The sequence below is a fragment of the Cuculus canorus genome, chromosome 10, assembly GCF_017976375.1.
Source record: "Cuculus canorus isolate bCucCan1 chromosome 10, bCucCan1.pri, whole genome shotgun sequence".
Classification (NCBI taxonomy): Eukaryota; Metazoa; Chordata; class Aves; order Cuculiformes; family Cuculidae; genus Cuculus; species Cuculus canorus.
The window spans coordinates 17,278,487-17,349,138 of record NC_071410.1 but is presented as its reverse complement, the minus strand read 5'-3'; the positions used below and the strand labels follow the sequence as shown (position 1 = coordinate 17,349,138).

General features: G+C 45.6%; 2 protein-coding genes and 1 long non-coding RNA gene across 6 annotated transcripts; 1 reads left to right on the top strand and 2 right to left on the bottom strand.

The window, feature by feature from the left end:
- Positions 1-13,473: 13,473 nt before the first annotated feature.
- Positions 13,474-45,154, bottom strand: LOC104058166 (ubiquitin carboxyl-terminal hydrolase 12-like). 3 transcript variants are annotated; one of them, XM_054075613.1, is made up of 9 exons: positions 44,997-45,154; positions 31,121-31,201; positions 26,773-26,986; positions 25,562-25,788; positions 24,281-24,357; positions 23,296-23,379; positions 22,460-22,657; positions 20,452-20,530; positions 13,474-15,809 (listed from the first exon to the last, which is right to left on the bottom strand). In XM_054075613.1, exons 1-9 carry the CDS (start codon positions 45,042-45,044, stop codon positions 15,708-15,710), a joined length of 1,110 nt encoding a protein of 369 aa, XP_053931588.1. In that variant the 5' UTR covers positions 45,045-45,154; the 3' UTR covers positions 13,474-15,707. The 3 variants fall into 3 exon arrangements, with proteins under 3 accessions (XP_053931588.1, XP_053931587.1, XP_053931590.1); XM_054075612.1 differs by lacking the exon at positions 44,997-45,154 and adding an exon at positions 31,566-31,730; XM_054075615.1 differs by lacking the exon at positions 44,997-45,154 and having other exon boundaries at positions 26,773-26,846; positions 31,121-31,197.
- A 3,791-nt stretch (positions 45,155-48,945) lies between these two features.
- On the bottom strand, positions 48,946-52,482 carry LOC128853112 (uncharacterized). The gene is made up of 3 exons (XR_008451369.1): positions 51,638-52,482; positions 50,540-50,631; positions 48,946-49,019 (listed from the first exon to the last, which is right to left on the bottom strand). It is a non-coding gene; the product is annotated as an uncharacterized LOC128853112 (long non-coding RNA).
- A 181-nt stretch (positions 52,483-52,663) lies between these two features.
- LOC104058155 (ras-like protein family member 11A-like) lies at positions 52,664-70,085 on the top strand. Of its 2 annotated transcripts, XM_054075188.1 has the most exons (5): positions 52,664-53,134; positions 54,644-54,700; positions 57,240-57,322; positions 60,650-61,158; positions 69,957-70,085. In XM_054075188.1, the coding sequence occupies exons 1-4, from the start codon at positions 52,990-52,992 to the stop codon at positions 61,115-61,117; spliced, it is 753 nt and encodes a 250-aa protein (XP_053931163.1). In that variant the 5' UTR covers positions 52,664-52,989; the 3' UTR covers positions 61,118-61,158; positions 69,957-70,085. The 2 variants fall into 2 exon arrangements, with proteins under 2 accessions (XP_053931163.1, XP_009557920.1); XM_009559625.2 differs by lacking the exon at positions 69,957-70,085 and having other exon boundaries at positions 60,650-67,098.
- The last annotated feature ends 567 nt before the right edge of the window (positions 70,086-70,652 follow it).

Sequence of the window (70,652 nt, the reverse complement as noted above, 5' to 3'; positions counted from 1 at the left end):
TGGAGTCTCCACCCCTGGAGGGTTTGAAAAAATGTGCGACCACAGCACTTTGTGACGTGGTTTAGTAGCGTGGTGGGGTTGGGCTGATGGCTGGGCTGGATGAGACCAAGCTAAAGTCTTTTCCAGCCTCAATGATTCTATGAGGGAGGGATATGGCTAAACGTGGTCCTTGATGTTGGGCTTGGGTACCATCGGGAAACAGGGAGCTGCAGGGCCTGCAGTGGCTTTGGGGTGATGAAAGGACACACCTGTGAGCTTATATGAGCTTCTGCCTCTGGCTTGTTCAAAACTCACCCCTCCTTAAGCTTTTCCTCTATATGCTAGGAAAACACTGTGGCTTCTGGGAGTGTCAGGGCCAATCCCTTTGTGCCATCGCTGGTGCTCTGATTTGCAAAGATCAGACACTGACAGTACGCAGGGACCTGTGGCTGTTCGTCACCTCTGGAAATGAGGCCACCAGGCCACATAGCCCAACCATTGAGATAGCCAGGAACCATCTCCTCCTGGCTCGGTATTTGCCAGCCTTTCCTTCCAGTGGGTTTTATTGCCATGGGGCATCCCTGTCCTGCAGTCAGGCACCACCCTTCACCCTTTGCTTCACTCTCCTCTCTCCCGTGCCAGTCTGATGGATTTATTCCCTGATTCAGTCCCAGAGGAGGCTCCCAGCCACTTCTACAGGAGACACGGGGAAATCCTGCCAGATCCATCCCTGCAGACCTCCACCACTGTTGGTAGCCTCCCACCATCCGCACGACGCTCAGCAGAGGCAGTGCTCTCCCTTGGGACAACCCCTGCTTTCCCAGCTCTTCATTAGGGAACTGCTAATTACCTCTGTAGTGTTCATTGAAGCCGTTTCACCGCAACACGCTCTTTTTGTGTAAACAGGCTATATTTAACTCCGTCGCTTCTTCTGGGTATGCATCTTGACTGCTCCTCCAGATCAGGAGAATTTAGGAGGGGTGGAGAGCAGAGAGGGGAAGAACCTCCAGCCGCGCTCTCCAGAAAGGTTCATACTTGTTCTGTCCTGCGTGAGCAAGGTTTGAAATGCTCCTTAATGGTCTCCCAGCAGCACTGAGTTTCAGAAAGGAGTATCTTTTCACCTTCACAAATCCTACTATGAAAAGGTGGGAAAAATAAAATGAGAATGTCAGCAAGGGGGGTCCCAAACGTCCCTGGTACCAGCAAGCCTGTCACCTCTCTGGCAGACATCACTTTAGGCATTGCGGAAGGGCATATTTTTGGGTGCATCAACAGTGCTGGGGAAGGTTTTCTCCCACTGTCTCTGTGCTCTCCAAGAAGTCATGGTCCCAACAAGCCCAGACCACAAGGTCCCCAAGCATTTTGGAGTTATTCATGCTGGGTACTCCATGTCCTTGGAGGGAGAATTAATGGGCCATCACTCCCTCTGCTCCATTGTCTGCTTGGCACAAGCCTTGTGGGTCCCATGGCTTCCTTCCATGCAAAAAAACCTCTAACACAGCTGGTTGCACAGCAGCTCCAGGGATGGGGACATCGAGGTGGAGCAGCTGTCACCAGAGGAGATGCAATGGGAAAAAACCCACATGTCATAAATTGATCACCCCATGGGCACCGCGACGTGGCTCTGCCTTCAGGTGTTCCAGCCTGGGCTGTCTGGCCCTTTTCTCCCATGGGTGCGACATCAGGACCAGTGCACCCACCCTTTGCTGTTGTTCTCCGTGTGGTAGCCCTGGCCTCGGTTTTGGGCAGAGACCCCCAGATCCTGCGTGGCTGCTGTGGGGGCTTGCTGGGCCTCCACCTTCGCTGGTCCTGCCGTGCCGCTTCCCGAGCAGCAGCTCTCAGCTGCTGTTTGTTTGCAAACAGGCTGATGGGGTTGGCAGCGTGTGCTGAGCTGCAGCATGACTCACGCGTGGCTCGGGGACCCGAGGATGCTGCTGCTGCTGCTCTACGGCTGCGAGCACCTGCGAGCAGGGATGGGTGCTGCTCCGCTTCTTCTGGGTCAACCCAGCCCTGCCCATGATGCCCAGCCTGGGCATGACCACCCCGCATGCCGGGGGGATACCCATCCCACACAGACCAACCGATAGCAGCATGAGATACTAATCCGGGATACCCGGTTTGCTGGGGAGACACTCCTTTCCTCCCACATTGCTGCCCCTCACCCAGCAGAGCCAAGCGGGAGGTATTAAGGAGGCAGGAAGACGCTCAGCTGGCGTCATGGCTGTGCAAGCAGCCTGGAGCTCACTATTTATTTATTTCCAGGCAGTTTATGCAGGTGAAAAACTGCTGCAGAGATGACAGCAGAGAGCAAGGGCTGGGGGTGAGCTGCAGAGCCATGGGCAGCAGTGCTGGCGCCCTGCAGCACCCAGGACCAACAGCCCTGGAAGGATTTGCCCCTGTGAAACCCACACTGAGATTTGCCGAGAAGCTACCAGCTCTCTCAAATGCAGAAATCAGTGCCAAGGTCATTTGTGTGTTCTAAGCTCTATTTGTGCCTTAGTGCTGCACATAAACCCACTGCAACTGATGCGGGTGGATTCCCTTAATTCAGGCTGATGCGGTGCTGCTCCTGTGTCCGTGTTCCTCTGCAGACACCTGCTGTCCCTTGGGGTGGGAGGGCTGCAGATCCTGAAACTGCCCTGGAGAGCCCAAACCTTTGTCCTTTGGGAAGGCATTGGCAGTTCCCCATCTGCTTAATGGGGTGTCTGTTCCCAGATCTGCTTCATCGGGTGCCTGAGTCCCCCAAACCCTGCCTTACTGAGTCTCTGCCCTCCCCAAAAACCACCTTGTTGAGTCTCAGACCCCCAAATCCTGCCTCAGCAAGACCTGACCGTCAAATCCTGTCTCCCTGAATGCGTACAGCCCAAGGACCCGGATCCCGGAGGGAACAGCTGTGCCCACATCCCCCTGTCTCTTAGGGAGGAGGAGATGCTATGCGGCCCTGCAACTAGATGATCATTATAGCCCAGTGTGTAATTAGATCATAGAATCATAGAACGGTTTAGCTTGGAAGGGACCTTAAAGCCCATCCAGTTCCACCCCCCTGCCATGGGCGGGGACACCTCCCACTGGATCAGGCTGCCCAAGGCCCATCCAACCTGGCCTGGAACACCTCCAGGGATGGGGCAGCCACCACTGCTCTGGGTAACCTGTGCCAGGGCCTCACCACTCTCAGCGTGAAGAAATTCCTCCTTGTGGCCAGTCTAAATCTGCCCCTCTGCAGTTTGTAACCATTGCCACTCTTCCTATCACTCCAAGCCTTTGTGAAAAGTCCCTCTCCACCTTTCTTGTAGCTCCTTCAGGTACTGGAAGGTCATGATAAGGTCTCCTTGGAGCCTTCTCTTCTCCAGGCTAAAGAAGCCCAGCTCTCTCAGCCTGTCTTTGTATGGGAGGTGCTCCAGCCCTCAGGTCATCTTTGTAGCCTCCTCTGGACCCGTTCCAACAGCTCCATCTCCTTCTTGTGTTGAGGATTGTGGAACTGGACACAGTACTCCAGATGAGGTCTCACAAGATAGGAATAGAGGGGCAGAATCCCCTCCCTCACCTTGCTGGCCACGCTGCTTTTGATGCAGCCCAGGACATGGTTGGTTTCTGGGCTGCGAGCACACGTTGCCGGCTCATGTCGAGCTTCTCATCAATCAGCACCCCAAGTCCTTCTCTGCAGGGCTGCTCTCCATCACATCTGACCCCCAGTCCCTGAGCCTGGGATTGTCTGTAGCCAAGTGGCTACAGCAGCGAGGAAAATAATTCCCCTGCTTTCCCCACCAGGGGCTTCTTGAGAAACACAGGAGGCAAAACAGCTTCTTTAAACAGCCGAGCCCAGAGGTGGAAGCAGCCGGCAGCCGTGCTCCCACTGCTGGAGCTGCGGCTCTGAAGCTCAGCCCCGCGCACAGCCTGCGCCGGCTTCACGCCAGGGTACTGAGAGCAGGAGACTATTTTTAGCTACTTGGCTTTTTAAGAAAACAAAAGCCCATCCAGGAAAAACACCACTGGTACAGTGGGAAAAATAAACCCAGCTCCATCCCGCACCTAGGGAGCAGCATCCTGTGCCCTCCAGGGAATATCGCTGCACCCTCCTGTGCTCACAGGGATTGGGGCCCTGGCCCCCAGCCCTGGCCCACTGCACATTTAGAGCAATACAGGAGATTTCACCCCAGAGAACAGCCTGCTTGGATTGCCAGCTTCTGTTTAACTGGGAACGGGGAGGTGAATGCTCTGAGCAGGGCCAGAGCTGGTACCAGGTGCACAGTCTGGGTGTGAGATGGATGCTGTGGCATTCACTGGTGCCTCAGCTAAAACCTTGAGGCTGGAAGCGAACAGCAACAAGGGTTTGTTTGCAGGGCACCCATGGAAGGTGAGCCTGGGGCATGGCAGAGCCCTGGCACAGCACCTGGCTCAGCCCTTTGGAGCTGTTGCAGATTTGGAGCCAGCCCTTGGGGGCTAGACACCCACCAGCAGCTCAGAGCCCTCCTGTCTGGGTTTGGTAACCTCAGCAGAGGCACTCCAAGGCTTCCCAGCACTTCCTTCCCTGTTGCTGCACTTACATGACAGGGAGCATCTTTGTCCCTCTGAATTGCAGTATTTTCATCCAGCGGCTGGAGCACCTCCTGTACGAGGACAGGCTGAGAGTTGAGCTCATTCAGCCTGGAGAAGAGAAGGCTGCGGGGAGACCTTAGAGCAGCTTCCAGTGCTGAAAGGGGCTCCAGGAAAGCTGGGGAGGGGCTCTGAATCAGGGATTGCAAGGGCAGGATGAGGGGGAATGCTTTTCAGCTGAAACGGTGGAGACTGAGATGAGTTCTCAGGATGAAATGTTTTCCTGTGAAGGTGGTGAGGCACAAGTTGCCCAGAGAAGTTGTGGCTGCGCCATCCCTGGAGGTGTTCAAGGCCAGGTTGGAAGGTACTTTGAGCAACCTGATCCAGTGGGAGGTGTCCCTGCCCATACAGAGGGTGGAACTGGATGGGCTTTGAGATCCCTTCCAACCCAAACCATTCCATGATTCTATGATGATCCTACGGACGTATCCCTCAGGTGCAGTTAAACAAAGAGCTGAATGGAGATTTCACCTTTATTTGCCTGGTTTCTCACGGGTGCTATAAAGCTGAACATAAACCTAGGGTTAATTTTTTGGGCCCTTTCAGCTTCTCGAGCCTCAGACCTGGCAGAAAGGCCAAGCTTTGGTTTTGCCAAAGATTCCCATTCATCCCCCAGCAGAAGGAGGTTATGGGAAAACTAGTTTCTCTGTGCTGTTTCACCAGTTTGAGCCAAATATTTCCACAGCAATGCCACTGGCCTTCTCATGCCCAGGTGGCCAAGAAGGCCAGTGGTATCTTGGCCTGTATCAGACATGGCGTGGCCAGCAGGGCCAGGGAGGTGATTCTGCCCCTGTACTCGGCACTGGTGAGGCTGCACCTCAAATACTGTGTTCAGTTCTGGGCCTCTCACCACAAGAAGGATGTTGAGGCTCTGGAGCGTGTCCAGAGAAGAGCAATGAAGATGGGGAAGGGGCTGGAAAAGAAGGAGAGTGGCTGAGGGAACCGGGGTTGTTTAGCCTGGAGAAGAGGAGGCTGAGGGGAGACCTCATTGCTCTCTACAACTACTGAAAGGAGGTCGTAGAGAGGAGGGAGCTGGGCTCTTCTCCCAAGTGACAGGGGACAGGACAAGGGGGAATGGCCTCAAGCTGCACCAGGGGAGGTTCAGACTGGATATCAGGAAAAAATTTTCACAGAAAGGCTCATGGGGCACTGGCAGAGGCTGCCCTGGGAGGGGGTGGAGACACCATCCCTGGAGGGATTTAAAAGACGGGTGGACAGATACTCAGGGACATGGTTTAGTGGCAGATAGGAATGGTTGGACTCGATCATCCTAGAGACCTTTTCCAACCTAGTGATTCTGTGACTTGAGGACGGTAGGATTCCCATGAGACCTGGCAACCACATTATCTTCTTCTAAAAATACCTTCCAACAAAACATAAAACCTCTCTGAAATAACACATCTGAAAAAGCGAGATCCAATTTTGGGCTCTCTGGAGGCTACGGCGCAGCTCTTGGCTGCAGCACGTGCTGCAGGTTGCAGCTAAAGGGCAGTAATTAGAGCGATGCTATGTTCGGTCCCTGAGAGACACATCCTTCCTCGAAGCAATGCTGGCACTGAGATGAGCTGCGAGAAATCCGCTGTGTTGAAAGGCCTCTGTCAGGAGGGAGTGCAATTGAGAGCACCTCTGCAGCACCGTCTGTAGGTGCAATTGATGGTGGAAATGGGAAGAAAAAAATGGGAGGTTGGCAGAAAGGCACTTGACTTCTCGTTTTGGTTATGTCCCTGCCAAGGAGCCGTGGTTATGAGCATCTCAGTGACGTCCACAACCCCATCAGTGGCTGTGAGCATCCTTGTGCTGGGAGGAGCTGTGGGCTGCCCAGCGTGACTGGCAGGTGGCTCCCACATCCCTCCTCAACTGCTGTTGAAGTTTATTCTGCCCTCTGGGACTGCAAAGCTGCTCCTGAAGTTGGGTTTTTTTAATTCCCAGGGAGGCAAAAAAAACCATTCTCTTCCCCCTTCTCCTTCCCTGAGCACGTTTAATCATTTGCCAGTTAGTCATATCTCTAAGAAAAGCAAATGTTGCGTGATGGTGAGTGGCAACTTCTGAAGAACTGGCACTAATTATATCTCGGCACTGAAAAAACTAACATACTCAGCTGGTGAATCTTCCTGGGAGGGAGCTGGCTCTCCTCCGAGCGCTCGTGCGAGCGGCTGGGATGCCCCCAAATCACCGAGCAGCTGCTCTCCCGGTGCGCAGACCTCTTCCCCATCTCCGCCGCAGGTTGAGGAGTGGTTAATGGCTTCTTGTTTTGGGTATTATCCTATCCGCACTTCATCATTTCCACACTGAGTTTCCCCCAAGCCTGGTGGGGAGACTTGAAGGAGGTCGCCCTTTAGCTTGTATGTCTTGGATGTATCCAAACTGCCGCTTGCCCCCTCGGCAGCCAACACTCCCCAAGTCAGCACTGTCACCTGCTGCCTTCTCCTGCGCTGCTCCAGCAGCATCGTCTGTGCCACGGGTGCCAGGAGAAGCCGGGCATTTTCTCTTTCTTCTGTTTTCCTCAAGGCAGTGTTACCTGGGGCTCTCTCCAAAGCTGTCAGCAGACCTTGCGGAGCCACCGATGAGTCAGGAGCAGCGGAGAGAGGGATGAGATGGGTGGCCCGGCTGAGGGATGTTCAGCTGACTCTTGTGCATTGGCTCTCTCCTGCAGTGTGGGTTGCACTGCCTGGATACAGCCCTGCTCCCCCACCATCCCTCCTTAGGGCATCTAGGGTAGCCGAAACGCCCTGTTTTGAGGACATTTATCCTAAGATGCTGGCTGCCATCCCCCATGGCCGGGCAGCAGGGCCCAGGGGCCAGCACCCACCCTGCTGCAGGACACAGCGAAGGTGAGGACTTGGCACTGGGATAGAATCATGGGATCATGGAGTGGTTTGAGTTGGAAGGGACCTCAAAGCCCATTCAGTTGCAACCCCCTGCTGTGGGCAGCGACACCTCCCACAGGATCAGGGGCTCCAACCCCCATGCAGCCTGGCCTTGAACCCCTCCAGGGATGGGGCAGCCACCACTGCTCTGGGCACCCTGAGCCAGGGCCTCACCACCCTCATAGGAGAACATTTCACCCTAAGATTTCATCTCAACTCTGCTCTTTCAGCTCAAAACCATTCCCCCTCATCCTATCCCTGCCATGTTTGATCCAGAGCCCCTCCCCAGCTCTCCTGGAGCCCCTTTCAGTACTGGAAGCTGCTCTAAGGTCTCCCTGCAGCCTTCTCTTCTCCAGGCTGAACAACCCCAACTCTCCCAGCCCATCTTCATACAGGACATTCTCCAGCCCTTGGATCATCTCCATGGCCTTCTCTGCACTCACTCCAACAGCTCCATGTCCTTCCCCTCCTGAGGACTCCAGACCTGGATGCAGAGCTCCAGGTGCAGTGGCAGAGCAGAGGGGCAGAGTCCCCTCCCTCTCCCTGCTGATCCCACTGCTTTGGATACAGCCTAGTTAATGAAAACTTTTCTCCTTTGCCCTGCCTGGTGGCTTCATGCATTCTCTACGCCCGTTCCTGGCCTGCAGGTTCTCTCTCTGATCCTCACCACCCTGCACTGTCCCCACCTTGCAGGGGACACCCTGAGCGCCTGGGGGGAGCTTTGAGAGGAGCCAGCGAGCACCCTCGGTGTGGGAGCGGGGAGGTGTTGGGGCTGTTCCTCCCTCCGTGTCAGCAGCACGCACCCGCCTGGTTTGGCTCTTTCAGGCTGAAACGATGGCAAAGAATTTTGCAAGAATAAACTGATTTTTTTTTTCCACTCATGCCCTTTCACTTGGAGAAATATTGTGACTCGAAATCTGAAAATGAACAGCTTAGCATTGAAAAAAAAAAAAATAAAGGAGAGAGAACTCAGAAAGGATTGCCAGGAATAACGCTTTTTCCCCATCAGCACCACAGGATGTGATTAACTGTGCCCTTGCTGGGGAGGAGCTTGGAGTTTGCTGGCAGGAGCGTGGAAGCAAAGGAACCTGGAGGAGTTTTGCAATGAAGCAATCTTTTAGCACTGGTGTATTTTACCTGAGCTTGTCCAGGTGGCAGGGAAGGGGGGCTACAGGTGTGCCTGGGACTTGAAAAGCACGTGGCAACTGTTGGTGCCGCAGTTATAGCCACACGGCTTTTGTTGCCAAAGGACTGTCCAAGAGGCAGAGATGTCAGATTGGACATTAGGAAAAGATTTTTCATTGGGTCATCAGGCACTGGAACAGCTGCCCAGGGAGGTGGTTGGAGTCACCATCTCTAGAGCTGTTTAAAAGATGGGTAGGTGAGGTACTTAGGGATATGGTTTAGTGGCAGATAGGGATGGTTGGACTCGATGGTCTCAGAGGGCTTTTCCATTGTGGTGGTTCTACAATTCTATGACTTTATGAGCTGCTGAGATGAAACTTTCCACCTGCAGAAGCCTCCAGAAACAAGTCCCCGTGGCCTGCAAAGCCCTTGCTGCAGACCTGATGCTTTCAAAACATCAAGCATATCTCAAATTGCCCATCGCTAAGAATAAAAGGAACAATGGACCCAAATTGTAGGGGATGCAAATGAATCAAAACAAGGAGGTCCCACGAGGTCTGAAACCTGTGCTGACATTGATGTGAGGTTCCTGGCCATGTACATCTTCCTGCTGGCCTTGACCAGAGTCTATTACACAAAGACCTCCAAGATACCAATCCTTGCTCCCAGCTGCCTCTGGGCATAGATGAACCTGCACTGCAGAGCTTCCAGGTGTGATTTCCTTTCCTTTGGGCCATTTCTTCCTTAGGGCCATCCCTTCCCTTCATTTCTTAATGGCACAGCCCCTGCTTTCTGCTTTACAGCACTGCAGTGACTTGCTGCAGATAGGGGATACTTCTCATGGAAAGAAACAAAAGCACTAGGAGAGTGCTAATTAAGAAGCTTAATTACAGACAAAGTTACTCAGCTCCTGCTGAAAACTGCCTGCCACTTTCTTTTGTGGCTACACTGAGAGGTAGATAAAGTCATAGAATCATATCATAGAATGGTTTGGGTTGGATTTGCCCTTACCTTCCCCCACGGTCTGGTCTGTGGTCAGGGGCAGGGTGAGGGTCACTCTTGCTGGCCAGGTGGAGCTCCTGCAAGCTCATCCCTTCTAAGCCCAGGCCTCAAAGCCAGGTAAACGTCTCTTTCCACCTCTACATTCCTCCCACAACGTGTTTTGTTAAAGCAGCTACACTCTGGATAGAAACCATCTCGAGAAGGATAGGAACCCTGGGTAGACCTGGGACATTCCCAGCTCCAAGCGCAGCTCCAGGCTTGCTCTCCACACTGCCCGTGACCTGGAAATCACAAGAGAAGGACCACCGGGCTGCCCTGGATTTGTTTTACACAAACTGCAGTGTAACCTGTGCCTCCCCTGCGTGCCCCGGCTCTGGTGCAGCTCTGCGGGGCTGGATCCAGGTGCAGAGGACACTGCTCCACAGCGTGGCACCAAAAGCATTTTGCCCTCAATAAATCCGGGTCAGCGGATCTGGGGTAATACTTTGGGGGCTCTGATATTTTAAGAGTTTCATAAATCCTTTCTTAGCTCAGCCCTTCAGGTCCAACTCCTCCTCTTGGGGTTTCTTAAGCTACTCTCTGTTCCAAGGACCCTCTGTTTCACTCTTCATCCGAGCTGATACCGGTCCAGTCCCCGCTATGCCATGCGGCTCTTGGGCAGCATCTATCCCCACATTGATCCCCTCCCACGTCCCAGCTCTGCCTCCCCACACAAACATCTGGCACGGCACGATGTGCCCTGACGGAAGGAGAGCTGATAACCCCTGCAGAGGGTTGTGTTGGTTGCTTGTGTTAAGAAGCTTTCAAAACAATGGACAACCTCCAAACATGCTGGTTGTTAGCAACCCAAACAACACACTGTCACTGTGGAACTCATCCTCCTCTTTCAGGGCTTGCTTTCTCTGGCCAGGCGTGGTGCAGAGGTGTCCTACCTGCTGCCACACAAGCAGCAGCCGGAGCAGGGAAGCAGGATCTCAGGGAGCTGCAAAGCTATGCAGACAGACCCGGGAGCCCGAGGCTGGAGATCAACCCTGCGGAAAGGGATCGGGGGGTTCTGGTTGATGGCAGGTTGCACAGGAGCCAGCAGTGCCCTGGCAGCAAAGAGGGCAACAGTGCCTTGGGGTGCATCCAGCACGGCATCGCCAGCCGGGCAAGGGAGGGGATTGTCCTGCTCTGCTGTGCACTGGAGCAGCCTCATCTCAAACACTGGAGGCAGTTTTGGGCACCACAAGACAAAAAGGATCTAAAGCTACTGGAGAGTGTCCAGAAGAGGACATGGAGTTGGGGAAGGGTTTAGAGGGGAAGAGTGTGAGGAGTGGCTGAAGGTACTTGGTCTGTTCAGCCTGGGGGAGACTGAAGGGAGACCTCATCTCGCTCTGCATCTTCCTCACCAGGGGAGGAGGAGGAGGAGCAGGCGCTGAGCTCTTCTCTCTGGCCACCAATGACAGGAGCCAAGGGAATGGCAGGAAGATGTGCCAGAAGAGGGTTAAGTTGGACATTAGGAAAAGGTTCTTCCCCCAGAGCGTGGTGGAGCACTGGAGCAGCTCCCAGGGAAGCAGTGACTGTGCTGAGCCTGACAATATTCCAGTAGCATTTGGCCAAGGCTCTCAGCTCCACTGTGTGAATGTTGGGGTTATCCCTTGCAGGGACAGGAGTTGGACTCGATGATCCTTGAAGGTCCCTTCCAACTCAGGACATTCTGTGATTCCATGCGATTCTGTGCCTGTGCCACCCCACCCGACGCTGCTACCGGCTCTGCTGTACAAGCAGCCTCTTGCAGCGAGCTCCTCTCCCCAGCTGAGGGCTGCTGGCTCTGCTCTGACAAAAGCAGCTGCTCAGCTGCGACAGAGCCAGCACGCATCCCCCCACGCACACGCCGACATGACTGAGGGTCAGGTAAAACGAGCAGCGGGTGGTAGAAAGGATCAAACCTTTTCCTTCGCAAGGCACTGCCTTCAGAAGAGAACGCCAGGGTGACCCACACAGTCTCCCATACATTCCGCTCTGTTTCTAACCTCATGTGCTCAGAAGCATCACTTGGAGATCTCTCACTCCAGGCCACTGCTCTTGGGAACCAAACAGTTTGGCCGGCTGGGGAGGTGGGAGCACATTCTGTAGAGAGGATGGATTCAGCAGGAGCAGGAGGAAAGCGGGAGGAGTTGCCTGAAGGTTAATCAGTGCAAGAGCAGCAAATCCAAGCAGGACTTTACATGTTGAGAATTAATGATGTTTCAGGGGATTGTTTGCTTTTGCTGAATATTGAGGACTGCAATGGGAAGGTTTTCCTTGTCTCAGGGGCCTTTGTTAGTCTATTTTCTTTCTTGTACCAATCAAAAATGATTTGTTTTAAACACATCCTAAGCTGAGCTGGCATGGTGACTTTAAAAGCTCCTGCTGGTAACCAGAACACACCAAGCACAAACACCAATCCATAAACAACCTCTGCTTCCAAAGTCTTGAGGGCAAAGCCTCTCCATAAAAAAACCTGTCGGATCTGCAGCACTGGAAGCAAAATAGCCACACAGTGTGCGTTGTGCTGCAGCTGCCAGAGAGCAGGGACAGCAGCCTTCGTCCTCACTGCGATGCTGCGCTCTGGAGAGGACCTGAAGGTACATGTGCAGCCCCAAACCCTGCTGTCAGTCCTGCCCTGTGGTACTCAAAGCTGAACCCACGCTGCTTTCAGACCTTCCGATTGTGGTTGTTTGCCCTGAACAAAATTAACTCTGGGTAATTCTAAAGTGACTGAAAGCCAAACTCACGTTCCTTGGAGCTAAAATGATTTATTACTGATGTGTGACCCAGCAGGACAAGGACCAGGCACCATTTCAGATTTAAAATCTGTTTTTATAGAGCAGTTGTGATTTTCCAGTCTCATTTGCTCCTGTTGTGTTCTGACCTAGTCCCATGAGTTCCTGGTTGGGGAAGCAGCCTTGGGTCAGATTTTCCTGCTCTAAAAGTGAACAACACAGGAACACAGACCTGTCCTGCAAGGAACCTCAAAAGCTCCAACATATGGTATGAGCTTTGCTTTTAAATGCCTCTGTTCCAGATCAGTCGGACAATATTTGCAACAAAGGCTTTTAGAGTCTGTTAGCAGAGGTGAAAGAGAAGGAAAAGAGAAATCACAGGGAGAGGCAAGGGCAGAGCTACAGGGAATGATGAACTGGTTAAGGAATACCAACAGTGGGAGTAGGGTCAGGGGAAAGGGGCCTGGGCCATCTCCCCTTGGCTGATCAGAACATCCATCACACTACATCACTCATTTCCCTTGGTTTCATCTTGGCCTTTTCATCACAGGAAGGACACAGAGCTGTTGGAGCGAGTCCAGAGGAGACCACAGAGATGATCCGAGGGCTGAAGCACCTCCTGTTCAAGGACAGGCTGAAACAGTTGGGGATGTTCAGCCTGGAGAAGGCTGTGGGGAGACCTTAGAACATCTTCCAGTATTGAAAGGGGCTCCAGGAGAGCTGTGGAGGGGCTCTTGATCAGGGAGTGCAGGGACAGAATGAGGGGGAACAGTTTTCAGCTGAAAGAGAGGAGATGGAGATGAGATCTCAGGAAGAAATGTTTTCCTGTGAGGATGGAGGCCCTGGCCCAGGTTGCCCAGTTTAGTGCTGGCTGCCCCATCCCTGGAGGTGCTCTAGGCCAGCTTGGATGGGGCTTGGAGAAACCAGGTCCAGTGGGAGATGTCCACTAGCAGGGGATGGAACTGGATCGGTTTTAAGGTCCCTTCTGACTCAAACCATTCTGTGACTCTGGTTTAACCTGGTTCTGCACAGGTTACCTGCATATACATCGAGCATTTGGGGCCCTCAGCCAACCCAGAGAGAGAAGCTCTGGAGAACCAGTCACGAACCCATTACTGCAATGCAAGGAAAAGTGTGCGGGCCATGGGCATTTGATCATACATGACCTTTATTGGAGACAGCTGGGGTCATTTATTATACAGAAGTAACATCACACCATTCTCTTCCAATTTAATTCCTTTTAGTCTCCTTATAAATCTGTAGCAAAAGTGCACTTGAACAGTTTTTAATCTATAGCATATATCTCTCAATAGTATCTCTCAGTCAGGTATTTTATTTGTAAAAACGTCTCGCCAGATATACAAAATACATGTCTAGTGTACTACATTAATTTTTGTATTTACTGTTTAGATTATTTTTAACTCAGTGCTCTTTTTTTTTCCTTTTTTGCAGGACTTGGTGATGACAGGGTTCCGGGAGCGCCACCAGGAGAGGACTTGATGCTGGGTGGGAACCAGGGAAGAAGACTCTTAGCCAGGAACAATTTTCACATGGAAAGATGACAAGGATGTTTGCTGTTACTGAATGTGTCTCTTAAAACGACAGTACTCGGTATAATAAAAAATAATTAAAAAACCCAATGTCCATATTTTATCTTCTGGAAGAGGAGATGTGCCGGGAGAATGGAACCCGCACCCAGTTGGAATACAATGGCAAGGATTAGTTTGCATTTTGAAGACAGGAGTTAATTGCTAACATTGTTTCTGGTCACGAGAAGAAGAAACAGATACATACAGCCACTACAAGAAACGGTGGGTGAAATGCTGCTTTCCTGAGGACAGTGTTTTGGTAAAATATCCTGTATCCTGTCTGAGCCCCAGAATTGCATAAGGTAAACGTCCTCAGGAACAACAATCACTGGTACACATCATGAATGGCTGTGCTGGGAACAACCACACAGAGGACAGCTCTTGTGTTACCTAACAAGACGAAAAAAGGAGAATATTCATTTCCACCAGTAGTTTAGAGCCAGCTGCAATGAGCTTTGGCACGGCAACACGGCTGTTCAAAAGGAAAATTACAGAAGATTGTGAGATCTCTTACAAACTCCCTCAGTCTTTTCTTTCTAGTAATCCTTGAGATTAGAATATATACACACCTAGCAGATAATCATTTAATTTCAGTCTTCAAAAGACTAACAATTTCCCCTGTTAAGCAAAGCCTATAGAGGTAAGACAATCAGAAGTGTTTGTAGGGAGTGTGACGATTCCCAGATGGACACAAACATTACCTACAGATGATGTGGAACACTTAGCAAGGTAACGTCTGGGTGTGTTGGTTGGTTTTCTTTCTTACACGTTCATTATCTTGAAGACTAAGAACAAGTGGATTAGTTACATAAACAATGATTCCCTTGGTTAACCCTCCACAATTAGTGCTGTGTGTTAGCATAGATTCACAATGCGAGTTGCATCAGTTTGCTATGGACTGAATGAAATGTGGAACAGATCCTGTTTTAGAACGAGGGCACTTTTGGTTTAAGCAATAGCTCCAAGAAATGCTGCAACTTCAAACCTTCTACAGCAACTGGTTGCCAGACATGTTCTTCTAAAGGCAACTGCTTTCCTGCTCCCTCACATCTGCAGCTACGTGGCTTTGAGTCAGAGCTTCTGCTTCAAAAGGAAAACACACAATAGCTGAGGCTGAACGTGGACTAAATTCAACACCTCCTGAAGAAGAAACAGAATGGTAAAAACAAAAATTATAAAAAGAAGCAGTGCCGTTAGTGTTCTCTAAACCCAAGATAATGCACAACAGGGACATTTACAATGCTGCAGAGAGAGGGGTTTGTCTGCCTTTTTATAAAAATTACAGACTTGACATTTCCAATATGTCTTAGCTTTGTACTGCTTCTCGAGTCTGACTCACCAAAAATATCCAGCAACCAGCTGCTGCTCATACCCTAAAATATGCCTTCAGCTGACACTGAATAGTGAAATCATTCTGCTAAAATACAGAAAAACGACAACGGCAGAAACCAAGGTGCAGCCTCCAGCCAACATTAAATGGTATAAATTCCACAATGCTACTTTTAAATCTCTTCTTCAGTTCACAAACAAATAAGCAGCCAGGTTTCAAGTAGAGGTAACACAGATTTTGGAAGATAGCACATAAAAAAAAGGCCCAGAAAGAAAACTGGAGCAAAAGCTCTTCTGGTTACAGCAGTCAGCACTAATCCTCCAGGAAATGGCAGGGAGAAACCTTTAGTTGCCCTGCTGCGTCTGTCCTGGTCCTACAGCATCAATGAGGAACTGCTGCTGCTGTCACAAACATGTTCCGTTTGGACATATCTTGATCCCTTTTTTCTTGTATTTGTACACACTGATCTTTTCTCTTAGTCTCTTGACTGGTAGAAGAGGATATATCCGGATTCTGAGTTCTTGGAAATGTCTGATGTTAACCCATAGAATTCTTCAATGGCCTGGGCATCAATTTTCTGAAAATTAATGAGAGTTCTAATTAGCCTCAGTCAAAACATCACCCTATGAACCCCCTTCCCAGACAAAGCATTATTTTCAGTTGCCAGGGTTGATACTGGAAAGCCATGCATTAATACAACAATATTTCAATATCATTGCATCCAAACAAATGTTTTTCTACTCACTACCTTATTCACTATTGTGAAAAAGGAAATTAAGATGAGATAATAAACCTCTCGGAAGTGGCATGCTTTTAAGCTGGACCGTAAAAAAAAGGATCCATGAAAATGCACCCCTAAAAGAGTACACATCATTTTTATAACTGCTTTCTCATTCAGCCTGGTGCGACAATTCCTGACTACAGGTTTGAAATGTAAATGTGAAAAAAAAGTAGTCATTGGTGAGCAGAGGCGACTTTTGTACAGCTATAAGTGCATAAAGCTCACCCAGAGCAGATTTAACATCCAGCTAAAAGAATTCCAGATTTTAAAGTTCTTGTGACCTTCTGACACAGAGGAGTCCTGCGAGCACTACTGGTAATTATGCCATGAAATCCGGGGACTCCAGCTGATTATGAACTACTGGGCTTTGGAGAGCTTTCCTTCCTTAGGGTTTGCTGCCACAATGCCCACTGGAATATTATCACAAAGTTTGTGTTTTAAGAGAAATCGTTTGCCATATTAGCAGAATTAAGTGGTTTGCTTACGCTTAAAGTTGTGAACTATGTGCAGAAAAGCAGCTTTTCATTTTTATACTCTAGCCAGCAAGGCCTGGAGGGCATTTTAAAGGGCTCTGAAAGATGCAACTTCCCCAGTCTTGATCCAGTTCCTAAGAATGACTGGCTTCATGTTACTGAACTGGATTCTGTAGCCACCACAGAGCAAGAGTAGAGACCAACGCACTGAAATCAAATATTCCTGACAACCCATGCTGCTCGGCACTCCACTGGGTTTTAGCGTTTTAGAACACCTTTCGGACTCTGGACCCATGGAGAGGAGAAGCTGAAGTAGTCTGGATTTGTTGTGAAGGACCAAGGGAGACTAGCCCAAAGTTTCTCTTTATTCACCAAGGAATAAAATTGAGGAAGCAAAGAGATGTTCAGAATACAAGTGGCTCTGGGTTCAACACTTGTTTTGATCAGGAGAGGGAGCAGCAGAGACGAACTTGGTCGCACACTTTAAAAGCCAGAGACCACGTTCCGACTCCATCATGGAGCCTCCTTAGCTACCAAATCCATCTGGCTACCAAAGCAATCACGCTAAGCCATGGCTCACTGAACAGACCTGCATGTCAGACAGTAACCACAAGCACACTGGGGTCTTTAAGGAGTGCTGCAAGTTCAGGCCATCCTTTCCTGAGCCTTTCTGAAGCACAAGAACTACAGGGAGAGGAGAGTTTCCAGAATATGCATCTACGCAGAACAGTGCCACAGAAATTCTCCCTTGAATGGCTGTGTTAAACACTTTCCTTTAAAAAAAGACAGGGGACCCTCCCTCAAAGATGTTTTGTCTTTCTCTCTTCTCCATTCATGGACTTTAGAGAAGCTGAAACACCCTACTGAGGGCTTCTGCATTTCTGCACCATTTATTAACACAACATTTCCTACAAACTGTTAGATCCACTGTTTAACACGAAAACAGCAAAAGAACGTTCTCCAGGCTTTGTCATATATTTAGCAGATAACTCCAACATGTTTTATTTTAAGTGCCAACTAACTTGCCATGCAATCAAGTCTATTTCCACTACTCATTTGGAATGCAACTCCAACACTCGACAGAGATTAATTCATCCTACAGATATTTATAGTTTTATCATAGCAAAACCGACTTCCTTTTTTGATTTCACTACCCACAGAACACAGAGGAACCAAAAGAGGATTATATAGACTCAATTCTTCCCTCCTTAGGTGACCACATATATCGTGGAGAGCAAAGTTTTACACAGCTGCAGGTCCAGAGTAACAACCAGTTGATGGTCTGACAACTGCTTTTAGGATTCTGCAGTGTCACCTGGCATTACGATTATTTTTCCTGTTAACCAAGCCTCAATATCCTTTGCTCATTTCCAGACAACTATCCTGGTTCCTCAACCCAAACCCTCTTCTTGTGTTCCATTCATAGCATTCAACTGAATGCTGTGAATCTTGAACAAAACCCTTCCCTGCCTTTTCTGTTTGGATGGACACTTTCCCCCTCTCTGTTTCAGACAAACACTGTCCCTGTGATGTATCACTTAGCTGCTCTAACAACAACACATCAGACCAGCCAGAGATCATTTACTCAGGTTACTCAATTCGTTTGGCTTGGTGCAGAATACTACTTGGACTGATTTGCCTCTTGGATTTGATGCAGTTGCTTTTCACATATGCTCTAGTACGTTTTATTATCATCTATTCTTCAGTTTAATTGAAAGTTGGCCTTCCAACCCGATCCAAATAGATAAATAAATATGACTTCACCACGCCTGACATTTAGTGGGTAATAAGGATAAACTACTTCCCATTGAGAGTTCAGAGCTATCAACTCGCATCATTTGCCAAAAACGCAACAAAGCTTTGAAACTGTATTTAAAGGAGAAAAGCTTTTTCTTGTGCTCTCCTTCAGTCGCAGAATCTATACATAAGTGGCAGGGCTCTGCACGGAAGCCTGCTAACTGGCACCAGTTGTGTTCCGTCCCCAGGTCACGCTGGTTCTGTTACATCGCCAAAGCCTAAAACCTCTGCTTTTGCGGTCTTCAAGTCTCTGGAGTGCAGCCCTATCTTGTGGGTTTTAGGGCTTTTAGGGCTACCTACTCTGTGGGTAGCCCTAAAACCAGAAACTCACAGAATTCACATTTTGGGGCTTTCGGTGATTTTGCCACTCCGTTTTTGAGGACAACCTCTGTAATGTCAGAGAGGAAACAATTTCCTGTGGTGTCATCTTATGGCTAAACACAGTTTCACAACAGCATTTAGTCAGGTTCAGAGTCAATATTTAAATCTCTTTAGGCCGCAGATGGGATTGACAGAAGTAGCTGTGGCTTTACTTTGCTTTTTCAGTGAACACCCCACGGCACTAGTAAGAAACTAATTCTCAATAGCTGACTACAAAGTAAGGAGAGAAGCCTCTGCTATCCCACCTTCCCTGATCACCACAGCCCCAGAAATCCCAGGGAGTCCAAGAAGATGGAGCACAGAGAATGGTACTGCCTGGACAGAGGAAAGAGGCACACTTTGTGTTTGCCACACGCTTAGAAGGCAGGAGCAGCCACAATGGATCATCAGTGAAGAGATCTTCTGGGACAAATCCAGCAGGAACCCTCACACTGTACTCCTCAAAGCAGGTCAAGGAGCAACTGTTCATCAGAAACAGCCAACCCTCGCAAATGACTCGTGTGCAAAACACTGGTGCCATTTTTTATTCCCTCCACTGGTAGGAAAAACAAAGCCTAAATGTCACATAAAGCAAATAACACACGCAAACGCCAGCCAGGGAGAGCTGGCTGGCAGGAATAGCAACCTTAAAGCTCCAGATCCACAGCTGGGGCAGAGGTAGTGCTACAGGTCAGGGCTGCATCGCTAATCCTAATCAAGAGAGTGAAAACCATGGAAAACACAAAAAGCAGAAATTTCAGATGCAAGAGTTTTATTTTTACAGCATTTTAGATAAACTCTGTAAAAGAAGATGAACTTTAAAAAAAAAAGAAAGATAAGATTAAAGTTAGAAAAGCAACTTAAAGGAAAAAGAAAAGCAGCCCTCCAGGAGTAAGGAACTAGATTCTAGCTTCCTTGTGGCAGCTCCTTGCACTTGCTGTCCAACAGCAGGCAGTGCAGATGTGAAAGCTGTGTTTTGGCACAGCTAGGGAAGTGCCAACAGTGTTTGCAGATAAACAGAAACCCTGTTTTGACACAAAAGCCAAGATACAACACAGAAGGGACTGATAAAAAACAAATACAGAACAACAAGACAGTTAGTTTACATCTGCTTTTAAAATGCGAAGTTTCTTTCCTGAATGGAAAAGACCGCGAATACTTGCATGTAAAAATATGGAAGTGAACACTATTTCCAAATTAGCAGACCATGATGTATGATACACGGATATATAAATATTTTGGATATTAGTCTTTACAGATACATTAGTAGAAAAGTGAAGGGAAAGTTTGCTCGAGCAGACCATTTAAACACTACTGCAAACAACCCAAACCTCTCTGTGTGTCCTCAGCGCCTCACTACAGTCTCCCCAGTACTTTTTAACAGGTTTTCTACACTTCAGTTCACTGGGGGAAACTGCCCACAAACTGAAAGTCCGAAGTACTTAAATGCAGCAATGAAACGCAATCAGTACAAAGCAAGTAAACAACAACACAGAGTCCAAGAGGTGGGCAGGAAGGGGAGCACTTCAGGTCAGGCATAAGACAGCTGTGATGATCCAGCCTAAGCAGGTGCGCAGCATGCCGTATCAGAGCTGTCTACGCCACCTATATGCCCTTCTCCATACTTCTCTAACGGAGACGCACAAAAACGTTTAAGTACTTTTGAAGCAGCCAGGATTATTCTGTGCTTTAGTTTTGCTGAAATACTTACAGAGGCACAGAAAGTACTAGTTAATCCCACACACAACCCCACAGCCAGAGCGTGACGCTGCCCTGCACTTGCTCTTACCATGCAATAGCATACCTACCTCTACAATGTCATCGTCAAACAGCAACCAAAAGCCGTGGCTCTTCACAATGGTGATATAATGTCCACGGTTTGGACCACTGCAGGAAAACAGGATTGAAGACTTGTTATTCTTGTACCCACAGAGGCAGGACCACTGATCTCCCACACAATTCCAGCTGTTACTGCAGAGTTAGAGCTCCCATCTCTTATGGTGTCTAATACTGCTCATAACATGGCTTAGCTTCTTTGACTTTGCCAAATTGCTCGAATGAAAGTTTGTGCCTTTGCTACTTACCACATACAAGAAACTAAAACCATACATATTTATAAATATTTCAGATACCCATTCATATACTTCAAAACACAAAATTAAAAGCAGTTATTTCAATCATTGCTTTGTCGCATTCCCCACCGCTGATCAAAACTGTTAATAACTGTCTGTCTGAAATATTTGTACAGAATGTATTTTTTTAATTGTTAGTGTGGTTTCACCCATGGCTGACTACAGACAGACTTCCTGCCTCTTCCTGCCACTTTTCCAGGGGCAGTTGCCCAGTCCAATTCTATCGCCTGTATCCTGAATGCTTGCTCTGAAGTGAAGGGACAACAAAATTACCTATTTCAAAGGGAGATGGATCTGCAGAGTAAGGGCAGGCAAACTGCCCTGAAAAGGTGACAGCTGAGGATAAGAAACTACATGGATGAAAAAGTACAAGTTCCCAATCTCCCAACCTCAAATGCAGAGAGAACAGTCCAGGGACACAGCGAAAAAAAAAACATATTCTCCCCTTCTCCAGTTTTACTTTTTACTTAGCATCTATGCAAGGCTTTAAATGAACCTATATTTATATCAGTTTTAGCCAGAAAAAAGTACCCTGCTAGTCCTTCCAGAATTACTGATACACACATTACCTGCCACAGACAAACTTCTTTGCTTAGAGCAACTAAATGACACATAGAACTATATGGGTGAAGTATTTAAAACAAGTTCTGAGAATGCAAGCTATAGAGTTTATCTCAAGTCTTCGGTAAGATCTGAGTAAGAACTGAAACCAGAGGAGTCACAGGGCTCCTAAAAGCCCCACATAAGACAACACTTGGAAAAGTAAAACCAAAGCTATTTAATACACCTCAATTACTAATCACCTTTATTAAAACACATAAGCATAATTATAGGTACAGCAAATTGAGAATCTACAGAAGAAAATGCATAGGAGATCTTAACATGATAACAATAAATAAAAACTAGCACATCTGGACCCTAACAGAGATCACCTAGGATCACCTGTAGTTTATTTATACTAAACCTATGTGATGTTAATGTGATTAAATTGTATTGCTTGGGTCTGTAATAACTTATTACTTTAAAACTCACACTTCCAGAAGGCAGTAATAAATATTTTTTTGCATCCATGACTGCTTTTTCCCCCTAAAGGTGCTTAATTTTTTTTTCCTCTTTGGTATTAAAACCAGATTTAAACCCACTACAACAACAATAGAAACGTAATCAAGAGCAGAAGACCACTACAAATAATCAGCAGTGCACGGCTTATTCCACGGGGTGGCACCAGCTTCTAAAAAAACCACAATGGTTTAGCAAGCACCAGCATGAGAACTGCAACTCCATTCTATCTTAGTGTTTTCCCAAGATGTGTTTTTTATTCCATTTAGCTTTCCTGGAAAGCAGGGCTAAGGGTGGGGTTTTTCTTAGTTTTGTTTGTCTTTTTTTAAAACAGCTCTTACTTTGCTACAGCTCAAAGAAACAAATTGTCTGACTGGCTACCATGTTCAAAAGCTGATAAAAAAGCAAACCTTGGACTGTGACTCAGAAAGGAAAATTTAATAACAGTAAAAAAAAGAGGGAAAAAAGATCAAAACATTTTTTTTAACACCTAACTTCCTAACAAGCATCTGTGATGCTGATCAGCACGCTCCCACATCACCGGCCGCTGTGCTGCTACAACATAGAGTCCTTTTAAAGGTCAAGAAAATGCATTTAAGGCCCAGAAAGCGCAAACCCAACATACCTGCCACAGTGAACAACCACAGCCACAAGGTCATACATTCTGTCAGGATTTGTAGCATCTCCTGAAGTGTTGAAGAGCCGGAGCTCCAAGGGAAAGACTACACGGTAGGAGAGTTTGGTGTATCGATGCAGCTGGTCCATGTATTTGAACCTTTTTAAGTGCAGAGCTAGAATCATGGGCAACTTTTTCACTTTCATTCTGAACCAAAAAATATGTAAAAGAATGAGATATTAGCAGATCATCTAAAAGAAACCTTTGTTCAAGAACAGTTTCAGTTTAAAAAGCATCTAAAATGTTGATGAAGATTTTGAAGGCTGGTCTCCTCAAGCATGTTCCAGTGAGGACAGGCAATATTTATTCTGAAAGATTAACCACACATCTGATATTTGAATGCAGGACAACTGCCTACATTGAGACCATCAATTTTTCAACACATCATTGGGAAGAAAGAGACTGAATAAATCTGTCTTGCTGCTCTGGCTCTGTCTAAGTACAGGATGAGAAATGAGATTTTTGGATACAGTATTCATAGCAAAAGCATATGGGATGGTTTTCAGTGGCTTTAAGCTGATTAATGCTCACTGGGGAAAATGTGAATGTCTGGAAGCACCAGATATAAGCTCTTCTGGGAGGAATACAAAATGAATCTCTTCATTTCTCTCTGATAAGGTCGTCACAAAGTTACTTGGTTTCTCCCATTTTCCTTACTCGCTTCCCACCAAACACATACCTAAGGAGCCTCACATTTTGCTTGCACTGAATTCACAAGGTGTGTTCTTCCAACAGCTGCTCATTTTATGAGAACATGTGCACTAGCCTGAGTATTTGACTCTTACCTTTTCTGTGCTTCCTGCTTACTGCGGCACTGCTCACAATAGTACTTATATTCACTGCATAGAGTTTCAGTGTTACTAAACCCTCTGTGGAAAGGAAAGAAATGGAAAGAATAATCAGCAGCGATACTCAGTCAGACTATCTAGTTAAAAGCTACTGCTAATAATAATACTGAACCCCCTCAAAGTACACAGAGAAGATGAAATTCATATTGCTTGTACCTCCCACACACGTTTTAGGTGTACTGGTCCCAGTTTTGGGATAGAGTATTGATGTTCAGCTAGAAAAATCTGGAAATCACAACCTCTAAGTGTTAACTGCACACCTTCTGGGGCAGGAGTCAAACCCACAGGTAACAAAGAGCAATAAGGACACCAGGTTCATTTCTAAAGGCCATTCTGTTTCCTTTGGTGGCAGACATTAAAATGTTCAGACCTATAGTCATGTACCACTGCTGAGACAAAGTCGGGATCATCTTTCAGCTCTGAGCAATTACACAGCCATTATGGGCTATTAAAAAGCTAGATGCTATAACCTGCAGTATCCTAGCAGCTGATAATCCAGCAAATACATAGAGCAAAGCTCTATCGGCAAAAAGAGGTTGACCGTAAACATCAGGGCCAGACAGCTGAAATGCAGCAACAACATTAAAAAAACACAAAAATGTTTTTACAATCCAAACACAGCATGTTTAGTTTTGTTGAAATCAGACTATGTGATAGAACAAATTAAAATCCCCATTAAAGAAAGTGGAAATCAATCTTGCAGGCCACTAAGAAATCAGCTCACTAATTAATCACTAAAAACCACTGAGGAACAAGCAGCTTCCAAACCCCAAGATAAAGGTAAACCAAACAGCACTCTGAACAGAATATATTTTACCATAAGTCAATGCCTATAACTGTTGTGCAATAGAGCGACGATGCTGGGCCCTCTCCTCCAGACCAAGGGCAGGTGTGTGCTCTGTTCACAAGTACTTTCACTTACCTTAGACAGTGCGTGATTGATGTATTTTGTTCCACATCAACCGACAGATCCAGAAAGTCCTCATCTTTGCTACTAACCTTGAAAAGAAATAAGAAGGGGTATTTCATAACAGTTTAGAACTGGCAGACTTCTTTTAACAGTTTCTGGAATGGTGCAATGTTCTCGTTGCAAGAAGAGAGCTTCATGATAAAAAATATACACCACATAGGCCCTTTCTTGATGTAAACGAAAATTGAAGCAATCATGTGATGTGATTTTAAAAGCCAGAGAGGAATATTAGAAAAAAACCCTAAAAAAAACCCCACAAAAAATCCCCAAAGCCAAAAAGCTTTCTCGCAACGCATCTCTCCCTGTTAAGACTTCAAGAGACATCTGCTTCCTTCACTAGCAAAACCCATGTTTTTAATCCCTCGGAGCTCTCTGAGATGGAGACGCTTTAACTGGATCCCACTCTGCTTTGTAGACTGACACAGCTTCCTGCTGCCTTTCAGAGTTTAACAGTAAATACTTGTAGGAAACACAGACACAGGCAGATGGATTTTCAATTAAATGGGTTAGCAGTTAGGAAAATCATCTTTCCATTTGTGAAATAGTCACATTTAGTTTCAAAATTCTTGAGACAGACTCATATTAATGTCATTTTTAGAGCTCCTCTTCACCAGATAGTCACAATTTTAGATTTCAAATGCCAAGAACGGTCATGTCACTTGTAATCACTTCTCTTTTTATCTCTTCCCATTTGGGTTTTCATTTTTTAGAAGATATTAAGTCAGACATAGCACATGGCTAACTAGAAATTCCTGGTCTAAAAGTGGTGTAGTTTAATTCTACACTTAAAGGCACTTCTTTGGTTCTCAAATAGAGATGCTATGGATCAGCACCAAGAAGCACAGACTTCTAGTTCAAGAAATCCAGTTAATCCCACGGTTAAATAAATAGTGAGCAACTCTCATGTAGAAACACAACATAAACTATCAGTCACTGACACAGGAAATCACACGAAGACAAAAAGGCAGCTCATATCAGCCAGGTGCTGACTGCCTCGATGGAAACAGGTAGGAGGAACAGAAATAATACTACGCTTTTTCTGAGAAACATACCTTAATGAGTATTGGTTTGAACATAGAGGTGATACAGTCATAAAATAGGCTATGTTCCATATTTTAATAGAGAGAGTGAAATTTCATCTATCCTAATAAATGAAAAAGGGTGCATAGTATCAGGGAAAATGATCCAGAACCTGTGAAGGATCTAAGAGTTTTGGTTTTGTTTTAAACGTACAGCCTCACAGTTAAGACATCTGGTTTCATTGGTTAGTGTTCCTTGGAAGATTTCATGGACCCACGTCAGATCAGTCTTGTCTCCTTCTTCACTCTCAATGCTGCCATTTTGCAGTTTGCCATTCTGCTTTTCCTGCTTTTTCTCTTCTTGTAGCAAGTCAGCAATAGTGTTAAGTAGGTAGTTTAGGAATTCATGTGCATCCTGCTGCATATAATTATCAAATAATTCTGGAAAGGAAGAGATCAAGGAGAATGAAAACACAAATGCTTCATCATATCAAGTTATAGGCTTTCAGCAAAGAGTGTGTGCCCTCCCCCTTTCTCTACCCTATTATACAAGGATGGATTAATTGCTCTGTTAACAGCATTTGAAGAACCATATTTTGTTGTTCTCACAGCGGATGTTGGGTTACTCTCATCTATTCCTCAGGCTGTGAAAAACAGGCAGCTGAAAAACAGCATAAAGGAAACCTAGCTTGGGCATTTCGTGGAGCCCAAGAAAACAGTGATTGCTTTTTAGGTTTGTTTTTTTTTTTTAATTTTATTTCTTTTTCCTTTGGGGAGGGAGAAAAATAAAGAATTCTGATATGTTGCCTTCGGCCATTAGTTCATTAAGTCCAGCATCAAGGGGCAAAAATCCCCTACTATAAATTTGTTATCTTTTCAAGTTCAAGCAGAGATGATAAATTAACACACAGAACTCCTCCTGACAAAGCAGCCCTAGGAAATAACCTCTAGTTCTCACTATAAGGAATTTATCCTACTGCCAGTGTATGAAAGCAGGCTAAGGGTGACTACGTTTCCTTAGAGGCTTTAATGTCAAACAGCTCTGGGAGGCCTGGTTAGCCCACGACAATCTCTAGCAACGCCCAGGCTGTGCTGCCTTGCAGCAGCCCTCTGCAGAGCACAAGGCCAGTGTGGATTAAGTGAAGAGCTGAGACTCATGCACATGCTCTGTATGCGTTCTCAGCAAGTACAGAAACAGAGATAGCTAGATAATCCTCTGACAACACAGCACGGCTCTGGTATCATCTCTGCTCCTACGCTACAGAGGTGGTGAAATTAACACCACAAACAGGAGTTCAAAAATCTCCCAGCAATCTGTTAAAACTTGGCAATTTGGACTCACTTTAAAAGGAAGTTGTGTTTATGGCTTATACTCTTAAATCTCCAATGCTTAAATTTGCATAAAAATGTCATTTATTCATTTACCATTTTCTTTCCTCAATCGGGAAATAAATTTCTTGGGTGGGATGACTCCCACCTTCTTCTTTTGCGTAGCGATACTGTTGAAGAGATCAGAGAGGCATGTCAGGAGGCTTTCCTTCTTTCGCGGTTGCACTTTGTATGCCAAAACTTTTTCCCGAAATGGACGACAAAAATAAAGTGCCTGTAAGACTGAGTTGCAGTAGCAGGTATTGCCGAACTAGTTAAAAAAGAACAAAAGGAAAACAAATGTTCTCATATTAGGTCTGTTAAAGAGTAACAAGAGAAAGAGGTTCTCATTAAGAATGTTACACGTTGAAATTGGAAAAGCAGTCTGTCAGAGTTTATTTATCAGGGAAATACGAGTAGGCACGGTGTAAAACTCATCCTTGTATCAGCACAGCTGGTAATAGCAAGAAGGGAGACAACAGTCACAGCAATACCAGGCTCAGAGGAAAAAAGCAGGAAACCACTGACAAAAAAAATCCAATTGAGGGCTTATCACAAAATCAAAATTTGTGGAGATGCAGCATGCTGCTCCTCCCGACATGAGAGATCCTGCTGACACTGGGGTGGAGGGGTGATACTGTAGAGCAGAGGGACAAAGAAACACAAAAAGATAGCACCTGTCAGCATCCCTGCGGTGCAATTGTGTTACAGTAACAAGAGCTCAATGCACAAATCCATTTGTCAGATTCGCCTGTGTCGAACACACAGAGTCGTGCTTGGAGAGAGCGAGCAAGGGGTCTGCTGAGTATTTCCTGTTTACAGTGAAATGTTGCCAGAGGGACACGATGCAGGGAAATCCCCAGAGCAGCTGCTTTACATCTGCCCCATCTGACAGCAGTGTCAGGCCAGAGAGAGGAGGGCAGAAATAACAGCTTCCAGAGGCGGTGTTCCACGGTGTTGGACAGGAAAACACTCGAAGCACTGAGAGGGAAGAGTATCATATACGAGAAATACACTATGGAGTTTGAGCTGTTCCTTTGCCATTTATTGTGCAACTGTGTTCCACAATGCTGTTGTTTCAAAAAAGCGAAACAAATTCTCGGTATGCCAGTCCCTGATATTCTGACAATGACATTCTGCATCATGAGAACATCAAGAACCAAGTGTTTTAAATAAACAGAGCAAGCACACAAATCTGACTATAGAACAGAGGCTGGTTTGTTAAACAGCCACTACTGCTCACCAAACTTTGGTGTGATCACTAAAGCAGAACGACTGTAAGTTAATAATCAGTTTGCTGAATGAACTAGAAAATTAACAGCTCATACAGCTAAAAAGGTTACAGCATTACAGGCACATTAACGCTGATTTACACCACATGCAAACAACATGGAAGAACAGTTAAAACTTACTGACATGAGGAAAACAAATAGGCAAACTGAACAAACATGAAACAGTACAGAATCTGATATGTTTCTTAGTGACCTAAGAAAACAAGCAAGCATAATGCTAACAATCTATTTACAAGACAAAATAGGCAAGAGAACTACCAAAAGTCATAGAATTACAGAATGGTTTGGGTTGGAAGGGACAAACATAGGCAGGGACACCTTCTGCTGGACCAGTCTGATTCAATGTTATTGTTTGCAGATGACGTATCCAATGTATTTTTGAGGTACCTAGTATATTTGTCTATAATAAACCCAGAAAATTAAGAGACAGAAGAAACTAGAAATTAAGCCTTCTTAGGGGAAAAAAACAACAAAAAAAGAAAAGTCATGACGTATCTGGAGCCAAAAACGTTCAGAAAGCAACTGGTTACTGAGATATCAGGCCTATATTCATGGAGAAAAGTCAAAAAGCATTAAGTCAACTGGTTATACATGTCCTGCTGTACATGATGCTACCCACACAGAACCAAACAAAATGGAAGAATTAAAGGAGTGCCATCCAAATAGCTTTAAAAACTCCTGTCAGTGAGATGCAAGGTGCTTGGCAGGCGTCAAAGCGATCTGGTGAAAAATTCACCTCATGGCATGCTTTTGGTTTTAACAATGTCCTATTTCAGCTCTCTTCACTCTACGTAAAGGTGGTGGCAAACGAGGTAGTAGAACTGTTATTCCTGACATCCAGAGATTGCCTGTTATCACTTCAGATGTTTCACTGCATGCTGAGTGCTTTACAAAAGGACCAAATGATGCATTTTATTTCAGTGATACTGACTTTTTTCATGTTAGAACAAAATCCTTCCAACTCTGTGCAGCTCCAGGCCTTGGGAACCTTCTGACTATGTCACTTACTGATCTACTCTTCTCTGCAGAGAGAGTTCTCCATAAATTTAAACTGCAGTCAGTTTGCATTTAGAAGTACTAATTATGATCTTAATTTTGCTAAAAACTTTTCAAGGAAAAAAAGAGAGCTCTGGCCATCTTTCTCTGGCAGCCCCAAAACCAGGCTGGCAAGGCTGTTCCCAAGGGGCTGCTGAACATTTCCAAACCCAGTGCTACATGCATGGATCAAACACACAAGAAGTGTAACAAGTCTAATGTGACCTATACCACAAAGGAAAACCAGATACAAACAGGTTTTTAAATCTTTTTTGTCACGGTTTCTCTGGTATAAATAAATATTTTAAATGGATGCCAAAACATAGGGAGTTTTGCTTAAATCTGACTGTGTTGAGAATCAACATTATCCAGCTTTGTGGGAACTTGGACAATGTTACCCTTTCAATATAAAGTTTGGAGGCTTATTTTAAGATAGAAGCTTTTGAAAATGAAAATGGATCTGAAATTCTAGAATGAAGACATCGTCCCATCCCTCCTGCACTTCGGTTCAACATTACATGACTACTGAACAGGCTGTTGGGAGCAGCAGGCAGACCCTTCGCCCATCTCCTCTGCTGGGGCTCTGGCAGCAGCTGAACCGCAGGCAGGCTGTCACAGCTCACCCATCCAAAAAGAAAATAACTATTAAACAAATACATGTAAAGCCTCTATTGTCTCTGATTCTATTTGCAGTGCAACCACACATTCACCAGTACTGATGCTGAAGCCACGACGCTGCCCTCTTTAAAGTGCTCCAACTTCAGATCAAGGAAGAACTGGAAATAACTTAGAGCTCTGTAGAACAACAGCAAGAACAGGATCATCCTAAAGAAACTGGTTGCAAGGAATAAAGCACAACAGTATTAGTCATATTCTGTCCTTCAAAACAGAGTATGGATGTGGTTAGAATAATGCCGGGTATTTTTAGAATGCTATTTTTCCTCTTCACGCTATTCATCGCTCTGTTATTTATGTTACAACTGGAGATGCCTTCCATTTTTCTCATTGTGGTGCAAACCTCAGCAGCTTTGGAATGGCCATTAACACCATTCTCCAGAAACACAACTCCATGTGTTTGGATAGCTTGGTGTCCGACAACACAAACCGCTAGAAACCCATACAGACGGCCACTAGATGAGTTTATAACAAGCTGCAACAAACACCACTTTAGTAGCTCTGTTAACCTTATTTGGCATGTCAGAAGAGAGATCATCTCACTTTGCAGCCATGTGTACCCAGATGACCAGCAGACAGCAGTACTCTGATTTTTCAGTGAGTTCTGCCAAAGCTGTATACTTGCAGCACAAACACGAGGTCACAGAACCATGTTCCTATTCACTAACTTCCTGCATTCACTGGTCAGAGAACCCACTGGCACAACTACTGCCTTTCTCCGCCAGAAATACTGGCAAGATCAGCATCAGCTCCGCTCTCTCCATCCTTAATTTAGGCAGACAATTCTTTTTGCCCACAGACCACAGTTAAGTCCGATCTGTACAAATGGACAGATACACAAAATACATCATTTTAGAAGGACTCACTGTTACACAAGGCCGTCAGAAACAGAAAAAGGATTACAACATGTAAGAGAATTATCAACCTTGTCAGTGTCCAGGCTACATCCTCACACGGGAGAACTCCCACTGACCGCACCAACAATGTCTTTGTTAGAAAAGTAACACATTTTCATTTTAAAACCTCAAGGCTCTCACATGCTGCAGCACCAGTGTAAAATGAACTCTCTCTTCTCTACAAGAGCTTATGAACAACATACACAATTTTTTAGCTAATGTACTTTTCAGCTGTATGTTAAAACCCTATAATTAGAAAGGTACCTGAGTAGGAAGGTTTCTCTCAAAGAATTCATAATAAATACACTTATTTTTTCTGTATTTAAGATGAATTTTATATCTTGGTTACTAACAAGGCATAGGACCATAGTGCAGAATGCAGTGTATGCAGAGTCCCAGTTTAAGTTAGAAGTGCTCACAGATAAAGTTCTAACAGAGAATCCTGTTAAATTTAAAATGACGATATGAATTAAAAGGCAGCATTTCAAACACAGAAAATTTACTCACATTGACTAATCCAAAATAATGCTCATTCACAGGGAACTGCTCAGGACCAATCTCTTTCTCCAAAGCTGAGGCATTGGCGCCCTACAAAGAAACAGTATGGTTATGTTAGTGAAAAAACCCTGACTACACAAATCCAAAAGAATTCATCTCTCTCCCATAAAAACAAGCTAAGAAGTTACCTCCACTGAGAATTAGCACCTCACGTATCCTGTGTTCCTCAGAATGAAATCATTATGACACTTTACTGTTATGAAAGGTACCACTTTTTCACGTAAAAAATGAACTTCACTCCCCAGAACTGAACAGAAGCAGGGTTGCATTGGAATTGATTTGAAAATTAAAACCAAGAAATTTGTTCTCACTTCAGAGTCCAAGTTAGTCACAGCGACCTGTAGCACCGACTGAAATTTAGTCACGAATGCATTGTAAAACCAGAGAAACTTACGCCAGACAGAGAACTTCTAAACGTGGACAACAGAAACCACACAGGCTGCAAATCCAAGGAAAGAAAACCTGCTTTTGTGCTGCAGACCGCACAAGAGGGTGATGTGGCTGTTGGTGATTTGCATCTCATATAAAGAATTCTTGAAAACATCTTTCCTTCACTGGCAATGGAAACACTGTAATTCTCTAACTGTAGTTCTGGAATGTACTATGGACAAGTGGAGCATGATTAAAAACCCTCATACTTTAAGGACGATGCATGAAGCTCACAGTGCATTTTGACACATCTTTGAGTCGCCAGCAATAGTGAGGATAGAACTTACTATTTTAGATACCACCGAAATATACTGCTACCCATCCATATGGTCTTATTTGTCACATGGAACGAGAACCAGGGCATATCAGCACTTCAGTTTCCATTTTAACTCCGTCCACTTCAAATTCAAAGTGGCCTATGTGTCTCCGTTTTTTCCCTTCTTTTTAATCTACCCATACCTTACAGCTCAGCTCCCACTTGGCCTTTGGTACCTTCTCTCACAATTCTGTTTCAAATATCCAAGCTACTCCATCTCTGACTTCTGGAAAGACAGCACCTTCTGCACAAGGGATACATCTTAAAATGCCTTGGAAAAGCATGAAACAAACAAACATTACAGTCCAGCAAAATTAAATTATTTCCCTGAAGCTGGTAATGGTTTTTAACTGCTGAGCGATATTTTAATCATTTCCATTAGTATTCTGCTATTAATATAAACCACTGACAAGTAGAGACTGCACAGACAGGTCAACCTAGATTGACTTTAATAAAGAAATAAGTAAAAATTTCCTAAGAAGCAGTAAAGAAACCAAGAAATAATTTAGTTTAACAAGAGAAATGGAAACTCTAGTTGCTCTTCCAGATCAGATTTACAGTAAATTACATATATCAAAAAAAGACAGAAAGAGGAAGGCTCAAACTTGGGCACTATAAAAACCACAAAACCATTCACTAGGTGCTGACAGATTTACAAGCAAGATTCTTCACAAGCAGCAATTACACAGACATTTTTGAGGCATCAGTGCCAGTTCAAGCAGCTCCTCTCATCTGACTCCCTACATCCATTCCCTGCTTCCGAGTACCTCTTTTTCCCTCTGCTCTCTCCCCTGCAAAAACCCAACCCAAACCTAGACACAAGAAGAGCCACCTGCAAGGAAGAACTACTGACAGGTCTCTCTCCAAAAAGCTACTTCAGGTCCTCACTTGTGTTGTTCGATCAACACTGACCGTGGGGAATAGCGTAAGAAGGGATCACAATCCATGTGCTAGGTAACTGCAGAAGAAACGATGCTGGGTTTGAAAGATTTCCAGTTTTGAAATCAGAACTGACTGCTCAGTGAAACTGCTTTACTCTTACATGCTGCATGTTCCGAGATTAACAAAGGGATACGTGTAAAACCTGCACGCTTGTGAAGTTCAGTTGAAATGTCTCTGAACAGCTGTCACTCCTCCTCCGCAATCTCCAATATGGCTACTGCCACAATCTCCTGCTATTGCAGGAATCCTGGCAATCCTGCCACGATCTTCTACTATTGCAGGAACTCCACCATACAAAACTACAGAACCTAACATAAACCAGTGGTGCAATTCAACTGAGCCGCAAACCCATACTTGACAGCTATCCCCCCACTTAACCTGAAAGGTTGCACGTGTCTCTTTTTCCAGAGCTGCCCTGTATCTACTGCCCAAACTTCATACGCTTGGGTAAGTTACCTGCGGGGCAGAAGAAGAATGAAGGCTTCCTCAATAAACTAAATGCTACAGTTAAAATCAATCAGCCACAGTTTCTTGTCAGAGGACAGGCAGCAACAGGCAGCAGGAGGAGAAGAAATGCCCTCAAGTTGCACCAGGTGAGGTTTAGATTGGGTATTAGTTAAAAAATGAATTACCAAAAGAGCGGTGAAGCACTGGCAGAGGCTGCCCAGGGAGTGGTGAAGTCTCCATCCCTGGAGGGGTTCATAAACCATGTAGATGTGGCACTTGGGGACATAGTTTAGTGGGCACTGGGGGGGCTGGGCTAACAGTTGGACTGGACAAGCTGAGAGGGCTTTTCCAACCTCAATGATTCTATGACATTTTAAATTAGCATTCCAAAAATCACGAAAACCAAAACAGGATTCAAAGTAATCATGGGAGGAATCAAAATGACAAACTGGTCACAAATAGTTCCAAAGTTGCAAACTTGCCAATTGTATAGTACCCAACACACTGAAGAGGCCCTAGGAAATACACATGCCCAGAACAGCATGATCAAATAACCACACTGCAAACGGCAGAGGGTGATTCCACGCGGGCAGCAACGTCCAGGACAGCCACACTACACAAGGCAACAAAGTATGTAGAGAAAACAGCCCTTTCTGGTGACAGTGCAGACTGGCCTTAGCCACGTTTCCGGATGGCAATACAGGACACATTTGTGAAGGCAGATGCACAACTGGTGTTGAAGTTCTACCACTCACAACCTATGATCTTTGCAACAAAACCTGCAAATAGCAAATGAACCAACTGGCGAGCAAACCCAATGCAATATGAACCACATCTCACTGTAGCAAAGCCTAATAAGCAAGTTTGTTCTCAGACCGGTAGGAGTTATATGCATTTTCCACCCCCTGCTGCAAGATTTTTCCATCTGGATAAGTACTTCTGCCTCAGATCACACAAACGCTTGCTCCTTAGAGACAATAAACACTTCATAATTTTGGAAACATAAAAGTCACATTTCTCATGTAGAAATAAAACCTAACTAAAGTGGCAAGTGTCCCAAGCAGGAACATTTATATATGATTATTTGGGGAATCAAGAAAGATGTGTTCCTTCTGGGGTGCCACAGAGAAACTGCTCTGCATCCGACAGGACTTTACACATCTAAAATGATAAGAAAATCAACATCGTTCTGCTAAACTATGACACACGTTCTGGGAGCAATAAAAATGTCAAGTAAAAAAAATTACTAATAGACCAACAGAGTCCACTCAGCATGTAACAGCCCAGCAAATACTGTACACTAAAATGCATGTAAACATAAAGCTTAATGCATGAAGTTAGAACTGCCTTCTCACTGGTAGCGCAGGACAAATAAATACATCTTAGAAACCCCCAGAACCCAGGAGATTTCTCGGAGACCCAAGGAAACACTCTCAAGGAACTGCTCTGCTGTTCCGGTTCAGGAGGAGATGACAGAATTTTCAGTACACAGCTCTGCGATCAGAAACAAACCACAAATTTATACAGTCAACACATAATTACCTGACGATTAAAACACCTCCCGGTTTAACAAAGCGGTGAGACTATTTTCCTTATGTAGTTAGGCTCTCCAAGATGCGGATTTAACACTTCCACATTGGTGGAGGAGGTGACAGTTAAAGTTTCAGCGACTTGTAACCAGGATTTCTAATTTTCTAGAAGTTCCTGTGATCGTAAGTGATGTCTCGGAGGTCGGCTGCACTTTTCACAGCTTCCCTGTTCCGTTCACACCCCCACTGGCGGAACCGACTTGGAATCCAGAGAGGCAGAAAGCTAGCTCGGTGGTTGCTGCACAGCTGGCACTACTAGCCAAATGGAAAAATGGGAAGGTGCCCAGCCCATCTGACCCAGCCCTGACAGAGCAGTTCAGAACAACAGGCACAGCTAACAGTGACCCAGACCACCCCAACAGAGTGGCAATGCAATATTTCTGTCACAGCTGCAGTAATTTTACTTTATGCATTGTAGCTAGTTAAAAAAGGGCCCTATTCAAGAACATTGATGCTCACTGAGTTCCATCAGAAAAGACAAAGAACACCCTTTAAAAAATCCCATGTACTGAATTTTGAGTATCAAACAAAAGCACAGGGAATTGTTAATATTCAAGTTTTTCTCCATTTTTCAGCCCAGCTTGGTGAGGATATCACCAACACGAGATATAGAGAAGCTAAGAATAACTGAGTAAAACTAATATTTACCCAAGAACACCAAAACGTCTCTAAAGACAGGTTTCACTGAGTTTGGTAAAGCTAAGAAGGATGGTAAAGTAAAATGGGATGTGGAAAAAACCCCCAGTTTTCAAAGCTCTCACCTGAAGTAGCTGCCTAAGCAATCACCACAGATTAAGTGATCCCACAGCATAGCTGAAATTTGAATTGAATAACCCATCAAAACCTGAAGAGAGCTCTAGCAAGTCTTCTAACTTATAAGCCGTGAATCCTTTTTCCTCAGCAGAGAAGTCTTAAAGATTTATTTCCAGTTCAATACACCATGCAAGTGCAAAAACACAGTAGTAGACTTCCATGCTTTAGCCAGATGACACTGCTAACTCACTGCATCCCCAAAATGAGAGGAGGCAGATGTATGCTCAGGCACTGCGAGCTCTCCCAAGCTCTACAAACAGTCTGTGACTACTCCTGCAAAGCAAGTGAGCATTTTGCCTGCTCCAGATTGAATTCATTTCAGAAACTGGAAATGTATCAACAGTTTCCATGGGCTGCAATACTTCTGAGCCCTTAAACTTATTTGAATTTGTAATCACTCTTACAGGCAAATGGCTCATAGATCACATCCCTTCTCTGGCAAGAGGCACAGGAAACAGTTATCAGTGGAAGATGAAGTTATCACTTTTCTATTCCCTACACTTAAGTAGCTTTACAATAGAAGCTGTGCTAAGGCTCAGAGCTGAAGAGTTCTGAATAGAAGAATAGTGGGGAGAGATCAATGACAACTGCACAGCTCAGAACATGAACTATGGGCAACTGACGAGAGAAACCGACATCCACACAGCTTCTGCTTCAAGTTATAACTATTTCCGCTTTTAGTAAGATCAATTTTACTAAGTTTCAGTGAAATCCTGATCCTCCGCAAAACCTGGCTGAGCAGCAGCGGACTGTTATCACACTAACCTACACTGCCAGTCAAAGCTTCTTATCCTCAACGAACACTTTCACACTTGGAAGGAATTCACACTTCCATTTGTAAGTACCTACTGTTTGCTGCTCTGAAAGTAACTTTGCAGCTGCGGGAATGGTTACACAAGCAATGCCTTACTCTCCTGATAAGTATGCAAGCAGGCCATACGAGGAGGAAACAGCTGCTCCTCCAGCTTCAGCAAAAGATCAAAATTGGCACAACACTGGGTCAGTAGCCCTGCTGTTACCCAGAGCTCTGTCAAAAATAATCAGGTCAATGCTGTACTGCTGCTTGAGCAAACAGTGAGCAGAGAGACACTGAAGCTACAAAACGAGGGGAAAAAAACCCCACAAAGCAGATGATGGGAAAGGGTTCCGAGTGGAAAGACACTACTGTCCTCTTTGCAGCATCCTGGAGATTTGGCGAGAGGGAGCAGAGCACTTTATGGCATTTACCTCTGCTGAGCCGCCCTCCTCTCAAGGATGAGGAGAGCATCAGGAGGGCTCAGGCAGCTGTCCCACACCCCTCACACGGGGCTGGGGTCACATCTGCCTTGACTGAGTGGTGGGGTTATTCACATCAGCACAGTCTACTCTCTACTAGCGACCGGGGGTACTGCCAAAACAGTAGAAGGGGTTGTTTAACACACTTATGGGACAGGCTGGAAGAGGGAAAGAACAGTAAAGTTCAAGAAGGGTGCAAGAAGATGGGTAGTAAATGTAGACAGAAAAAAATTATAACTTTTAAGATAGCCATTAAAGGAGGCTACAGTGCAAGCAGCATTTCTGATGTGCTCTAACTACACTACCCGAGTTCTGGAAATTATGCAGGAAAATCACAGAATCATAGAATGGTTTGGGTTGGAAGGGAACTTAAGGCCATCCAGTTCCACTCCCCTGTCATGGGCAGGGACATCTTCCACTGGATCAGGTTGCTCAAAGCCTCAACCAAGGATGGTGCACCCACTACTTCTCTGGGCAACTTGGGCCAGTGCCTTGCCACCCTCATCGTGAAGAATTTCTTCCTAACGTCTAACCTAACTCTTCCCCCTTCCAACTTAAAGCTATTTCTCCTCATCCTATGACTACAGGCCCTTGTAAAAAGTCTCTTCCAAGCCTTCTTGCAGCCCTTTCTGTACTGGAAGCTGCTCTAAGGTCTCACAAAAGCCTTCTCTTCTTCAGGCTGAGCAATCCCAACTCTCCCAGCCTTTCCTCATAGCAGAGGTGCTCCAGCCCTGCAACAGCAGATTGTCCATGGATTTGAACCCACTCTATAATCATTACTAGTTCAGTATAATGGGACAAAATACTACAGATTTGTTTGGTTTCTTTGAAGGATGTGGAAAAAGAGACACAGCTCAGCAGGTAGTATACTCATCAAACAAATGCTACTGGAGTTCTCTAAATGCTAATAAGGACAGAGCCATTGCTTAAAGGACAAGAAAAGGAAGCACGTGGAACTCCTTCTCATCTTTTCAAAAAACACAATCACAAACTTGCAGTTTGTTTCTGGTTTTAATACAGATCTTGCCAACATCTACCAAAAGTTCGAGTAAGTCCTCACTGTGCTCATTTTGGGGTGCTCCACCATTGCAGATGCTCCATTTACAGCTTGTTTGTAGACAAGAGGAGATTTTCAGAAGAGGACTCTGAAACTCCAGATGGTATGGATTGCTGCTCCGGAAGCTCTGGACCAATTCCTATCTGTATGTTTGATAATGTTTAAACTGCAGTTTCCTATATACCACAGCTGCTTTAGCCCTATCTAAAATACACACAAGACTAAACTCATTGCCAGATTACATCTAACAAGCTAAAGAGAATCACTTAATTTAAAACAATCTCCATACAGTCCATGGAAATCTAAAGATATAGCCTTTCTTCAAGGATAAACTACTATTTTCTTAACCCAGTGCAAAATATTTCTTTCCATATTATATGCTTTTTACCCCAGCCTTTTATCCTTCTCCCATTGCAATTAATATCATTCAGTTCATATGAAGTAATTAATGTGTTGCAACTTAGGATAGCTCTAAACTTTTAGTCCAGCTGTGTGTACTCTTCAAAGCTGCACAGTACGGTTGGTACCACAGCCTGTTGGAACAGCAATCCTGGATATGTGCTAGTCTGGGCTCCACACCACACTAACTCAGCTCCTGGGCTGGAATTGAGCGCACCGCACACACCTGCCCAGGAAAGGCATTTCCCGTAAGGCAAAGCAAACAAGGAAAGACAGCTAGGAGATATTTCAGTGTCCAGAATACATCTAGCGCACAAGTCTGGAGAGAGTGTCTAATTATTCATTTGATCCTTGCTTTTCAACAAATTAAAAGTAGGGTAAGATTAAGCATTCAAGAAAAGCTGGGAAGCAGCTCTAAGTTGTACAAAAAGGCTCCAAGGGATCCCACAATGCAGCCCTCAGGGCTAGAAAAGTTGGTTAAATACACTGCATGACCCAAGTGTGATTTTTAAAGACTGGACAAACGAGCCAAACCAAAACAACAAAAAAGGGAAACACAGAACAAGTAGGCCAAGCCAGTGCTACCTAAAACCTTTCAGGACAGAAATCAGCATGTGAGAGTGCATTTCACAGTCTTCCTGCACCCACTGTGCTGTACCAGCTGTAAGAGTAGTTCCAGCTTCAGGACTACTGACATTACAATGTGGCAAGTGCTGAGAGGAACAAAGAGTTTACAGAACATGCAGCCATGATTTTCTAACCACAGAATTAGAAGTTGCTTCCCCATCTTTTAAACCTCCTTGGTTGTGTACCAATGAAGTCAGATAGAGTGAGCTGTCAGCTCAGCTCTCACTCACTATGGTTCAGAGTTAGAAATCATGCCTTTCCATGCACCCAGGAAGGCTGCTATTCTGGGCACCACAAATTATGGTGAATTGAACTTTGGATTCCAGCACCAAGTGCGCTTATGCAGGCAAAACAAATTGAAAATCTTGAAAGGAGCTGGTATAACAGTGTCACAGGCTTCCTAGGACTCCACGTTTCCAAAAACTACAGCATCTCCTTAGTCTGCAAAACTGTTCAGGGCACACAGGAAAGGCCAGCTTTGCCCACACTTAGGTAGGGAGTACAGCTTGTGGAACACTCTTGGCTACTGCCAATATTGTGGAGACACCAGTGCCATCATAAAATGCTATATTTCAACATAACTTTACTATTATGAAGTGTTTAAAACTTCAAGTCTTAATTAGAGCATTTTAAAATAAATTAATGCTGACTGATTTGTAAACTGTTCATGTAAATGTTTATTCAATTGGGAACTGGTCCTGCAAGGCCCACAGGACCCACGCATCACAAAGGTGGAGCAAGGCACATACACTTGCCAAACTCTGCAATTCTATGCCCTTTAATATTAGGTAGTAAATCTAGGCTCCAGGAAAATGAAATACAGTAAGGATGCTGGATTAAGGATAGGAAGTACAGAACTTACTGCCTGGAGTCTCGACCTTGGGATGTGGTACTGCACGCAACCTCTTTTCCCCTTGTCAGCCACTGTCTCCAAGATTACCAGAGCGCTCACAGCTGGTTCATCCACTCAGGAAGAGCTCCGCAAGAGTTCTCCTGACCCCAGGTTTGTCTCAAACAATCAGTAACACACATAAGAGTAGAAGCTGCCAGGACAGCTCTCAGGTGTTCCTCAGCTTTGTGGCCTTATAAAAGAACAAGTACAGACAGATCTACAGGCTCACTCAGGGTCCTGTGTTTACCAGCTCCATACTTTTGTGAGCTGGTGACAAGGATCTATCAAGATCTTCACACATCAGACAGCAGAGGAGCAATACTGTAAAAAATGAGGCAGTAGGTGCTGATGGAAGGCAAAACACAACACTACAGATTTATGAATAGGCCGTAAATTCAGCCACAGGGCCCATCAATGGATCTGAATGTGTATACAGCAACAGCTTGGGAAACAAGAGGTTAAGGGGATGAATCACTACAAAAGGAGCTGAAAATATAAAATATGACAGAAGAAACAAAACAATGACCTAGAGCACAGCTCTGTATTTTGGCAATAAGTCCTGGAATCTCCCAAACTGCCACCTGGCAGAGCAAATCCTGAGAGCCAGTTATTTTTTAGTAGGAACAGGATACCAAGTGATGTGCACGTAAATACAGATGGATTCGATGCCTTAAAAACATTTGCTGTAAATTCTTACTATAGAACAAAATAAGAAAGATTCGGTAATAATAGAGCACCTCTTGACCTATCCACACTGTTATTCTAAGATCTTTTCTGAGGTACTCACACCTCATTTTTAAATCCTAACAGCTCTGCAGTAGAGCCCCTCTGGCGCAGGTAATATCCCATTCCTACCAACAAGCCATGCCCTGCCTGCAGTTTCTTCTACTCCATGGCACAACACAGTTAACATCTCTCATTTTCCTGGGGAGAGTGAAGTAACGAAATCTAAAAGCTTCTAGACAATCTGGGATCAAACCACACCCCAGAACAGCAGAAAAACTAGCCCACGTTCTAATCCAGGTCTCTGTAAAACCCCCAAAAGCCACTGGAAGGCGCCCTGTGCCCTCGCCACCTGCCAGGCTGGTTGCTTTTCACAGGCCTGCAGCTCCAGTCGGCTAAAAACCAAAACCCACGAGTCAAAAACCTGGAGAGTACATCACCAGTTACCCACCACACACAGTACAAAACAGAAGAAGAAACCTCACACGGAAACACCTTTCATGGAAGCACCCTACTGACTGGTTTGCAAGGGGTTATACATGATTCTCCCCTAGAACAAAGCAAGTTATTCTCCAGCTGGGTTCTAAGCAAAAAGATGATTATTTGTTTCCTTCAGCTTAACAAGGCAGCCAAGCAGCAGAGCGCTGCTGGGAACAGAACTCTTCTTAGCTAGCTTCTAAGAGTCACCCTCCTCTCTTTCCACTTCCACTTCAGCGACACCTTCTCAGCTATAACTGCTATTTCTCTGATAAAGCTAAACCAGAGTTCTACAAACTCAGGTGGAACAGCAGCAGGGCAAACACTGCACATCAGTGATGTGAAAGACCTCCTTCAACTGAACAGTCAAAGTTATTCAGGTGGCAAATGGAAATCTATTACAAATGATTCAGCCATCTTTGCTCCAGATGAGGTTAATAATTACATTCACGCTGCACTGATTCAGAGGAGTGGAGTAAGACTCCCACCAATTTGTATACTGGCTTGGAGCTCCTCAGGCATGTCTTACTGGTTTGGCAAACAATTAGCCATGGATCTAGGGAACTGTCCCTCATCAGCATATTGGGAAACACCAATATTCCTGCCGGCAGCTTATGACAAACTTTCCACAAACCTAGCTGTGAGAGAGGAAAAGATCAGATCTGCGCTTCACACCTTGCTCCATTCCAGCGTTCTCTATTGCTTCTCCAACCAAAATAAAAGTTCTTGTCTATTCAACAAACCCTCTGACTCCCAATGGCAAAACTCAGTTCTAAACTATCTGTGTCAGCCCCTCAGAGCATGGCAGGCAAGGTCTGGATTAGGTGAGGCAGATACATGGAAATTCAGCCCCTCTTGCTCTCTCCCCACAGCCAGCAGAAGTTTCACATCTGCCCATGGCCATGCATGTGCAACATAACTACAAAGACATTGCTTTTAAACATTTTTTCAAACAGGAGCTGCGCATTTTTCATGAATGGTAACAAAAGGCTTCAACGGTGCTTTCTGTTTCACTTTCCCAGTTAATCTTCCAGTTACTTGCAAAAAGAAAACAAAACCTCCTGGAGTCCAATGCAAAAGTAAGAGCTGGGAAACAAAATTAAGTCAAAGGGACAGAGTAGAGAACGGGAGCACCCGTTGGTATCTCTTGGCTATGGATGTGCCCTATCTAGCAGCACCAGCCACTGTACCAGGCGCTGAATCACAGTCAAACGAGCAGGGACTTCCTATGAGTTTCTGACCTTTGCAATGCTCTCACTGCCACATGAATGTTGTGCTGTTGTGGAAAGAAAGACAGCACTCACATCAAGGAAATGAAATGATCTTGAGGCACAGGAGAGCTGATTCACACTACAAAAACCTGGAAGTGATTTCAGAGATGGGGATACGCAGAGGAGAGGGATATCTGAGACAAGAAGTCAGAAACACCAGTCCTGGTGATGCTGGCTGACTGAGGGGTCCGAGAATGTCATAAACCGGTGTTTGCTTTCTAGCCTGAAGCACAGATGATGAGCAGAAGTGCTGGAAAAAACTGCATATTTTACTAAAAAGTGTAAGGTACTATACAATCACGATGTATTAGCATAATCCTGAAGAAATCAGTTTCCCAAAGGGACTTCATTAATGTAATTAAACGTTTTTATAAAGCAGGCTTAGCTTTATCACATTTGCATTATGACAAAGCAAACAGTATTCTTCCTTACTGGTCATTAACTAAAATAGATGCAAATACACTGATTCAATTTTAAAATATAGCACCCAGACCTTAATTTTCCTGAGCTCGCTGCAGAAAAAACAGTCAGATTGACAGTAAGTTTATGTAAACTATACTTGCCCCTAACATAGTGATGCTGAAAAATTCCATGGCATTTGATTAAAGAGTGCTATGAGAAATTTGGAAGCAAGTTTTGTAAAATTATTCAGTGCTGGCAGCTCAATATTTTGTGCAGAGAAATGAAACAGTAAGTTCTCCACTTGAAGCAAAACCAGTAAGGAGAACCTGCTTCCTTACTACAGTGTGAAGAGGCTCCTCCTGAAAAGCTACAGTGCTTCGGAAGGGACATGAGCAGGCTACGAGCACCAGCTTGGCTTTCCTCTATCATTCCAACCAAAACCAAGGTAAGCACAGGAGCAAACGCGAATCCAAGACTGAGGACAGACAGCCAAAGTCTCTGAAACCAAACCACAAACGCTGGAATGGCTGTGTTCAGCTCTGGCTACATACGCACGGGAAAATGCCTTGCCTTACATTTGCCCTCTTAATCTAAGGCTCAGTCAGCTGATCTCAGGAATGCATCCAAAACATTACATGGAATTGAGTCAATTGCCAGCCTCTGGGGCGTAGAGCTCCACACCAAAGTCATGCCACCTTAATTTTACCTGTGTTTGTGATGGGCAATTAAAAAATACCAATTACACTGAAATAAAATCCAGTGAGATTAGTGAAGCATGATGCTCTGGGGAGTGTTCTACAATACCTAAACGTGAAGATCAGGTATCCACTGCCACTAATTTTTAAAAAAGAAATTGATCTCTCTCATTAAGAATATTACTGTGAAACTCCAAACACCCAGCTCTGTACAGCACCTCAGTGGCCCGGCTCAGCTGGATCTCAAGGCAACCAAAACCGGTGTCAGTACTCACAGACAAACCCTGCACCCTTCACACAGCAATAAAATTGTCTCAGCACATCAGTATACAAGAGCCCCTCTGACACTGCCATCTACACTCTGGTTCGCTCCTATTTCAAGTGCGATCCAAAACTGAGGTTTGACCACTCAGAGCAATTCAGATTGGCAGAAGATGTGCCAGGGGACGGTTAGGATGGACATCAGGAAAAGGTTCTTCCCCCAGAGGGTGGTGGAGCCCTGGAACAGCTCCCCAGGGGAGCAGTCACAGCACTGAGCCTGACAATATTACTGAAGCATTTGGCCAAGGCCCTCAGCCCCATGGCTTGTCCTGTGGAGGGACAGGAGTTGGACTCGATGATCCTTGTGGGTTTCTTCCAATTCTGTGATGTGGGACTGTGAAAAACCAAACACTAAACCTGAATGCCCTCTGCCTGACTCTGCACTAGGTTTCAGCAGTTCAGACCCCTGTTACACCTCATGCTGATCAAACTCCTGACAATAAGGATCTTTAAGAAGTGTTTTGATAGCATGTCATTAGCCAGATGCAATATTTAACTGTGAGTCAGCGGTGTTTTAGTGCTAGACAACCAACCCCCTTGCTGGCCTCTACTTACACAGCAATGTAACTTCATTACAAATTCTGCATAATCATGCAATTATCAGTCTCCCTCTTGCTAGGCATTCGTGGGCCACGCAGATGATCCCCTGTTATTCATGTCTGCGTGAACTGATTGCAAAGCTGTTCTAAACTAGTAAGACAATCGTTAAACTAAGTCTAATTATCACAACAAGAGACTGTGGTCTGAGCCAGGAAGAGAACTCACGTTCAGTCCCTTCTTTCCTCGCACTCGAAGAAAAGCACTCATCCGCCCCATCCGTGGTCCTGCCAGCAGCTGACACCTCCAGGAGGCCAGCGGGCTCTCCCTGCCCGGGATGAAACATCGCTGCTACAACCCCCTCAGCCCCACATCGCGGGGACGGGGCCTTCCCACAGCCCCACATCGCGGGGACGAGGCCCTCCCGCAGCTCCACAAAGAGGGGGAGACGGGGCCTTCCCCCTCAGCCCCACATCGCGGGGACGGGGCCTTCCTCAGCCCCATAAAGCGGGGACGGGGCCCTCCCTCAGCCCCACATCGCGGGGACATGGCCTCCCTCCGCCAACTGGGACCGCTGCCGCCCGGTTACCCCTCGCCGCCCCCAGGTTCTCACCATGGTACAGATGGAGGCGAGTCTCCGGACCGTCATCAGCGCGTCCATGCGCGCCGCGCGGCCGCCGGCCCCGCCGCCATGTTGGGCCGCACCGCCCGACTGACAGCTGCAGCGGGGCAGCAGGTGGCGCCACCCACAAACGGCGCCGACCGCGCCCCGCGCCGCGCAACAAGCGTTCCGCGATTTTCCGTTCCCCCGTCCCCAACGCAGCCACCACTCCGCCCACCCAGTCCCGGGAACAAGAGCCGAGGCTCGGACAAAGCAGAGGGAAGGCGTGTCCTCGGGTGGTCAGAGAGTCATAGAAACACGGAATGGTTTGGGTTAGAAGGGAGCTATAAGCCCAACCAGTCCCACCTCCTGCCATGGGCAGGGACACCTCCCACTGGATCAGGGGCTCCGAGCCCCATCCAACCTGGCCTGGAACCCCTCCAGGGATGGGGCAGCTACCCCTGCTCTGGGCAGCCTGGGCCAGGGCCTCCCCATCCTCACAGCAAAACGTTTCTTCCTAAGATCTCATCTCAATCTCCCCTCTTTCAGCTGAAAACCATTCCTCCTCGTCCTGTCCCTGCACTCCCTGATCAACAGCCCCTCCCCAGCTCTCCTGGAGCCCCTTTCAGTACTGGAAGCTGCTCTGAGGTCTCCCCACAGTCTTCTCCAGGCTGAACAACCTCAACTCGCTCAGCCTTTCTTCTAAAAGGAGGTGCTCCAGCCCTCGGATCATCTCCATGGGCTCCTCTGGACTTGCTCCAACAGATCCGTGTCCTTGCTGTGCTGAGGACTGCAGAGCTGGATGCAGGGCTCCAGGTGAGGTCTCACAAGAGCAGATTCTCTGCTCCCTGTGCAGAATCCCCTCCCTCGTCCTGCTGGTCCCACTGCTTTGGACGCAGCCCAGGACACAGTTGGCTTTCTGGGCTGCAAGTGCACATTGCTGGTTCATGTCGAGCTTCTCATCCACCAGGACCTTCAAGCCCTTTTTTGCAGAGCTGCTCTAAATCTCTGCATCCTGTATTGAAACCAAGGATTTCCCCAACGCAGGTGCAGGACCTTGCACTTTGCCTTGTCCATCCTCATGAGGGATTGAGCTGGGGAGCTGGGGGACATTGCCAAACCCCAAGGGAGGCCAGGGCAAAGCAAGCGGAAGGCACCATTCGCAGGGGATTGAGCTGGGGAGCTGGGGGACATTGCCAAACCCCCAAGGGGAAGGCACCATTCCCAGGGGATTGAGCTGGGGGACATCTCCAGCCCCCCTGGGAGGGACACCACAGCCACCCCAGAGCACCCAAGTGCCTCAAAGGTGCGTGCTGGAACACCACCTTTCCTGAGACTCAGGGGTTGTGAGCACCCACAGATGGGTTTTTCCAACAATGATGGAGTCAGATGGTGGGTTTGCAGCATGGAATCCTCTGCTGTCCTGCACATGTCCCTCCTTCTTCCTCCCTCCCTCTGAAAGGGCTCTTTCAGAGCACAGCACTGTGACAATGGTGTCCATTGTGAACCTGGGAGGAGAGGAGTGAGAAACGTTGCCAAGGCAGTATGATGCCCTTCACAGAGTGTCTACCCAAAGCAAGTGTGTATTGGGTGTAAACAGCCCTTGGGCAGGCAGGGGTGAGCAGAAATGTTTGTCGTCTGGCTGAGGACGATTACGGAATTGTGTCAAAATTGGAAGGAGCCTGGATTATGTTTCATGCAAAGCTCCAGGCTAGGTGAAGAGTGACTGGAAAGCTGCCCAGTGGAAAAAGACCTGAGGGTGTTGGTCAACAGTGGCTGAACATGAGCCAGCAGTGGCCCAGGTGGCCAAGAAAGCCAATAGCATCCTGGCTTGGATCAGCTATGGTGTAGCCAGCAGGAGCAGGGAAGGGATTGAGCCCTGTGCTTGGTGCTGGTGAGGCTGCATCTCAAATTGTGGGTTCAGTTTTGGGCCCCTCAGTGACAGAAAGACATTGAGGGTCTGGAGCGTGTCTGGAGAAGGGAACGGAGCTGGGGAAGGGGCTGGAGAACAGGGGTTCTGGGAGTGGCTGAGGGACATGGGGGTTTTATCATAGAGAAGAGGAGGCTGAGGCGAGACCTCATCGCTCTCTGCAGCATCCAGAAAGGAGGTTGGAGCAAGGTGGGTACTGGTCTCTTCTCCCAAGTAACAAATGATGGGATGAGAGGAAATGGCATTAAGCTGCACCAGGGGAGGTTTAGTTTGGGTATGAGGGGAAATTTCTTCACTGAAAGGGTTCTCAGACACTGGCAGAGGCTGCCCAGGGCAGTGGTGGAGTCTGCATCCCTGGAGGGGTTTAAAAGACGAGCAGATGAGATGCTCAGGGATCTGGTTTAGTAGTGGACAGGTACGGTTGGACTCGATGATCTCAAAGGTCTTTTCCAAACAAACAATTCTATGATTCTATACATTAAGCGCCATTTAAAAGTGCTGATGAAGGATTCTTGGAGCTCTGTTTATGCTGTGCGTGAACCATACTGCCAGTGGTGACAGGACTCCTTCCACACACCCCCTCCTCCGGCTCTGACCTCGTGGGAATATCTGTAGGGAAGGGAGGACAGTTCAGTTTCCAAAGCACAAACTCTTTTATGAGGCCAAGATGTTTCCATTCTATTTGAGTTGCTTGCCTGCAGCGATGTTCTCTCATACACATTGTACTTTCCACGTCATCTACTACGGGCTCCTGAGGGAGAGTACTCCACAATCCTTACAAAATATGCTAAAAGTTGAAAAGGACACATGCTCCTTACAGGGCTTCCATGAGCAGCAATGCAACAAAATTAGGGACAGAAAATACAGAAACAGTGCAATCTGTACAGTGTAAAACCAAAACAAATTTTATATTTAAATGGTTGCCTCCCTTACATCCCAAAATAGAATCAAATATGATTTATTACGGCTGTTGCAATAGCATTTGAGGATACTTCCTTCTCCTTTGGCCTCTGGATCAGAACAACTCTGTGCTGGATACAGTGCTAAAACAGCAGGCTTGTCCCCAAACAACGTCTCCCAAAGTTCCTGCCAAAGCACACGGCCAAATTTTAACACATATTACCCACGATCAGGCTCCACACAAAGTGAAATCCCAAGCACCTCGAGAAAGGATGGTTCCTCATGCACATCACATTCCATTCTGTTCCTTTCTCATCTCCTGCAAAGATGCTTTTTCTTTGCCTTTCCCAACTATGAGGGTACTGGGAGCAAAAAGGTGGTTAAACTCCTACTTTGGTTTAGTGCTGTGTGAGAACTGGCCTTTGGGCCCCAAGTTTGCCACAAAGAACAAAGGCAGTCAGACAAAGCTGCAGAGATCAGTCTGTTGTTGTTTGGAACACATTCAGGAGCGGGGGATGTGTACGCAAGGCGCCAGCTATGGATTTTATCCCAGCATCTGCCAAAGCAGCCAGTGTTTCCCAGTGCCACAGTTAGCGTTTCTACTCAGCACTGAGCCGTTCCTCTCTGGCCACACTACCATCACACCAATATGCTGTGCAAAACCAACCAGAGGTAAATGTAACCGTTACAAATTCCTAGAAACATAGAATGGTTTGGGTTGGAAGGGATCTCATCCAGCTCCACCCCCCTGCCAGGGGCAGGGACACCTCTCACTGGATCAGGTTGCTCAAAGCCCCATCCAACCTGGCCTTGAACACCTCCAGGGATGGGGCAGCCACAGCTTCCCTGGGCAACCTGGGCCAGGGTCTCACCACCCTCATTGTGAAGAATTTCTTCCTAATGTCTAATCTAACTCTTCCCCCTTCCAATTTAAAGCCATTCCCCCTCATCCTATCACTACTGGCCCTTGTAAAAAGTCCCTCCTCAGCTTTCTTTTCAGTACTGGAAGCTGCTCTAAGGGTCTCCCAGGAGCCTTCACTTCTCCAGGCTGAACAACTCCAACTCTTTCAGGCTGTCCTCATAGCAGAGGTGCTTCTTTCTCTGATCACCCTCATGGCCTCCTCTGGACCTGTATCCTTGTGTTGGGGATTCCAGAACTGGACACAATACTCCAGGTGGGGTCTCACAAGAGTGGGCAGAATCACCTAGAAGAAAGATCAGGTTTGCCAGCGCTAGGCAGAAGGGGAAGGAGTGGCTACAATCACAATTTCCCCAACATGTTTGGACCTTTGAAAGATTGCTCTGTCTCTGCTCATCTGTTACTCCTTTTGTATGAGGAATAATTATGCCCAATTATAAAAGCCATTAGACATCCTCATATGAAAACCACTATGGCAATGGCAAATATTTTTATTTTTAGAATGCTTCATCTCTGAAGATGTAGGGGTGCCAACAACAATAAAAATAGAAAATTGTATAAAAACCATGGCCAAAAGCAACGTAGACCAATAAATAAATCTGTAAAAAATTTGGTGTGGATATAACAATCTCTGTGCAACATGCAAAGGCACATGGAGCAGCCCGAGGAGCGGTCATTGAAACCTCCAGAGCCATCCAAATGTTTTCAAAGTTGCTCTGAGTTTCGCAAACATTTTCCCTCTAATATAAGCTATTGTTTTTTTCCAAGAGAACTTGAATTGAAAACATGGTTTTCTTAGCTAAATATAAGTCCATTGTGCACAAACAATGATGATCTCTTCTAAAACCAATTCTTACTCTACACGCCAAGGGTTATGCAGTCTCAGATAGTACAAATCCTTCTGCGTGGCTTCACTCAGGGAAAAGACTGTTCTATCAATCTAGAAAATCAGATAAGGATCAGATAGGGAAACCTCTGTTTTTTCTATATCTTACTTGAATTCTTCCAGAATTAGAGCCTAGAAGTTATGATTAGGGAGGTAGGGAGGAGTTTGAGAATAGGTTTAAACCTTTGGGGTATATGCTGCTTTCCCCTTCTCTCTGGACAGAGATTTCTGCACACAGTGGAACCAAGCTCTGGTGAGAAGCACAAGAAGCCGGGCTTAGCGCATCAGAATGTTTGGTTGAACCGTAGCAGCGAAGGAAGTAGAAATCGATTGGTCCGCTTCCAAGATACAGTCTAAAACTGCTGTTACATTTGTTTTAAGCAGCCAGAAGCCATCAGAGCTGCCAAAAGAAGCAGTTTGATATTTCCTCTATCACTTTCATCCCTGCCCCCATGCATCTCCTTTCTTGTGTCAGCACCAGCATCCATAAAGCACATGGTAAACAGCTTTTCCAGTCTCTCCTCCAACAGCAGCTGCTCCATGCCTGGGACCATTTTTGGTGCCCTGCTTTGTGCTTTCACAGCCCCTGTGATGTTTCTGAGATGCAAAGAACTGCACTGGCAATGGGGATGTTCCAAGGGGTTTTGTAAGCAGCAAAATGTTACCCCATGTTTCCTTCTCCATCCCTTCCTGAGGATTCCCAATATTTTATTGTGGTTCATTTTGCTGCTGTTGCACACTGAGCTGATGAGTATGAACTGCCAGCGATGACTCTAAGGTCTCTTTCCTAACTTATGAGTGAGTGCCACGTCCAGATTCAGCATCATTTAAGCATAGTTCATATTCTTTTTCTGTAGATGTATTACCTTACATTTATCTGGACTAAAGCTCACCCACCGACTGCATGTGCACACACTTACTTTTGTGAGATCCCTCTGGAGTTCCTCAGCACTGGCACCACAGTTGGTTACCCAAGAGGACTTCTGGTTCAGTTGATTGTGTTGCTTCTCTTCTGGAACAAGATAGCAGATCTGTATTCTTCTAGGGTCTTAGCTCAGACAGAATATTCTCCTAGATCTTCCTTAACTTATATGGCTTTTTTTTTCCTGGGCTGAAACTCTCCTAGGCACCTAGCAGCTGACACATACATTGCTGTTTGTTTCTATAGAAGGACTAGTGTGATGAATAATTTTGTATTTCTCACTAAACTATGCTGTTAATAGAAAATGGTAACAGAGGTTCCAACATTCCACACTGAGAGAGGCAGACAGTTACATACTGCTGCTAGCTAATCCCCACATTTATGTGTCCAGCTCAATAACACTTTTCAAGTCGCCCTGTTAATTGACTGCAAGATTCTAAGCGTTTTCCTATTCCTCCTCTCATTTTCCCTATTCTCACAAAACTCATGTGAGATTAAAGCACCCTGGTAATGTAATTTCCTGGAAAAGGTTTTTCCATGCTTGGGTGTTTGCAGAGATCTGGAAGCAAGTTTACACTGGAGGATTTGAAAACCATTCACATAGGAGTCATGTCCCAGCACCATGAGCTGGGTAGCCCTGCAGGCATTTTTTTCCACCTCTTTATCAGCTGACCATCATGATGGTCAAAGTAATAACACCTGGTACTTACAGCGCATCTCCGCACAAATACTGCTTCAAAAGTAGCTTCTGGAGGGGAAATTGTCTTAGCAAAGTAACACATCCATAAAACTTCTGAATCTTGTGCTATTTTGCTGGACGACTACTGGATTTCTCTAAAGCCACTTCACACTCAGCATGTCCTCTGTGATGCTGGTGTGGAAACTGAGATCATTGGCAGCCTAGCCCCCAGCACTTTGGGAAGGGGCAGTAATCCAGAGATCTGGCATGATTTCTCATCCTCTTGTGCTAGCTCGCAGCTGAACCCCTGGCCTCTAAAACCTGCTGGAGCGGACTCATGCATGTGCTGTGATTGGAAGCAGCTGGGCAGAAGTCTTTTTGGTGGCTACAGCCTCTACACAATGAACCCATGCCTACCTTCTGCCTGCTAGGAGCGTGCTGAAGACAGGGAAAATCTGCATCCATGTGGGTGGATTAGCTGTGGTGCCACTTCCCATGAATATCCATGCCTCCCACACAGCATCACAGAGCACAAGTCTCAGAAATCTGCTGCCTGCGCCAGGCTCGTTTCTTACCACCACTGCCTAAAGCTCCTCCTGCCCCTTTTGAGAAGTTTTTCAAAGAGGAATGCTCTAACTATATTTTCTGTAGTTTAGTTTACATCTGTTTTATATTATTTGCAGTTTTGGTTTATCTGGGTCGTTCCCTCCCCACTGCACTTCCCTTTTTCTTCCCTCTGCATTATCCTTGATAACTGAGAGCCGGTTGTAGCTAGTGTATGGTTACAGGCTGTCATCCTAACAGACCTTGCAGCCACTAGCTGTCTTAAAACTGCACTGGGTTTTCTTATAGTAGTCGTTCTTTCTTCATTCTCTCTGTCTGGCTCGCCCCACTGAAGAATTCAGAGTCATTCCTCAGCTCTCCCAAGTTTGTCGCTAGCCCTAAATTCGCTTTTCCATGTTTGGAGAAACTGCAGTGTCCCAGGCCCATGCTAACCCACATTGCAGAGGGCCATTAAGACTAACAACATGTATAAACCAGCGGATCAAATGTATCCTGGAGGATACATATGTGAGCTGGTATTTTGGAATAACCTGCAGCTGCCTGAAAACTGGCGTGGGGGAGGAAGAAGTGTTTGTTTTCGAGAAGAGGAGTGTCCCATCAGCTTCGGCGCTCGGAAGGGCCCCAAGTGCAGGACACAATAGGACAGGGAGAACAACGGAGCATGGAGTTGGAGCCGATTGAAAAAGCAAAGAAACTAGACAGGCAGAACAGGATTATTCAAAGTGGAATTAGAGCGGAGCGTGGGGGTGACTATCTCACTGAAAACACTGCCGTGATGACTGTAAAACAGAAGAATCTCATTTTAGCAAAGAGCCAAGGGACAGCACGTAAAGCAGCCAGCGGGAAGGGAGCGAGCGCGAGGGAGCGAGGCGGTGTGGTTGATGATGGAGGCAGAGCGGTTGATGGAGGCAGAGCTTGGTGCCGCTGGAGGAATGTCATCGCTTCCCTTGTGATTGGCTGGGGAATGGCGGAGTCAGTTTTCACGGGGGCTGATCAAAAAGTTCCCTTTTGCTTTCCAAAGTTGCTGTCTGAGCAGAGGCATGGTGCAGAGGAGGCCGGTCACTGACATTCCTCAGGAAAGCTGCTTCAATGAAATGAGAGGGCTTCTCTACCCAAGGATATACAGCCCAGAACACGCGCCGAGAAGCTGATTCCTTCTTTTCTCCCCCAACTCCTGCTGGTGTTGAGCAGCTTTCATTTCTGGCATGCGTCTCATCTCTCAGGATACTATGTCACAGTACTCCACTAATTTCCTCTTGCTCCCCATACCGGAGTATCCTGTCCTGGACTGCGTGCCCAACAAGATCATCAAGCTCGTGGTACTGGGAGGTAGTAGCGTCGGCAAGACAGGTAAGTCCACAGGCGCAGCGCCATGCCTTGTCTTCCTGCCGTGCTTCCGAGCTTGTTTGCAGCTCGGATAGACTCAAGGCTGGGAAAACTCTGAACAGTTGCAGCTTGAATGCTTTAAGTTACTTCTTCTTGAAAATGCACTGAGTGGTCTGTGAGGCAGATTTGCTGTAGGTCTGCTTGGACAGCAGACCTGAAGGTGGCAGTTGAGAGGAGAGGGCACTGTGCTGGGAGCTCTGTACTCACAAATGATTTGACCTGGTCTTCTGCAAATTAATTAACCACGTCTATATGTCCACACCCCAGCAATGGGACATAGAATCATAGAATCACAGAATCATAGAATCATAGAATGATAGAATAGTTTGGGTTGGAAGGGACCTTAAAGCCCATCCAGTTCCAACCCCCCTGTGATGGGCAAGGACACCTCCCACTTGTGGGTTCTGTCCTCCTGGGTTAAATGTTTTATGCTCTGCAGAAGATAACAGCATAAAACACGTCTCCGTGTGTTATTCTCGAGAGGAGAGAAAAGAGGGTGAAGTGAGTGTTATTGCTTTTGAATATATGATTTGTGATTTCAGTAATTATTAAGGCCAGGTCTATTTTACTACATCTGAGGTTCCACAGGACTCAGTAAAATGTTTGTCTGGTTTGGATTTGAAGCAGTCACTTTTCCTGTTAAGTAGTTTGTTGAAGAGAGCTGAAAAGTCAGCTTAATTTAAGGGAACTAAAGAGGTGACCCAGTATCCTCTGTGAGAAGGGCGATTCGTTTAAATGAAATCTATAGAATTGTTTAGAGAATAACCCCTTTTATTTAGCTATTAACTATGTGGGTTTGCGAACGACTGAGAATCTGCTGAGATGAAAGCACAACAGGAAAATAAGTTACTATTGTCGTGACAGGATTTTAAGTGTCATAAAGTGATGGAGAAAAGAGAAACATTCTAATTTGGCAGTGTAAGAAAGTCCCGCAGGTTAGGGTGAATAAGGCAGCCCTGGGGTGCTGCAGCATGGCCCGCACGTGCAGAGCACAGGCAGTTCGTGTGCTGAGGTGTGATTAGATATCACTGATGAGTTTCATGAGCGGGACTGAGGAGTTTTAAGGCTAGGAAGAACCACTACATCCATCAGCCTCAGATCTTGTACAACACAGAGGTCTCAAATGTGGTATTTGGATTAGTTTCAGTTTATTGGATTGTTACTCTTGTTCATGATTATTTCAAACCAAGGGTCAGGTTGTTATTCCTACAATCCCAACAAACCACTCTCTGTACCCTACATGAAGCCATGCAGAATCTAAGGGGTCATTTCCAGTCCAAGTTGCAAAAACTTCTGCATTAGGTCTTATAGCCTGGTCCAGATCTTTTTATGTTGAGAGAAGCATTTGCAGAATAATATGTGAGCAATTCAAAGATTAACTTGGTTTCATATTCCAGTAAGACACTGCATATGCTCTGCAAAGATCGTTTTTGGGTCACATTATAAAGACATATTTTTTTCATTATTTTACAGCCCTGGTTGTGCGCTTTCTCACAAAGAGATTTATTGGAGACTATGAAGCCAATACTGGTGAGTCTGCTTTCCACTGCAGTGCTGCAGATAGCTTGGAAAGAAATCCACTCTGATTTGTGACTGGTGCATGTTACAGGAAATCCAAGCGGTGTTAGATCCATAAGGTGCCTATTTTCAGTCAACAGCCTGAGGCCATGAAAGGCATAAATCAAAGACTCGTTTTTTGTGATCCTTTAAGCTGTTATTTTCCGGCTTGATGGAAAAGGATCTGAGTAAATGGTTTGCTTGGGAACATACCTACACTAAAATGCAGACTCAGGGAACAACTTGCATGCCGACTAAACCGTGGAAACCTGATGCTGCTCTCTCTGCAACCCCAGGGAGGCCAGAGGGATTCCAAAGTATGTAAAAGGCAGTTCCAAACTTTTCCTGTGTAATTCCCTTTTTCAGTGGCTTTTATGACAAGGGAAACTACCAAACTGAAGTCTTGTGTCCGTAAGATAAGTGACCATGCAAACTGCTTCTGCTGCTTTTCCTGTTTAATCCTGACACCTCAGCAGATGATTTCATGGGAACTCCTTAATTCACAGCCTCCGTTCCAAGAAAGTGCCAAAGGTATTGGCCAGTGTTGTAGAAAGAATCTAAATACCTTGCGTGCACATTCCACACACAGGCCATCTCTCAGGTTTTGGATGAAACAGGACAGGATTCAGAGCGTGATTGCTTCACTTTGGAGATGAACACTAAGCTTCACTTTGGAGATGAACACTAAATCCATTAGTGTTTTAGATGAACATTCTAAATCCAGAATGAGGAGTTAGGGAAGGAGACGGCAGCACAAGACACCTTTGATCTCTGCCTTTTTGATGAAATACAATCTGAAAGCTCCTCCTTACAGCTCCCTCTTGCTGACCCTGAGTAACCTGGGTGGTTGGCTACGCTATTTCTTTTCCCTCATCTCTTCTATAGGAAGCTGTACATCAAGTTAGACTTCTGAGCTTTGCAATGGGTTGCTGCCAGAAGCATTGCTCAGAACCACATGCTTTTCTCATTAAGCTACCAGCCCAAAAGCCATGCTTTAGGAGAAACAAATATGCCAGAAATAAGAAACAGGTGGCAGCATACCCATGATCATTCAATTACGCTTCTCCTTCAGCTGGGTATAAGGCAGAGCACAGGCAGTGTCTGGATGTACCTGCTCTTTTTTCTGCTCTGCATTATAGAGTTGGAATAGTATGTTGTCTGGTCCTGTTGCAGGGGTACAGCATCTTCCCACAAAAGAGCACCATCGTCATCTTAAAATCTGATATGTTTGGAAAAAAAAAGAAAACAAATCCCAGAAGCGCTAAACCACCTCAGAGTTGGTATTAAAACATAATACAATAATGTTGGGATCAGATGCAGCAAACTGAGCTGAGACCTTTTTCCACTGGAATAAAACACCAATTTCCTTGAACCAGAGATTGTTTCCAGAAGGGACGGCATTATTGCCAGTAATGGACCTCCCTGCCAATCTGAATTCTTTACTCGACAATAGCTGGGGTTTCTCTCCTTACGAGGTGAAGTGAATTTGTTTTGGTGCAGCAGGAACAAATGTGTGTGGACAAGACCAGAAGGCTGTACACAGCAGATGTGCATACAGCATTTCTTCATGTATCCACAGGGCTTGTATTGAGTTCTAAAGAAAAACAGTGATGGCCTCAATCTCTGAAGCTCTCCTTTTCACATCCATGGACAGTTCATAAGATCAAAACTTAGGCTTTCATTGGCACTTAACCTGCACTCCAGTAACAAAATAAAACTCAAGCTCAGAATAGTGATGGTCTTATTAGAGCTGCAGCAGTCCCAAATGCTTTGAACTTGAATATATGCCATACAGATTAAGCAGAAGTCAGATTCCAAGTGTCCAGTCTTTGGGGATTCCAACCAAACTCTGACTGCTAACGTCACGCCAGTCCCAAAGACCACCTGCGTGTTCTGTATTCAGTTCCTTATTGCCTGCCCAAAACTGGAATACTTGCCTTTTGTAAAAACTTTCAGAGAAACACAATGGGAAACAGCTCACTTCTTTTACAGCAGTACCTGAGTATCTGCATTTGAGGTTACAAATATATGCAGCCCATATCTTCAAAAGTGAACAATAACACTTGGAAACCTGAATGGGACTTAGCGCCCACTTGGAGTTTGTGATCACTACAGCGTCCCCTTTTCCAGATACATGCTGAGTATACATTCAAAACATCCAACCACACAGCAAACACAGAACCACTTTCCTTAGGTAAACAGCCACATGGAATCATAGAATAGTTTGGGTTGGAAGGGACCTTAAAGTTATCATCTAGTTCCAACCTCTGCCATGGGCAGGGACACCTCCCACTGGATCAGGCTGCCCAAGGCCCCATCCAACCTGGCCTTGAACACCTCCATGGATGGGGCAGCCACAACTTCACTGGGTACCATTCACTTTTCAATAAGCAGCTACAGATCATAAGCCTCAAAAATCTGGATTTCAGCAGTTCCACTTTGCCTTTATGTACTATGTACTCTTTCTTCTTTCTTACGGTCACTGACTCTAATGATCTTGCTTTTCCACCAGGTGCTTTGTATTCAAGGAAGTTCACCATAGACGGGGAACAGATCTCTCTACAGGTGCAGGATACTCCCTTTGTGTCACTGGAGGTAAAACATCTACTCAGTGCATAGGTGCCTTACAGCACAGTTACTGTCTCTTGTTTGTTGCCAGCACTTCCTCCTGTAAGTAATTCCACTTATCAGCAGAAATATATCTAGGCTTAAACTAAAATGCAGACCTTAAGCCCTGCCAAAGTGAGCCCTCAAGAAGGTTAAATCAGGCTCCTTTAAGAGTAAGTCAGAATGAAAACAAATCTAGATCCAACTTCTTACTGTATCCCAAGCATGAATAGCAGTAAAAACATAGTCTGGTTCACTCCTGCTAGCTCTTTGATGGTTTTATTTCCTCTCCAATGGTTTCTGCGTCTGCATGGCAGAAAACTCACCTGCCTAGAGACCTGGCTGGCTCAGCTTAGACCTCTCTCCATACCCAGAGTCTCTTCCCCAGAAAGGTGTTTCTTTCCAAGAATGGGCCTCAGCAGTTATAAGTTCCAACTAAGGTGCTTTCCAGTGGTCTCCTTACTGGTTTTTTTTTCTTTTTATTTTATTCATGCCTTATTAGAGAAATATCTTTCCAAGCAGGATTGAAGATTAAGATGTCTTTTTTGGAAGATCTGCTTCACATGCAAAACAAGAGGATGAAAATAGTGTCAAAGCAGCAGGAAATGAAATAAAATTTGGGGTTACATGAATGGTGGACATCTCATGAGAGTAATAATTCTTAGTCAGAAACAAGTTTAATTGAGTCAGGAAGGAAGCTTCATTTTCTTTGTACCAGTCCAAGCTCTGCACTGTTTCAACAGCTCCCACAGACACGATTATCTGGGCCTGATGCAGGTTGGATTTTCTCATAAAATCCTTAAGGAAGGGAGTTTCTTGCACTCCTCAGGCTGAGGACAGTGTTTTGGGAGGAAGTCGTGTGGAAACAGTCAGAATTCTAGCCACCCGGGAATGTTAATGTGTAAGAGAGAAACAGAAGCAAAGAGATAATTGGCTTTGTTAGGTCTTGGTCTATAGGTGGCAAATGACTGTGTGTTTCAAAATCCATTCTGGAGCAGAGATTTCCATTTAAAAAGTAGCCCATTAGCCTTTGATTTTCCTGAATAAAGCATTCCATTGGGGATTATCCATCCATGTCACTACTGGGTGGGCCTAGCTGGACTAACAGAGCATTTCTGCTCATTAAGGCTCTCTGAATGTGCACCTTCTCCAAAAACATTTTCAGCTTGCCAGCACAATTAGTTCTTTTTCCCCATGGGAGGACTTTGCTGGTGAAGAGAGGCTAGCAGGACGTGTAGGGTGGCTAATTATCTACAGATTGGCTACAACCCAGACACCAACAGTGCAAATTACCCTTCTTCCCACAGCCTGCCCTGCCCCAGCTTCGGTTCACACTCATTACCCTTTTAAACAAGCCTGCCAGTGAGGATCCGTCTTCATTCCCTATGCAACTCTGTTGAGTTTTGGGGTTTGAGTGTTTAGAGGAGAGGTGTGATAAGAGCGTCTGTTAAAAAATTTCGCTCTTAACAGGATTTAGCGTTACTGTGAACTGGCAAGGGCAAAGAACTACTCAGTATGATGAGCCAGTGTCTCTCTTGACAATACTGAAGGGGAGAGAACTCCTGTTGAAAGTTGTAAGTCTAACATCCTCTGAGCCCTCAGAAATTCTCTTGCTTCTTCTCACAGGAGAGCCTTGTTGAAAGTCCTTTTTCTACTGTCTGATCTACCATAAAAGAACTGAACAGTTTTTCGCACTTTTTTCCACCTCTGCTTCCTGAAGTTAGGCTTTATAGTTCATATTTAGGTGTCTAAATAAATGTAATCTCTTTGGGGAGATTGCTGAGCACATGCAAATTCTGTTAAATTGAATATGAATGGAAGATGTGGAATCATAAAATCATTGAATAGTTTGGGTTGGAAGGAACCTTAAAGATCATCCAATTCCAACCCCCTGCCATGGACAGGGACACCTCCCATTGGATCAGGCTGCCCAAGGCCCCATCCAACCTGGCCTTGATGATGCCTCCAGGGATGGGGCAGCCACAGCTTCCCTGGGCAACCTGTGCCAGGACCTCACCACTCTCATTGTGAAGAAATTCTTCCTTATATCTAGTCTAAAATCTCACCTCTCCAGTTTATATCCGTTCCCCCTCATCCTGTCACTACAAGCCTTTGTGAACAGTCTCTCTCCAGCTTTCTTGAAGCCCTTTTCAGATACTGGAAGGTCGCTATAAGGTGTCCTCGGAGCCTTCTCTTCTCCAGGCTGAACAACCCCAACTTTCTCATCCTGGAATATATATTCTATAGATGAATCGATAATGGAATGTATATTCTAAGAGTCTGATTGAATAGTCTGATTTTAGCAATAATAATAAAAGTTTGGGCTCTCTATTCACAGTGTTGAACTACCCCTAAAAGACAAAAAAGCCTCTGTTTCCTACCAACTTCATCTAGAGCCAAGTACTGAATATGCTCAGTGCCTTGTTTGATAGGAAAGAAATGACAAAGTTCGAGGAAGCCTGTAACATTGACAGGAATGTCAGTTCTTACAAACCCAGCATCCTGGCAATAACTGCAGCAGTGATCTGCCTTTCTGGTTGGGTTACGCGCCAGCACAGATAACAAAGAGTAGAGGATTAGCTGAAAATAGCTTCATCTTGAAAAGTGAGCTGATCTCTTTTCAAGCCCCACAGGACTGGGTCCAGTTTTATATTCCTGACGCTGGTGATTGTTTTGGCTGGCTGAGTAGGAGGTGATGGACTGAGCAAACCTGTAATGAGCAAAACAAAACCATAAAGCCACTGCTGCTCTACAAACCAGCAATGAGATTTCACCTCATTTTCAATAATTGGTTATTTGTAACAAATGGCTTTTTTTGAAGTAACTTTGCCTTTGACTATCTGGAGACCCGCATGGCAGAAAAACCTGTCGGGCTTTGCCAGACAGAGTTAGTGAGAACCTCTCTCCATTGAATACAGAATTGGAAAAAGCCTTAAAAACCAACCTTGGGGGACAAAACTCTTCACTCGCCCAGCGTGGCTGGCCTGCTGAATGCTAGAATGCTCTTTCCATGTCCATCACTGTTTTATCCACAATAACAGCGTGGGTTTCTGTCACGCTGCTTTGGTACAATAAAATAGAGAACAAACTTTTCAAATCAGTATTTGGGCTCTCCTCTCCTCTCCTCTCCTCTCCTCTCCTCTCCTCTCCTCTCCTCTCCTCTCCTCTCCTCTCCTCTCCTCTCCTCTCCTCTCCTCTCCTCTCCTCTCCTCTCCTCTCCAGTGGGTGGAACTGGATGGGCTTTAAGGTCCCTTCCAACCCAAATTGTTCTATGATTCCATGATTCTAACCTCACACCTCTTGGTTCTGCGGCAGGATGACACCGACAGCATATGCTGCCAAGAACAGATCAACCGTTCAATCTACTGGGCAGACGGCTTCGTTTTCGTTTACTCCATCACAGACTATGAGAGCTACCGAGTCATCCGTCCCCTGCACCAGCACATCCGCAAGATTCACCCAAATGCTAATATTCCTCTGCTTCTGATGGCGAACAAAGGAGACCTCCTGCGTGCCAGGCAGGTGTCCTCCAAAGAAGGACTCCAGCTGGCCAGTGAACTAGGAGGAACTTACTATGAAGTCTCAGCCAGGGAGAACTGTGAGGGAGTGCGGGAAGCCTTCCAGCAGCTTTGCCAGGAAGTCAGCAGGATGATTGGGAGCTGCAATGGGGAGAAAAGAAGAGGCCTCCACCTTGTCCGACCCAAGTCGCCAAATATGCAGGACTTAAAGAGACGTTTGAAACAGGCTCTGACTTCCAAAGGGAAATCTGCCACTACACTTTGATGGAGGTGACAGAAATTGTTTTCCACAGCCCTGAAAAAAAGGCAAGAAAATAAGCTGGCAATAAGGGGCATCGCTGAAATTCAGGGGTCAGGTTGTGTGAGAGGCTCTTTCATTTTGTCTTTTCATCTTCCTTAAAAATCCCATGCTCATACAGCTAAGGAATTTAAATGATTTGCTCTTTGGGGCAAGAAATAAGAAACTGTGAGTTGAAAAATAGATTTTCCCAAATTATTTCCTTTTTGAAAGGGACAGAGTCAAATAGTTTAGGCTCACAAGTGGATTTTATTGGTAGCAATTATTAAATCCTACTGTTAAGAGAAGTGACTTCTCTTGGGGATGGCTGTATCCCCCAAATACAGGTGATGAGCTGCAGCCAGACACAAAGAGAGTGACATGAGCTGTACTGAGCAGGCAAAAATGACAAGATTTGCTTAGTCACAAGACTGGTAAATAAAGGCAAAAAAAAACGTAAACGAAGAGTATAGATAGTGAAAAGTAGAAATGAAAGCTTTTAAATTGCAGTTCAGAAAGTGTTCTTAGCAATCTGGGGAGAGATTTGTTCGTATGCAAGCTTTACCCTTACGGTGTCTCTTGAACAGGAGATTTTTTTTAAAAATATCACTGTTTTTTCAGCCTGTTTTTCTTCAAATGCACACTGACTGCTTCTGAAAGTGATTTGATGGCCAAAATGCAGACATGTAGCAGCATTTTGTAGGCAGTTTCTCAATGGTGTACTTGTCATCTTTCTCTGGGTTTCCTCCATGGCAATGAGAGAGCAACAAATGGCTTAAAACCTGCAAAAAAAAAAAAAGGACTGTATTAATCAAGAGCAAGGAAGTGACCTAAAACTATTTAGTTTTTTCCAAACTAGTCAGCTTTCAAGTTCCAGATGCTGTTTTAAAAAGACAAAGCCTTCATATGAAGTAAATCTAACCCATTAGATCTTTTAATTAAAGAAGAAAACGTTTTACAATGCCTGAAATTTCTGGCTTCGGGAATTCATCCTGTTGTTATACACCTTAGGACCAGACTTTACTCAATACCTCACCAGTTTATCACTGCGTATTTCACTGGCAGCATCTCACTGCGTTGTCTCAGCACGTCCAAAGGGATGTGAAGCTGGATCCTGTGAGCTGGCCCCTTTTATGACAGCAGTAACAACAACATGAAGCATCCATCATTTGCTCTTAATGAGAGTAGAAGGAAACTGAGTTGGACCATGAAAAGTCCTAATGCAACAATCTTTTCTTTAAACAGACCACCTGAGCAATGCACAGGACCATGGAATGAAGGACAACTCAGTGATTTACACACAAGAACACAGATTTCTAGTTTGGTGGATGTGGAAAAAAACTACTGGCTGCTGTTTCAGCCAGCAACACCGAGCTAAATCCACCTTTTACTCCTTATAAGCAGCAAAAACATAGCTTGAGTCTGATGAGTATTTATATAGCTCAGGGCTTGGAAATGTACTCTGTATTTTAGACAACTCTAGTCCTGATTTTCCTTATCACCTGGATTTGCTCTATCTACAGCTCACTTTCTGGTTTATTTATTGTTTTCCACAGCTGGTTATCCCAGAACATCTTGTGTTCTGGTTAATTTAAAACTTTTATTCACATACAAGAGCTGCACCTTTTTTAAAATTTTCAGGTGGTAGTAGGAGTGGAAAAACAGATCATCCAGAGACCTGAACAATATCAGAAGATTTCTACTTAGCCTGTGCTTAATTAACAATCTGATGTTTGAGCAGTGTCATTATTCATTGCAGGCATTTATTAGTACAGGGTTTCAGTATTTTAAATTACTAATAGCAAAGCTCAAATATCAAATCCAAATATTCAATAACATGAAACAGAGCATCAGAGAACGGTTTGGGTTGGAAGGGACCTTAAAGATCATTCAGTTCCAACCCCCCTGCGATTGGCAGGGACACCTCCCACTGGATCAGGCTGCCCAAGGCCCATCCAACCTGGCCTTGAACACCTCCAGGGATGGGGCAGCCACAGCTTCCCTGGGCAACCTGGGCCAGGGCCTCACCACCCTCATGGAGGAGAAATTCTTCCTTATGTCCAGTGTAAATCTGCCCCTCTCCAGTTTATACCCATTGCCCCTCCTCCTATTACTCCAAGCCTTTGTGATCAGACCCTCCCCAGCTTTCTTGTAGCGCCTTCAGGTACTGGAAGGTCACTAAAACAGAGCAAAAAGGTTGTGAGAGACAGACAAACTGAAAATGATTTGCATTGGAAAAACGATCACCAATTTGGAATAGCAATTAAATATTTTACCATCCCAGTACCGTAACACGAGGGCTAAGTTTGCTGAAGACAATTTGCTGACAACATTTGTTTTCATAAGAGCCAAAGAGAATTAGGTTGTCTGGCCAACTGAATTTGTTTGTAACTTGCTCTTTCAGCTCTAATCCTTTCTTAGCTGGGAAGGAGTTCAACATGTTTCAAACCTGTCAATGTTTTATTTTCAGTAGCGATTAATAAAAACACACAAGGTCTTTCCTGAGTAGCGAATATAGTGGCTGCTTTACGTCTCACAGCTTTAAACGTTCCTTGTTTATACTAGGCTAAAAATGTATTTTTTCCTCTTCTCACAACCCAGTGCACCCTCCTTTGGAAGTATACACGTGTTCCTACATCTGTACTCCTACATAAGGAAGCATTCCCACATTCCTGCAGTGCCGGGGAGGAAAAAGAAGTGGACAATTTAGCTAAGGACAAAAAATACTGAAACATTTCAGTCTTCTCCTAAATACTAACATGTGGCAAACATTTATTCTGCTACAGAAACCTGAGTATAGTATTTTTGTTGCTCATTGACCAGTGACACAAATCCTGTAATAGCTTTGATACTGGTTTTAAGCCAGGACATATCCTCTCATGAAGACACTATAGCTCCACAGCTTTGTTAGTAGTGCAGAACACGCCTCTGTGCCACTGAAGGGAAGCCAGGCTGAGGAGGGAGAATGGTAGCATGAAAAACAGGGAGAGGAGGACACTATAAAATAAAGTGCCTAAAAATAACCATGTAAAATACCGAAATTTAGTTACATAAAACCTGATCCTGAATTAGAATCTTCAGGCTGCAGGGGAAAAACATGGATCTTACTGAAGAGAGAAAGTACTGGACATAAAGTCAGGAGAGGGAAGGGAAAAGAGATTAAAGGGTGGAATTTTTTTTGGATGTCAAGACAAATTCTCATTTCAGTTATACTGTTTAAGGCCTAACTCCATCAGAAGCAATACCAACAAAAACAAGCTGCAGAACTCACTTTCTCCCCCCCCCATCCTCTTTCAGCCTCCTGGGCAGTTTAAATCTCATGCACATCTGGCTCTCAAGACAGTTGACAGCTGGGTGTACTTGGGCAAAGTGGCTGAGTGATTTGCCCCAAGGTTACACAGCTGAGCAAGTACTTGAGAGGAACTCCAAAGCTGTCCCCTCTGTAATTAATTCCCAATTCTTTGCAACAACTACCAGGCCATGCCGCCTCCCTCAAGGTATGCACAGAGCTCAGCGAGTTGTGTTACACAAGAACGTAATTAAAAGTTGGAAGAAGTAACTTAAATGACAAACTGTGTTTGGAACTGCCTGAGCAAACTGCTAATGTCACACTGGCCCCGTGCACAATCCCAGCGATACCAAACTGGCCCCGAGTTAGGGAAGATGTTTGTAAATGGTTATTTTCTGCAGTCTCTCTGACAGCTACATTTCTCACATGTTTTCAGTGGTTCCCCATGGAAATACAGTGTGTCCTGAGAGATGGGAAAATCAGGCTCTGTTTTTAGCTTTTCCTGTGACTTTTTGGTGATCCCAAGCACAACTATAGGCTGGGTGGAGAACGGATTGAGAGCAGCCCTGAAGAGGACTTGCAGTGCTGGGGGATGAGAAGCTCAATGAACCAGCAACGTGTGCTTGCAGCCCAGAAACCAACTGTGTCCTGAGCTGCATCCAAAGCAGTGGGACCAGCAGGGCGACGGAGTGGATTCTGCCCCTCCGCTACGCTCTGTGAGACCCCACCAGGAGCCCTGCATCCAGTTCTGGAGTCCTCAGCACAGGAAGGACATGGAGCTGTTGGAGCGAGTCCAGAGGAGGCCATGGAGATGATGTGAGGGCTGGAGCAGCTCTGCTACGAGGACAGGCTGAGCAAGTTGGAATTGTTCATCCTAGAGAAGAGAAGGCTCCAGGGAGACCTTAGAGCAGCTTCCAGTGCTGAAAGGAGCTCCAGGAAAGCTGGGGAGGGGCTTTTGATCAGGGAGTGCAGGGATAGGATGAAGGGGGTATGGTTTTCAGCTGCAGGAGGGGAGACTGAGATGAAATTTGAAGAAGAATGTTTTGCTGTGAGGGTGGGGAGGCCCTGGCCCAGGTTGCCCAGAGCAGTGGTGGCTGCCCCATCCCTGGAGGTGTTCAAGGCCAGGTTGGATGGGGCTCGGAGCCCTGATCCAGTGGGAGGTGTCCCTGCCCATGGCAGGGTGGGGAACTAGATAGGCTTTATATTCCCTTCCAACCCAAACCGTTCCATGATTCTATAGTTCTTGGCCAGATCTCTTAATCAAAGTTGCTGTGTCTGTACAAGGAAGGACACTGACACACCTTTGCTATGCACTTCAGCATCCGCAGGAGAGAATCACCAATAAGAAATAAAGGAATTGCCCCCTGTGTGCTAAGGATGACTTAAATCTTAACATCTGAATTCAGATCTTGATTCCGGATTCTTTAAACTGCGAGTTGTTTGGATCCCACATTTACAGTTGAGACACAGGAACAAAGTGGAAACATCAGATCTTGATTTCAAGGAATGGCTCAGACAGGGATCCATGGCACCTGGATACTCCCAGGTGTACATGTATGTCAAGTGTACAAATGAAGAGGAAAGAGTAACTTTCTGAGCCGGCAGAAGAAACTTATTTTGCCACAGAGAACAGTTGACTAATTGTTTTACAGGGCAAAGTGGAAGGCTTCCAGCTGATTGTTACTGCTGGAATTCTCTCCAGAAGACTTTGGGTCAGACTCACCTTGACTCTGCTCGAGCCGTCACTGTGTATGCAGAGCCAGCACCGGCCCCTGAAGCAGCAGCACAGAATGACATGTTGGCTGGTTTTGAGTTGTTCCCATATCTTCAGAGTTCCTGAGCTGTCCCTGTCTCCTTCAAGACAAGCACAGGAAAGCCAAGCAACCGAAAGCTAAAAAAGATCTCTAAATGCACTCTAAAAACCTCAACAGCAGGGACAGTGGTGCTAGAAAAGATGATCCGATCTATTGCCTCTGGAGAAAAAGCAAGATCCTCACAATTTTCCACCTCTCCTCTAACTTATCTCTGCCGTTCCTTGTCCCTCTCCATTCATGCCTCTGTGCTTATTTAATTTAGCAGGCAAGAATTTCTGCAGTTTTTCTTCCTTAGTCTTAAAAAAAATATTTTTTTTCTGTTTAATTTATAATTTATTTCCAAATATTTTAACTCCAAGCATGGCTTATAGCAAAAGAAGTGTGTCTACTTAACCTTTTGACCTTATTTACCTAAAGCATTTGAAAGCACATCTAAATCAAGTCAGTGCAACTCTGCATTTAGATAAATCTTTGAATTCATGCCATTTCTCCCCAAGGGCTCTTGCTGGCTTAGCCCAATATTTCCTTCCCTTGTTTTGTGCTCACAGTGTTGAGCTTATTTGTGTTACAGAGTCATTGCTTATTTAAACCTGGTTAGTCCTTGCGAAGTTTTGCTGCTCTTCTCTGAAGTCGCTTTGGTTCCATCAAGCAAGTTCTCTTCTCTAAGCAGATGTGCGAGCAGGAGATGAGCTCAGATCAGCTGTTGATTTTCTGCTCTGTCAGATTTTTGCCCAGTATTGAAGATTTTGGAATAAACAGGAGCATGGAGAGTGATGCAGCAAACGCAGTTCTAGTCCTACAAGGGGGCTACAAGAAAGCTGGGGGGGACTGTTCACAAAAGCTTGTAATGATAGGGCGAGGGGCGATGGGTATCAGCTGGAGAGGAGCCAGTTTAGACTGGACATAAGGAGGAATTTCTTCATGATGAGAGTGGGGAAGCCCTGGCCCAGGTTGCCCAGGGAAGCTGTGGCTGCCCCATCCCTGGAGGTGTTCAAGGCCAGGTTGGATGGGCCTTGGGCAGCCTGAGCCAGTGGGAGGTGTCCCTGCCAGTCGCAGGGGGGTTGGAACTGGATGGGCTTTAAGGTCCCTTCCGACCTCAACTATTCTATGATTCTACAATTCGATGATTCTATGACTCTATGATTCTAGTCTCCTTTCATCTGTCAGCTTCCTTTGTTGACAATTATTTTATCCATCACAAAGTGGACAAAATTGATTTGAAATTATACTGTTTGAGCACAGGTTCTTGCAAATGGAAAAAACTCCAAGTATGAAGCAGAGAGATAAGTTGATAGGATCTGTAAACCCTAGGATCCCATTCATTCAGGAGCTGTCAGACCAATCTCCTTTTCTTTAGAAGATACATTTTTTACATTTTCCTTTTCATCCCGATGGGTTTCAAGGTTTAGCCTCTGGATCTCATCACGCAGACACTCACCGGCTCCTCTGCAGCAGGGCAGGGGGAGTTGCACATTTTCTAAAGCTGAGGGGTGAAAGTATGCATGCCCTGTGCTGTTATTATGGATGATTGTGGAAACCGTTCCTAAGGAAAATGTTTTTCTTCTTTCTGGGCAATAATGCAGAACATTAGCGATCAGCAACTGGTCATTTTGAAAAAATATTAGTTTTGTTTCCTGGATCTGGAGACGCACTGTACCTTCTCTGCTGGTTAGAAAGCTCACCAGATAAGCAGGGGTTGGTTTTTTTTTTTTCTGGTGTAGCCTCTGAATCCTCTCAGACAGTTGAATTAAGCCACTTCTTGATTGTCATCCAGGTTTCCAGATCCTTGCAGGAGCTGCCACTCTTCACAGCGTTCTGCACTGTATTTCACTTCAAAACTCTTAATTTTTCTCTGCCATGTTGAAAGAGAGAAACAACTTTTGAACAGCACGCTGAAGTGCAACAGCCCATGCTCTTGCCTCCCTCTTTTTGATGAAGATCATGGGTGTCTCAGCAACTTTGATATTTGTTGGGGTTAGAACGCATACTGATCCTCCATAAGCAAAGTTGTTTAGCATGTCAAATGAATGAGACTCCTCATTATTTAGCCAGCAAACTGAGGTGTGCTGTTGAACACCTCAGCACTCTGTGACTGTCAGTAAAGAGCAATGGGGCAGGGGAACGAAGGGGAGGCATGAATCATAGACTCATAGAATAGTTTGGGTTGGAAGGGACCTTAAGGATCATCCAGTTCCAACCCCCCATGCCATGGGCAGGGACACCTCCCACTAGATCAGGCTGCCCAAGACCATCCAACCTGGCCTTGAACACCTTGGCTTGTGAGGATAGGACCAGGGGGAATGGGTATAAACTGACAAGGAGCAGATTTAGACTGGACATTAGGAAGAATTTCTTCACCATGAGAGTGGTGAGGCCCTGGCCCAGGTTGCCCAGGGAGGCTGTGGATCCCCATCCCTGGAGGTGTTCAAGGCCAGGTTGGATGGGCCTTGGGAACCCTGATCCATTGGGAGGTGTCCCTGCCCATGGCAGGGAGGCTGGGACTAGATGATCTTTAAGGTCCCTTCCAACCTGAACTATACTATGATATTATGATACCTCCAGGGATGGAGACACCCACAACTTCCCTGGGCAACCTGTGCTAATGCCTCCCCACCCTCATTGTGAAGAAATTCCTCTTTATATCTAGTCTAAATCTGCCTCTCTCCAGTCTAAAGCCATCCCCCGTAGTTCTGTCACTACAAGCCTTTGTAAATAGTCCTTCCCATCTTTCTTGTAGCCCCCTTTACTGCTGGAAGCTACTATAAGGTCTCCTCAGAGCCTTCTCTTCTCCAGGATGAACAACCTCAACTCTCCCTGCATGTCCTCGTATGAGAGGTGCTCCGGCGCTCTCATCATCCTGGTAGCCTTCTCTGGACTCATTACAACTGCGAGAAATCTTTAAATTATGCTCCTGTGTGCCTGACTTTCCCTCAAGTATTGGGAAAGGTAATAGGCTGGTGGCAGAGCCAAGAGCAGAGAAAGCAGTGATGGCCATTCTGGCTCAACTGTCTGAATTCCAATCCCTTCATTTGGGGATGGTGTGAAGCTCAGTGTTTGTGAGAAGAACCTTCCAAGTGCACAAAAAGGGGTTACTGGGAAACCATGGCTTCTCTGAGGCAGAACCAAGAAGACGGTTTCTGTGAACTGCACAGGTGGAGGTGTTCTGCCAAAATGGAAAACCAGAATCCAGGCCTTGGAAAGCCATTAGCATTTGTCATCTACACCCTTTCAGAGCAGCAGTGAAAACCCCATGTCTTTATCATATTCCAGCTGACGTGGTTACATTATGGCTATGTCAGAGTCAACTCTTCTCCTAAAGCACTGCAGTAGTATTTCTAGTCTCAATTTATGTGCCGGTACAGCTCCAGCGATGAGCAGAGATGTTGAGCTGCCATTCTTATCCACCCTTTGAATTGCCCAAGACCACCTTTGAAGTCCAGAGCCCAAGACCTAGTACCAAATATATCTCACTATCATTCATCAGTCTGTGCTGGAGAGCACACTGGCTCTCAGGAAAGCCATATTCTGCCAAAAGAGCAGCTTTTAGAGCCCAGTGTACATATTTGTGTCAGGACTGTGAAACAATACAATTTATATGTCAGTGCCCTTCTGCTAGCATTATTTATTAGGCAGCTTTAAAGAAAGCAAGAAGCTTTGTTTCTAAGTCCTGAGTGCTACTCATCGAGAGTCCTCATTTTATCTATATTTGTGTTTTTAATTTTAGCCATTTGCACTGATGACCCTCACACTGGGGAATGAAGCAAAACAAATGGAGCCCAAAGTTCATCTCTTTGTTTGGCAATGCGCGTTTTCCCCGCGCTGCAAATATGTCTCAACACAGGAAGAACCAAGAATCATGACAAGGGCTGAGAGAACACGTTCATGTTGCAAAGCTCCAGACACGCCTCAGTCCCTGTGCTGTGGCTACTGCTGAGACAAGAACATCCATCTCAGAAGTGTTGTTGCTCACCACCTACTTCCACGTGTTTTTCAAGGAGCTTTAAAATCAAGGCTTCACAGGAGGAGGGGAGAAGGCTGTGGAAGGGTTAAATGTTTCCTGCCTTTAATCTTGAATCACGTAATGTGGAATGAATGTTTCAGCTCAAAATGTTTCCTCACTCTGACAGTTTCATGGTGTGAGGTCAAAGTGTGGGAGAAGAAAAGGGGAAAAGAAAGGGGGAGCATGGAGCGGTGAGCTGGTAAACCCAAGGAAACACACGGACACCCAGAGACAGAGAAAAGGTGGCTTCTCAAGTGGCTTCAGCCCAGCTGGAAGGGGCTGTGGTAGCCATAGGCAAAAAGTGTGTGAGTTTAAGGACTTCCTGCTGCAGGCTGCCTCTGCTTCTCCCGTGCAGGCGTGCTGCTGCTCTGGGCACCGTTCCCACGCTACATTGCAAAACCCGCCTTGAGTTTCTCACAG

Excerpts from the sequence above, each read along its gene's own strand:
- LOC104058166 (XM_054075612.1), bottom strand. The coding sequence starts at position 31,715 with ATGTTTTCAAGAATTCTTTATATGAGATGCAAATCACCAACAGCCACA. Across the intron at positions 26,987-31,120 it reads ATTATTTTGGATTAGTCAAT|TTCGGCAATACCTGCTACTG; the intron begins GTGAGTAAATTT and ends TTTTTTAACTAG. Across the intron at positions 25,789-26,772 it reads CCGATTGAGGAAAGAAAATG|AATTATTTGATAATTATATG; the intron begins GTAAATGAATAA and ends CTTCCTTTCCAG.
- LOC104058155 (XM_054075188.1), top strand. The coding sequence starts at position 52,990 with ATGCGTCTCATCTCTCAGGATACTATGTCACAGTACTCCACTAATTTC. Across the intron at positions 54,701-57,239 it reads AGACTATGAAGCCAATACTG|GTGCTTTGTATTCAAGGAAG; the intron begins GTGAGTCTGCTT and ends CTTTTCCACCAG. Across the intron at positions 57,323-60,649 it reads CTCCCTTTGTGTCACTGGAG|GATGACACCGACAGCATATG; the intron begins GTAAAACATCTA and ends GTTCTGCGGCAG.